The sequence below is a fragment of the Narcine bancroftii genome, chromosome 3 (genome assembly GCF_036971445.1).
Source record: "Narcine bancroftii isolate sNarBan1 chromosome 3, sNarBan1.hap1, whole genome shotgun sequence".
NCBI lineage: Eukaryota > Metazoa > Chordata > Chondrichthyes > Torpediniformes > Narcinidae > Narcine > Narcine bancroftii.
In genome coordinates this window covers 333,570,377-333,635,965 of record NC_091471.1, presented here as the reverse complement: position 1 = coordinate 333,635,965, position 65,589 = coordinate 333,570,377, and the positions used below count along the sequence as shown (strand labels likewise).

At 41.8% G+C, this 65,589-nt stretch overlaps 2 protein-coding genes across 2 annotated transcripts; one reads left to right on the top strand and one right to left on the bottom strand.

Annotated features, from left to right (window-relative positions):
- The first annotated feature begins 39,776 nt into the window (after positions 1–39,776).
- Positions 39,777–40,709, top strand: LOC138756894 (probable G-protein coupled receptor 139). Its single transcript, XM_069923286.1, has one exon. The coding sequence runs from the start codon at positions 39,777–39,779 to the stop codon at positions 40,707–40,709; it is 933 nt and encodes a 310-aa protein (XP_069779387.1).
- A 9,903-nt stretch (positions 40,710–50,612) lies between these two features.
- mrpl58 (mitochondrial ribosomal protein L58) lies at positions 50,613–58,389 on the bottom strand. Its single transcript, XM_069923013.1, has 4 exons — positions 58,242–58,389; positions 57,800–57,882; positions 57,108–57,277; positions 50,613–50,819 (listed from the first exon to the last, which is right to left on the bottom strand). The coding sequence occupies exons 1-4, from the start codon at positions 58,372–58,374 to the stop codon at positions 50,735–50,737; spliced, it is 471 nt and encodes a 156-aa protein (XP_069779114.1). The 5' UTR covers positions 58,375–58,389; the 3' UTR covers positions 50,613–50,734.
- Between the last annotated feature and the right edge of the window lie 7,200 nt (positions 58,390–65,589).

The following is a 65,589-nucleotide window of genomic DNA, read 5'->3' as shown; positions in this document are numbered from 1 at the left end:
CTTGATGGAAAGTACGGGTGGAGATGCCTCCTCCTCTCAATGAACACCAGACTTTGAAACTCTGCTGCAAGAGATTGGAGGTCTGAGTCAATGTTTTACAAGTGTGGATAATGCCATTAAAGAGCTTACCACTACAGTAAGAGATGTGGGTGAAGCTATTAATGATTTAAATGAAGGAGTGGACAGAGCCGAGAAAGATCTTGACAAACATAATAAACAAATTGAAGAACTAAAGAAACAAGGCTGAACAATGGGTGATGGATAAACAGTTTCTTTTGGACAAATTGGATCATATGGAGAACTTCAGTGGGAGGAACAATGTGCAAGTTGTTGGCCTGAGAGAAAGTGCAGAAGGCTGTGAAATTCTTCAAGACCTGGATCCCTCAAGTCCTTCGCACCGATGAACTCAGTGACCGAGTGCACATTGAACGTGCTCATCGAACATTGGGACCGTGGAGAAGCGTGGTGAAGCGTGGCCTTGACCAATTCTGGTGAGATTGCTGAGCTTCAAGGATAGAGAGATGATCCAAAGAGTTGTTTATGAAAATACTCTGGTTCTCCCTTGAGATGGGACAATGCAGAGATCATGTTGTTCCAGGACTTTAGTAACGCGGTGATTCAGAGAAGAAGACAATTTGACATGGTCAAGAGGCAACTCCGAGAAAAGAACTTTAAATATACAATGTTGTACCCAGCAATGTTGAGAGTGGACATTTCCAAAGGTTATGGAAGATACTTTAAATTGAAAGAAGTGGAAGAGTTTATTCGACAACTATGAAGAGGAACAGCAAAGCCAACAGTGAAAGTCTGGTGTAAATCAGATATTTAAGAACATAGTATAGATTTTTTTGTGTGAAAGTCTTAATTTATATGGCAAAATGTCAAAGTTTTATCTTATCTATGTCTTGGGGAGCTTGGAAAATGGAAAGAAGGTTCTGAAGATACAGCACGGTACAACTCTGGCTTAAGGGGGGTAGTGGCATCAATGGGGGAGATAGTTTTCAAAATGGCACTTTAGGGAGGGATTCTTCTCCTTATTTCTCCCTAAAGGCTTTCGTGGGCTTTTCTTCACAGGCCTTGGGGACCTCCTGTCTATGTCACTGCCGGGGTGGAGATTTGCGGGCCTTGGGAACTTCCTGTCTATGTCACTGCTGAGGTGGAGGTTGCATGAATTTTAGGGCGAGGTCACAGATCATGAAATGGTTTACATACTTGTATATTTGCATAGAATTTTTAATATGTTATTATGGATAAGTCATTGAAGTTTATAAATTTTAATGTCAACGGTTTGAACTTGTTGGTCAAAAGGAAAAGTATACTCATATTTAAAAAAGATAAAAGCTGACATAGTATTTCTCCAAGAAACACATCTTACTAAAGTGGAACACAACAAATTGAGGTGATTGTGTGGGGGGAGGCAGGTCTTCTCTTCCTCATTCAATTCGAAAGCAGCGGGCATGGCAATTTTGATTAATAAGAACATCCCGGTCACTGTAAAAAATATCTCCATGGACTGAGCGGGTAGATACGTAATGATAAATGGCAAACTTTACTCAGAATCATGGACATTAATATTTATGCCCCAAATTTTTTTAAAAGCCGCAGAAGGAAGGAAAAATATATTGATTGGAGGGGACTTTCATTTTTGTTTGGATCAGATCATAGATAAATCAGAAAAAATGGTAACAAGAGCGAAGATTTAAACTTGATGGATGTATGGAGGCAGTCTAACCCTAAGGAGAGAGATAAAAAATATGACTCATATACTAGAATAGATTTATTTTTGCTATCATTGAGTAGTAAAAACTGAATGCTGACCTAGGCCACACTCAAATCACTCACCGCTAACTTTGGTAATCCAATTATCAGAGAAGCAGGAAAATAAAACAATTGGCAATTAAATACGATGTTACTAAAAAGGAAGGATTTTAAACAATTTACATGACAACAGATTGAATTTTTTTGTGAAACTAATTTGGGATCAACGGATAATAGCTTTCTATTATGGGATACATTAAAGGCATATTTGAGAGGACAAATTATTTCAAATACAAAAAAGGTTAAAAGAGAATTTAATCCGGAAATAAATAAATTGGAGATGGAAATGGGGAATTAGAAAAGGAATATCAAAGGACGGAAAATAAAGACAAATATAGGTCACTGGAAAATAAGAAAATCCAATACAACACCTTACAAACATATAGAATAGAAAAGACTATATTAAGTACAAAGCAGAAATACTATGAATTGGGATAAAGAGCACATAAAGTGTTATCATGGCAACTGAAGGCTGAAGAATCAGCGAGAGCTATAAATGCGATACAAAAGGAAAATGACATGATTACATACAATCAAAAAGAGATAAATGAAACATTTCAACAATATTACAAAAACGTATATAAATCTGACTCTCTGGGGGATGAGGCCGAAATAGATAAGTTCTTAGATGAAGTGGAACTCTCGAAGTTGAATGATGAGGACAGAATTAGATTTACATTTTACCAGGGAAGAAATTGAAAAAAACACTGGGGATGCTTCAAGCTCACAAAGCTCCGGGCGAGGATGGATTTCCAGTGGAGTTTTATAAAGAATTTAAAGAGCAGTCAATGCCTCTGTTTATGGATGTAATAGAACAAGCAGTGAAAACCCAGATATTACCGGATTCCTTCTCAACATCATTAATTTCTGTGTTGCTCAAAAAGGACAGAGATCATATGAAAACTTGATCTTATTAACCGATATCTCTTTTGAATGTAGAATATAAAATAATAGCAAAAGCGTTAGCAAACAGATTGGGACAATTTTTTACCTAAATTAATTCACATAAATCAAGTAGGATTCATTAAAGGGGGGCAAGCGTCAAATAACTTGGCATGACTATTTAGCATAATACACTTAATTCAGTCACAGAAGGACCTCAATATAGTGGTATCTCTAGATGCAGAAAGTGCATTTGACAGACTTGGGTGGTCTTTTTTGTTTAAAACATTGGAAAAGTTAAGTATTGGACAAGGATTTATAAATTGGGTTAAGGCTCTATACCAAAATCCACAGGCAAAAATAATAACTAATAACCAGATAGCAGGAATGTTCCCATTAAGTCCATCGAGCAGGCAGGGCCTGTTCCCTTTCTCCAGCGCTATTTGTTATAGTGATAGAACCTCTGGCAGAAATGATCAAGGGAGATCCTAATATTAAATTCAAGTTCAACACAAGATTGGTTTGTTTGCTGATGTTATACTACTGTATATGTCGGAACCCAAAGGTTCCATGGAGAAATTACAGGAAATTTTAACAAAATATGGGAGAGTATCAGGATATAAAATAAATATGGAAAAAAGTGAAATTTTACCAATAACAAACCAAGATTATGAGCGCTTTAAAGTAAACAGTATGCTTAAATGAAAAAATGATGGGATTAAATATTTAGGAATCATGCTTGATAACAATTTAAACAATCTATATAAAATGAATTACTCTCCTTTATTGGCATAAATAGAAAAAGATTTGCAGAAATGGAAGGATCTGCCCCTGACCTTAATAGGAAGGGTTAACTGCATTAAAATGAAGATCAAGCCAAAGATCCAATATTTGTTCCAATCAATACCAATATATTTATCAAATGTTCTCTTTAAAAATAATAAATGGTATAGTTAGGCATTTTTTATGGAACAATAGAATGCTGAGGATTGCACTGGACAAATTGATGTGGGACTACAAGTCAGAAGGTTTGAGGCTTCCGGATTTTAAGAAATACTATCTGGCTTCACAGCTGAGGTATTTGGCATTCTTTTTTGAATTGGAATCACAGAGTTGGGTACATATGGTGCTACACGGGTTGAAGGAAGCATCACCCAAAGATTTTATTTCTAGGTGGAACTTGAAACTAATTAAGAAAAAGTCTTCTGATCCTATATTAATTCATTTGATTAAAATATGGCAAGACACCAATGACATAATAGGGAGGAAAACTGGAATTCATATAAGGGCTCCATCATTTAATAATCCATTGTTGCCTATAATAATGGGGGAAAGGATTCTAAATATTTGGTTCCAGAAGGGGATTAGGTATATTGCAGATTGTTATAAGGACAGAATTTTAATGTCAAACAAATGGAGCTAATATATGATGTCCTGAATGGCACCTTTCTTTGCTATCTGCAATTAAAAGCTTTTTTAAGAGAAACTTGGAGAAACAATATGACTCCTCTTGGGGTCAAGTCAATTGGAATGCATTTTATGGGAGGTTATATACCTAAGTTTATTACTCAAATTTGTTTTACCCTGCAGATGAATGGAAAAAAGTTCAGAATTCATAGGTCCTGTGAAAGATGGGAAGCAGATTTAACAGTGAACATATCAGAATATTTCTGGGCTGAATGGTGTAAAGAAGGGGTAACATCGATTATTAATGTGAGATATGGTTTGGTGCAATACAATTTTCTTCATCAATTATATTTGACTCTGCAAAGATTGCACAAATCAAAGCCTGAACTATCCAACAGATGTTTCTGATGTAGGATAGAAGAAGGAAACTAAATGTTTTCTGGCAGTAAGTGTCAGAAGTGTTATCTAAGATTACAGGAGTCAACTTCCCCGGCAATCCAGAATTATATTTATTGGGGAATTTTATTAGACATCAGTAATCACTTAACTGAGTTCCAAATCTCATTTACTATGATTGCATTGGTGATAGTTAAGAAATGTGTTGCCATCACATGGAAATCAGATAAATCGATTTACTCTGAAGAGATGGATATCAGAAATGGATCGTTGCATTCCTATGGAAAAGATTACTTTTAATTTAAGAAACAAACACGATACATTCCTGAAGACCTGACAACCGTATTTGGACTTTATTGGTGTAATATCGCTGCTGTAAATACATAATCTGTCCTCAGCCTTATACTAATAAAATTGACTGTGAGCCTCAGCGGTAGACAAAGAGACTCTGTATCTGTTTATCTTGTGGAAATGATATTAAGTGGAAGGGAATAACGGGGCGGGGGGGGGGGCTGGAATGTTTTTGTTTTGTTTTGGAATTTTTATATTGTTTTGTTTTATATATGTATTGTTAGGTCTGCTTTGTTCATGAATGAGTGAGTCAAACACCAGACTGAGTCGAAATCAAGGTTCTTTGTTCTTTATTGCCGGATTGTAACACTTGCAACTAACAGTGTTAGTTGGAGAAGGCGCATTCTGCCGTTATCAGCAAGTGGTGTTTTTTATATACCTTAGGATATGTACTTAGTAAATTATCATACCATGACATTGTCCAATGAATAAACTGTTGCTATCCTTCTCTGCTAGTTTCCTGCACATCAATTTGTCATCCCCACTCTTATCTTGAGAGTACAAGGTCACAACTGCATCTTGTTACGGCCCAGCACTGGGTGACTCCTTCTACATTCCCAGCTCATGATGTTTTTACCTAACAGTATGTAAATTGTATTTTTTGTATTTTTATAAGAAAAAAAGAAAGAGAAGAAGGTCTATATATGTATTTGTAAGTGGTATGTAGATTAGTTTTGGTCTGCATATAAATATATGTTTGTGTGTGTGTGTGTGTGTGTGTGTGTGTGTGTGTGTGTGTGTGTGTGTGTGTGTGTGTGCGTAAAGAATCTATGTTTGAAAACTAAAAAATATATTTTTTTAAAATGTCTCTAAAAGAGAGATTGTGGGGGGTTTAGTGTAGGTCACTTCACAAACAGATACTTACACTTCACTTCACATCTCATTTAAAATGCAAGAGCTTTGCTGAAGCCAGACATGCAGAGACAATGGAACTTCTTTGGAAGGAATTTCAGAAACAAGTGCAAATGGAGAAGTTGTGGCTGATAAAGATCTTTCAAGGATTGGATTTGGAGTCTTGGGTGAAGTTGGTTTTTACAAGGAGAGAGAGGAAAAGAATAAAACAGGATTTATCTTATAGGGAGAGAGAATACAGGTCTGCAGTAGCTTTTGAGATAGCAACATGGCAAGCTGGTAGGCTTGTTGAAAACCCCATTTTGAAGACAGGTTGTGAGTTCGGAGTTCAGCCTGTTGAAAACCCCTGTGGTCCGACCAAGAGGAAATGGCTGACTAGTGTTTCTCCTGAAATAAGGGAAACAAGAGGAACTCTGTGGTGACCTGGAAGAAGAAGTTATTATTTGGAAAACCCACGATGGGGCAAGTTTCCTCGTCAAGAACTGAAGTGACTGATTGGAGGAAATCAGTTTGTGTGTGTCCAACAAGCAACAGATATCTCTCTGAAACCAACAAGAACCTTCCTGAGCAGTAATCATTTAACTTTAAGCACCAGAGCTTGGTGAAAATTCATAAATATTCAATTCTGCGCGCAGTATGAGAATTGCCTGATTCCGATGAACTTGGAGAAGTGAGAGGTGAATGATTGGACTATTAAATCAAATAACTTTTCTGAACCTATACACATTACATACACGTGCGCTTAGAATGAGAAGGGGGTTACGTTAGGTTAATAGTAATAAGTTAGTTTGATCCTGTTTTTATTTTTAAAGAAAATTGAAAGCAACTTTTGTTTAAGTAACCGTTTATCTTGGTGCATTTCTATTCCTTCTGGGTTTTGAGGTCCTCTGGGTCCGTAACAGTAATAAAATCATTTAAAGATGACAGGATTAATTTGTGAAGTCCCCTGTGATCGATGATTGTTTTCCTTGTTTTTAACTCTCGTTCTTTCTAACCAATTTCAACATTGCCAAATGAAAGCTCCATTGGTGAAATAACAAAATCAACTTTTGGGTGTCACTGTGATGAAACCAGCTTTGCAACAGCTGGAATGAACATTTCCGTTGAGTTCTGATCATCTAGCAGTGAGCCCCAATTGTGCTGAATTTTCTTTGGAGTTGTTTGCCATTCTAATTTACCTCTGTTTCTGCAAAGGAAGTAATTTTCATTGAAACAGACTCTATTTGGGGTCCCTTTGCTATGATTCTGGAATCATTAACTTCTCATGCAAATGCTGAAATCCCCAAAGATGAGAAATATTTTTCTTCTTCAAATTAAAAGATGGGATATACCCTGGCTTTGTTTTTTTAAAGCTTTCCCTCGACGTGAGAAGCTTTGAGAAAGTAGCTTTTGCCTCGGAGAAATCTATCTTTTTGTAGAGTTCTTGTAGAATTAATTGATGGTAAATGGTTCAAGTTTATATCTATGCATTGTTAAATTAAACACGTATCCAATTTCTCTTTATATTCTGATTTAAGGCAAGCAGGCATAGGTAGAATTCTTTTATTACCTGCCTTCATAAATTTGCCAGCTTGTTCACATTGCAGTTGATGTTCCTTCCTCATGTCCCAGAAGCATGCTTGGCAAACAAATGGTTTTTAAATGTATCATTAACCAATGTCATATTTTCTTCAGTTTCTGATAGTGGTTTGACTGTGTTTGCAGGTGGAGCAGGAGGAATAAAGCTCTCCCATGATGAATGAACAAAATTAGGGAGCCCCCATTGATGATTTATTCTCTTTTATTTACATTCAGCTCCATTTTTCCCCCTTCTTCTAAACATATAGAGGTTTGGATGAAATAACGTTTCCCGTAAAATTAGGCTGTGGTTTCATCTGTAAGACAATTAGCTTTGGAGTAGATGGAATGAACACTTGTTGAGATGTCTGAACATGTACCAGTGACTTTGAAGTTTTCCCAGTGCAATGTGCCACTCCAAATGCAATCTGATTTGATTAGAAATGCAATGTGTTTTGAGAGCTATTGGTTCTATTTTAGTAACAGGCATCTCGGAGGCTGGGAGAATACAAAGCTTCTCAGAAATCATCATTTCCATTTCCTTTGACTTTTCATACAAGTCTCCACAATTAGAATATCTGTTAATGTTTTATGTTTAGCACCAAACAAGCTATTAAATTTTGCTCAATAAAATAAAAGGTGTGTAACGTCATCGAGCTTTCTTACAGCCTTCAGCAAGTGCAATTAATTTTGATAATCTGCTCTTCGATTATAAGGAACACATGACTTTTACATCTCTTTTACTGTCTCTGGAAAATAATCCATTTTAATTTCCAAACAATGCATATTTCTAGTTCATCTTTAAGTACTTCGTTCAGTTTTATGTTCTTCTCATTATCTTTTTGTTCTACTAATAATGTTTGAGAAGGATTTGTCTTCTGACAATCTAAGATTTCAGTTAATGTCCAACTTTCTCTTTTGATGACTGAAGGGGCACTGGACCATACAACTGTTCATATTGGTCCATGACCACGTTTGGTAAGTGATCTAATTTAATATCCAAATATGATTTTGTTAAGCAAATATATAATTGATTTTTCACTTTGTTCGAATGTGTAAATAGATCATTCTTTTTACCTGTTTCTTTCTCCATCCAAGTGTCATTTCGAGCATGTTGATCTTCTTCAAACGTTAATTTGTTAATTTATTTGCAACACCGAGAAATCAATATACAAGATTTAATTGTGTTCCTTTCAATACCTGTAAAAACAACACACCATAGTCAATTCTTGTATTTCTTTCTTTGGCTTGGCTTCGCGGATGAAGATTTATGGAGGGGGTAAATGTCCACGTCAGCTGCAGGCTCGTTTGTGGCTGACAAGTCCGATGCGGGACAGGCAGACACAGTTGCAGCGGTTGCAGGGGAAAATTGGTTGGTTGGGGTTGGGTGTTCGGTTTTTCCTCCTTTGTCTTTTGTCAGTGAGGTGGGCTCTGCGGTCTTCTTCAAAGGAGGTTGCTGCCCGCCGAACTGTGAGGCGCCAAGATGTACGGTTTGAGGCGATATCAGCCCACTGGCGGTGGTCAATGTGGCAGGCACCAAGAGATTTCTTTAGGCAGTCCTTGTACCTCTTCTTTGGTGCACCTCTGCCTCGGTGGCCAGTGAAGAGCTCGCCATATAACACGATCTTGGGAAGGCGATGGTCCTCCATTCTGGAGACGTGACCTACCCAGCGCAGTTGGATCTTTAGCAGCGTGGATTTGATGCTGTCGGCCTCTGCCATCTCGAGTATTTCAATGTTGGTGATGAAGGCGTTCTAATGAATGTTAAGGATGGAACGGAGACAATGCTGGTGGAAGCGTTCTAGGAGCCGTAGGTGATGCCGGTAGAGGACCCATGATTCGGAGCCGAACAGGAGTGTGGGTATGACAACGGCTCTGTATACGCTTATCTTTGTGAGGTTTTTCAGTTGGTTGTTTTTCCAGACTCTTTTGTATAGTCTTCCAAAGGCGTTATTTACTTGGCGAGTCTGTTGTCTATCTCGTTGTCGATCCTTGCATCTGATGAAATGTATACATTGTAAAAATTGAACAAGGCAAATTGGTCTGTTTTAATTCCACAGCATAAATATTCGGATCTTCATTTTGCAACTGAAAAACAATCCTGGCAGTATATAAATTAATCTTTTAAAAAATTTTTTACATTTTAAAATTTAAAAAAGCCAATTGACCTACACCCCCGGTATGTTTTTGAAGGGTGGGAGGAACCTGGAGCACCCAGAGGAAACTCATGCAGACACAGGGAGAAGGTACCAACTCCTTACAGACAGCGCCAGATTCAAACCCGGGCCGCTGGTGCTGGTGATCCTAACCGCTACATTAACCACGCCACCCATCTTGGTTGGGCGAATCAATCCGTGCCTGCTCAGTATCACTAGAATGGGTCAGACCATACTGATGCTGCACTTCATGTAAATTGGCAAAAGACCCATGCATTTCTACTGTGTGGGTACAACTGGATATTTAGCAGCACCACCAGGTTCAGGAACAGCTGCTACCCCTCCACCATCAACGACAAACTCAATCAAAGACTCATTTAAGGACTCTTACTGGTGCATTTTATTGATTTTCTTTCGTTCTCTCTGTATTGCACAGTAAGTTTGTTTACATTCGTTATCTGTTTACAGTTCTTTGTTTATGCTGTGTACTTTATCTTTTGCTCTACCATTGCATGCTTCTGGGACATGAGGAAGGAACATCAACTGCAATGTGAACAAGCTGGCAAATTTATGAAGGCAGGTAATAAAAGAATTCTACCTATGCCTGCTTGCCTTAAATCAGAATGTAAAGAGAAATTGGATACGTGTTTAATTTAACAATGCATAGATATAAACTTGAACCATTTACCATCAATTAATTCTACAAGAACTCTACAAAAAGATAGATTTCTCCGAGGCAAAAGCTACTTTCTCTGCTGTGCCCGCAGAAAACAGGAATCTCAGGGTTGTATGTGATGTCATGTATGTACTCTGAAAATAAATCTGAAATCTGAATCAGAAATCATGTAGCTCCAGCACTTTTAATGCTGATTTATCTTTTCATTGATCCTGAGCCTGATATTCAATATTAATTTTGTTTTCATGAAGTTAATTTCTAGGAGAGTGTCCAGTTGCTATGAGGGGAACTGGACAGGCTTATGGCTGTTGTGCCACAGGCAAATTCTCGGACATCAGCCCTGCATTGTAAAACTGGGCACTTGAATACGTACAGCATATTTGTCTGGGCAAGCAGCCGGGATGATGGAAAGAAATATATATAGAGACATTTATTCCACGCACCATCACAGCAACTAACCAGCATAATGATAACTTCAATAGTCTTCATTTGTCTTTGGCTTGGCTTCGCGGACGAAGATTTATGGAGGGGGTAAATGTCCACGTCAGCTGCAGGCTCGTTTGTGGCTGACAAGTCCGATGCGGGACAGGCAGACATAGTTGCAGCGGTTGCAGGGGAAAATTGGTTGGTTGGGGTTGGGTGTTGGGTTTTTCCTCCTTTGCCTTTGTCAGTGAGGTGGGCTCTGCGATCTTCTTCAAAGGAAGTTGCTGCCCGCCAAACTGCGAGGCGCCAAGATGCACGGTTTGAAGCGATATCAGCCCACTGGCGGTGGTCAATGTGGCAGGCACCAAGAGATTTCTTTAGGCAGTCCTTGTACCTTTTCTTTGGTGCACCTCTGTCACAGAGGCCAGTGAAGAGCTCGCCATATAACATGATCTTGGGAAGGCGATGGTCCTCCATTCTGGAGATGTGACCCACCCACCCACAAAGGACACAAAGAACAAATCAATGAGCTAAATAACTCAAGTTTACATCTGAGGGAGGAGTCACGTGATGGAGTAGTGGCCGGTAGGGTAAAACCAGCCCTCTCCAGAAAAAAAGAAAAATAGTTAAGAAAAGACAAAGTTAATTAATACAAAATATAAGAAATAAAAGATAAAGTTGCAGAGAAGAGAAAGAAAATGGCACCTAAGAAGGAAAAAGTAAAAGCAATGGGAAAAAAAGAAGAAAAGTCACCGGAAAAGAAAGGAGAAGGCCTTACCTGCACAAAGGAACAGGGAACCGTGGTGGAGAAGAGCACCCGATCTCTGAGGTTGGTGTCGGCCCTGTGGAGTCGCGACCCCCCCCACCCCCCGACCGGTGGACTGCAAAAATGGCTCTTCGAGCCAAAAAAAAGTGTGCAATCTAAGGTAAAGGAAAACACCGATGGGAGGGGGCTCAGCCGAGGAGCGGGAACCACGGCATGACCAGCTGAGGGATGCCCGATACCAGGGCTCTCAGCTGGAAGATGAGGAAAGCGGCAGGAGAGGGAGTGAAGTACCAGTTGAGAAAGCAAGTCGACAGGGTGAACGGAAAGAGGAGCAGCAGTAGGAGGCTCGAGAGATGAGCAGCTCAGAAGAAGAGGACCAACAGCAAGAGGCCAAGCAAGAAGAGACCCGACAAAGTGAGACAAGCTACTCATCAGAAAAATCAGGAGTCACAGATACAAAGAAGAAAAGAAGAAGACACAAACACATGTACAGTCACAGAAGAAGAGGAAGACCAAGATCTTCACAGAGAGATAGAAGGTAAAACAGATGGACAGAATATAGATAAAGCTTTTTTGGAGAACAAATGAGAGCATTAAAAGAATGGTTGTCATTAGAATTTAGTGGAATTAAAAGAAAAATGAAAAGAACAGAAGATAAAATGCAAAGATTAGAACTGGTCATGACAGAAATAGGGAAAAGAGTAGAAAATGTGGAAGAATGAAAAACGGCTGTAGAAATGGAAGTAAATGACTTAAGAGGAAAATTGGAAGAAAGTGATAAAAAAAATTAAAGAGACACAAGAGTTGTTATCTCAGAAAATTGATATGTTGGAAAATTATATTAGGCGAAACAACATAGTGGGCCTAAAGGAAGATGAAGAAGGCACAGACATGAAGGAATTTATAAAAGAATGCATCCTGAAGGTCCTGGGAATGACAGAAATGCAGGAAGAAATGGAAATAGAAAGGGCACACAGAACACTAGCTCTGAAACCACAGATACATCAAAATCCAAGATCCATCTTAGTAAAATTTTTGAGATACACGACAAGATAAAATATACTGGAGCGGGCAAGGAATAAAATTAGAGAAGACAATAAACCATTGGAATACAAGGGTCAAAAAATATTTTTTTACCCAGACATAAGTTTTGAAGTCTTAAAGAAGAGGAAGGAGTTTAATACAGAAAAATCGATCCTATGGAAAAAAGGTTATAAATTCATGTTAAGACATCCAGCTGTACTTAAAATATTTATTCCCGGGGAGCATAAGAATTTGCAGAACGCTTGCAGGACAGGAGAGATGAAGAGATGTAATAAGAATGAAGAACAGTGATAAAATATATATAAAGATGTAAAAACAATGTATACGTAAAGAACTAAAAAGGGAAAAGAAAGGGGAAGGAAGGAAGTAAGGGAAAAAAAAGGAAGAGCTTTGAAATGTGTTTAAAAAAAAGTATTTTCTGGGGGGGTTGGGGTGGGGAGAGAATAACCATTGCTGGAAAATCAGTTGACGTTTGCGAGTAAGATCGCAATCAAAATGGAAAGAGGAGTTATAGTTGCCCGGGATAAGGGGCAACTCAGAGAGGGGGGTATTTGGGGTTAAGGGAATATTGGATGTGGGAGTGTTGGAGTATTTTATGTTTAAAATGTGTTGTCATACATTGAGTTTAATAAGGGAAAACTGAGAGATGAAAATGGGGAAAAGGGGGGTGGTGGTGGTGAGGAAGCAGAAATGAGGAGTAAACAAGATATGAGACGGCCATGTTGAACTATATGACTATAAACATTAATGGAATACATAACCAAATTAAAAGGAAGAGGCTATTAAATTTACTGAAAAAAGAAAAAATAGATATAGCATTTGTGCAGAAAACACATCTAACTGAAGTGGAACATAACAAATTAAAGAGAGACTGGGTAGGACACGTAGCGGCAGCATCATATAATTCAAAATCTAGAGGTGTAGCTATATTAATTAATAAAAATGTACCAATCAAAATAGAGGAGGAAATAATAGACCCAGCAGGGAGGTATGTAATGATAAAGTGTCAGATATACTCAGAATTTTGGAATTTGCTCAATATATATGCACCTAATCCAAAGTTCATGCAAGATTTTATTTGAAGATTGTAGATACACAAGGAAATATATTGATAAGAGGGGATTTTAACCTTAATTTGGACCCAATGTTGGATAAAACTGGACAAAAGACTAGTAAAAAAAAATTGGCCATATTTATGTTTAAATCAATGCAGGAAATGAAACTTATGGATCTATGGAGGAGGCAGCACACAAGAGAGAAGGAATAATACTCACATTATTCAAGTAGGCATAAAACATACTCAAGGATTGAAATGCTTTTGTTGTCGGCCCATATTCAAGGGAGAGTTAGGAAAACTGAATATAAAGCTAGATTACTCTCTGATCATTCACCCCTGTTATTAGCAATAGAACCGGAGGACATCCCACCAAGAACATATAGATGAAGGTTAAACACCATGCTACTTAAAAGGCAGGAATTTAGAGTGTTTTTTAACGCCAAATTAAAACATATTTTGAAATAAATACGGAATCAGTGAAAGACAAATTTATATTATGGGATGCAATGAGAGCCTTCATTAGAGGGCAGATAATAAGTTATGTAACGAAGATGAAAAAGGACTATAATCGGGAAATAAAGCAGTTGGAAAGAGAGATAGTAAGTACAGAAAAGGAACTAGTAAAAAGGGATGATATAATGAAAAGGAGAGAATTGGTGGACAAAAAAATAAAATACGAAACATTACAAACGTACAAGGTGGAGAAGAACATAATGAAAACAAAGCAAAAGTATTACGAACTGGGAGAAAAAACACAAAATATTAGCCTGGCAACTTAAAACAGAACAAGCTAAAAGAACGATACTGGCATCAAGGAAAAAGGACAAACAAATTACATATAATCCAACAGAGATTAATGCAAATTTTAAGGAATTTTATGAACATTTATATCAAACTGAGAATGAGGGAAAAGATGATAAAATAGAGGAATTTTTACCTATTGCTGTCTTGCATGAATGTGGCAAATTTTGTGTTTCTTCTATCTGATTCATTACTTCCAGGAGAGGAGGAATTAATAACTCTTTAAATATTTTATAGAATTCTATTGGAAATCCATCCTCTCCTGGTGTTTTATTGTTTGGCAGATTTTTTAATATATCTTGCACTTCCTCTATTTCAAATGGTTTTATTAGTTTGTTTTGTTCCTCTTCTTGCAATTCCAGGAGTTCAGAGGAACAAAACAAACTAGTGGAAGTACAGGATATATTAAAAAAGCTGCCGAACAATAAAACACCAGGAAAGGATGGATTTCCAATAGAATTTTATAAAACATTTAAAGAGTTATTAATTCTTCCTCTCCTGGAGGTAATGAACCAGATAGAAGAAACATAAAACTTGCCAGATTCATGTAAGACAGCAATAATTACAGTAATACCAAAGCAGGGAATGATCCATTAACACCAGAATCATATAGACCAATATCTCAGACTATAACTCAATAACTCAGACTATAAGATAATAGTGAAATTATTAGCAAACAGATTAGCCGATTGTGTACCAAAAATAGTAAAACAAGATCAAACTGGATTTATTAAGAAAATACGAAAAGTGGTCAATGTCTGCAAACTTATTAATCTAATCCACACAGTTCAAGGAAATAAGAAACCAATAGTGGCTGTTGCTCTAGATGCAGAAAAAGCCTTTGACAGAGTAGAGTGGGATTACTTATTTAAAGTATTACAGAAGTTCAATCTACCAGAAAAATATATAAATTGGATTAAAGCATTGTATAATGGACCATTGGCGAAGGTAACAGTAAATGGATGTGTATCGAGTCACTTTAAATTAAGTAGGTCAACTAGACAGGGATGTCCACTATCCCCCTCATTGTTTGCCTTAGCAATAGAACCTTTGGCAGAACTGATAAGAATAGAAAATAAAATAAAAGGGATAAATATAAAGGAGAAGGAGTATAAAATCACCTTATTTGCAGATGACATCATTGTATACCTAACAGAACCAGAGATATCAGTAAAAGAATTACATAAGAAATTGAAGGAATATGGAGAAATATTTGGGTACAAGATCAACGCAAATAAAAGTGAAGTGATGCCAATGAGTAACGCAAACTATACAGAATTTTAAAAAGAATCACCATTCAAAATCAGGTTAGATAATAACTTAAGCCACTTGTGTAATGGAGGGTTAAAACCATGTGCTCAGATGCTTCCTTGCTTATGTGAAACTAATGTAATGGAGGGTTAAAACCATGTGCTCAGATGCTTCCTTGCTTATGTGAAACTGACAACACTGGGGCCACACTCAGGTCACCTTACTTTCAGAATTAGCAGATGTAATTAAACTCAGCCATGGGGATTTATCTGAAGATACACTTTGAAATGGAATTCCACCGTGAGGCCCAGGGAAAGCAGTTGTCAAATACGACACTCTGAAATTGACGTATTGGTCACAACCTGTCTTGCTCAAGAAGTTTTAATGAGTCCTTGTATCTACGAGATAAACCAGGAAATCATAGCATCCTGGTTCCATAATAATCAATCTTCTAAATTGTAGAATAGTATGCTCAGCTTTGATTTTGACTGACAAATGTTAGAGGGAGTGGGTGCATGATTAATTGTTTTTGGGGTATATAAGCCTGTGGTCCTGCTGCTGAAGTTTAGACTCTCCGAGGGATGGGAACATCCCTTGTCAAGAAGGAAGAACAGCTAGAGTCCGAGCAACGTCCCGGTCGGGGGAGGTGAAGGAGCTGCTACCGGCGCCCCGGCAGCCTACTACAAGTGTGCCGTCATTGCCTCGCTTCGGCAGTTGGGACCAGTCCAGGCGTTGTTAAGTATGATTAGGCAGGCTTGCATATTGTAGTTTGAAACCTGCTTTATATTTGTAATAAACATTTGTGTAGACTGAACTGCTCTCGGTGTGTGTCTCTATTTTCTTTCGGTAGCTCAAACACTGTGACCAATCTAAAACGAACAAAGTGAAAGGTACAAGTTTACCCAAGACAACTTGTACAAACTAAATTATCAGCCACTAACAAAGAAATTACAGGAAGACTTAGAACATTGGAAAGAATTACCGCTAACGTTGATAGGGAGGGTAAACTGCATTAAAATTAAAGTGTTCCAAAGGATACAATCCTTATTTCAAACATTACTAATTCCCTTAACAGAAAAATTCTTTAATGACCTAAAGAGAATAATAAGGAAATTCTTGTGGAAAGGAGGAATCCAAGGGTAGCGTCAGATAAATTAGCAGAGAGGTATAATCAAGGTGGTTTACAGTTACCAAATTTTAGAAATTATTATAGAGCCACAAAATTAAGGTATTTATCAGATTTTTACCAGACAAGGGAAAAACCAGACTGGACTAAGATAGAACTGGATAAAATAGGGGAAAACATATTCTTTATAAGTTGGATGAAAAGCTGGTGCAATATGAAAACTCACCAGTACTGCAACATTTACTTAATACATGGAAGAAGATCCACTTAGAAAGGAAAAAATGAATTATCAAATACCAAAACTACTATTGACGCAAAATCTGCTAATCCCTTTTACAAAAGAATAGAAAAATGTTTTTTGGAAATAAATTATTAACATTTGAACAGTTAAAGTATAAATATGGAATAACTCATGGTACAATGTTTGTATATCATCAATTGAAAGCTTATTTAAGGGATAAAGTGGGAAACAGTTTGAGATTACCTGAAGGAAGCAGCTTTGAATACGTGATTACAGACACAACGATAATCAAAAGATTTATAACCAACATGTACATTAAGCTGCAAGAAAAGGAAAATGAAATAAACTATAAACCTAGGCAGAAGTGGGAAAAGGATCTAAGCAAAGATAAAAAATGAAGTATGGGAAAAATTATGTTCTGGAACTATGAAGAACACAATAAACACAAGGTTATGCATGATACAGTATAATTGGTTACACATGGTATGTATTACTCCTCAATAATTAAAAAAATGGGATTCAACATTAACAGATAGATGTTTTCGCTGTAAGAAGGAAATGGGAACAACAACATGGGCATGTATGAAAGTAAATATGCTTTGGGAAGAATTAAATCAGATACTAAATAAAATTATAAAAAATAACATACCAAAAAAACCAGAGATATTTCTTTTAGGTAACATAAGAAGTAGAGAATTAGGCCTCAAATTGGATAAAGTGCAAAAAAAATTCATTATGATAGCCTTAGTGATAGGAAAAAAATGTATAATGTCAACTTGGAAAATGGAAGAGAGCATGAGAATACAGCAATGGAACATGGAAATGAATAAATGTATTCCATTGGAAAAAATAACATATAATTTAAAAAATAAAGTCACAATGTTTGAACAAATTTAGGAACCATACATGGAACATATCAGAGAGGGCTTGCCTCGGACCTCTATCCTCTAATATGAGAATGAAAATGATAAGAAGACAAAACGACTAGATTCAGTATGTAATAAATAGATGATACATTTTTCTTGTTTATTTTCCTTTGTGTGAAAATATTGTTTTATGGTTTTATTGTATTGTATATGTTGAATATTTATGGGTTTTGGAGGGGGGTGGGTAGAGGGGAAGGAGGGAAAGGTGAGGGAAAAGGGGAGAAAAGATCACTGTAAATTTAATGAGAAATATTTGTACATATTTTGGTTGATATGGTTCAGTGTGAAAAATAAAAGAATTATTAAAAAATATTTTTTGTTCTTCTTGCTGGAATTGTTTCTTTATTTCAGCTTCTTGGCTTAGTTGTTGTGCTGACATAGCAGAAATTTCATTTTTCTCTCTCCCATCTTATTTCTATATTTCTCTGCCTCCCAGCTCCAAACCGCCCGCCCACCCTCCCACCTCCATCTCCCCACTATCCTTTGCCCTGCCTCACTTCATCAAACACTTACTGACCCCATCTCATCCCCCTCCCCGCTTCTTTTTATTCTGGCCATCTTCCCTCTCAGCATTCAACTCGCCCCAAAAATGTCAACTCTCCATTTTCCTCGCCAGATTCCGCTCGACTCGCTGAGATCCTCCACCACCTCGTTATTGGTTTGGTAACTCTCTAAAATATCTAACAAGCCATTTAGTTGTATCAAACTAATTGAGAGTTCTCTAATTACCTTTTTTTTAAATTTTAAAGAATTTTTCACACTATGAACCATATCAATCAAAATACACACAAACATTTCCCTCTTGAATATACACAGTGGCATTTTCTCCCCTTTTTTCCCCGCTCTCTTCCCTCCTTCCCAACCCCCTCCAAACCCATTAAACATTCAACATATACAATACAATAAACCCATTAAACAATGTCATCACACGATGGAAATAAACAAGAATAATGTGTCATCTACTTTTACATACTGGATCAGGTCATTTTGTCTTCTCATTTTAGGGGGTGGAGGTCCGCGGTAAACCCTCTCTGTTGTGTTCCCTGTATGGTTCACAAATTTGTTCAAATAATGTGACTTTATTTTTTAAATTATATGTTATTTTTTTCCAATGGAATACATTTATTCATTTCCATGTACCATTGCTGTATTCTTAGGCTCTCTTCTGATTTCCAAATTGACATTATACATTTCTTTGCTACAGCTTCTTCTTCTTTGGCTTGGCTTTGCGGATGAAGATTTATGGAGGGGTAATGTCCACGTCAGCTGCAGGCTCGTTTGTGGCTGACAAGTCCGATGTGGGACAGGCAGACACGGTTGCAGCGGTTGCAGGGGAAAATTGGTTGGTTGGGGTTGGGTTTTTCCTCCTTTGTCTTTTGTCAGTGAGGTGGGCTCTGCGGTCTTCTTCAAAGGAGGTTGCTGCCCGCCGAACTGTGAGGCGTCACGATGCACGGTTTGAGGCGATATCAGCCCACTGGCGGTGGTCAATGTGGCATGCACCAAGAGATTTCTTTAGGCAGTCCTTGTACCTCTTCTTTGGTCCACCTCTCTCACGGTGGCCAGTGGAGAGCTCGCCATATAACACGATCTTAATAAATCTTTTTTGTGCTTCATTCAGTTTGAGGCCTAATTCTTTACTTCTTATATTACTTAGATCTCTGGATTTTTTGGTATGTTGCTTTTTGTGATTTTATTTAATACCTGATTTAGATCTTCTCAAAACTTTTCCACTTTCTCACATGCCCAAATTGCATGTACTGTTGTTCCTGTTTCCTTCTTACAGCAAAAAACATCTATCTGATACTGTTGGATCCCATTTATTTAACTTTTGGGGCATGATATATAGCCTGTGTATCCAGTTATATTGTATCATGCATAACCTCGTGTTTATTATATTTCTCATAGTTCCAGAGCATAACTTTTCCCATATTTCATTTTTTATCTTTACGTTTAGATCTTTTTCCCACTTTTGTTTGGGTTTATAGCTTATTTCATCATTTTCCCTCTCTTGCAGCTTGATGTACATGTTTGTTATAAATCTTTTTATTATCATTGTGTCTGTAATCACATATTCAAAGCTGCTTCCTTCTAGTAATCTCAGTCTGCTTCCCAATTTGTCCTTTAAGTAGGTTTTCAGTTGGTGGCATGCAAACCCAATTACCTTCTTGAGAAAGCTACAAATGGTCAGCCATGCCAAATATTATGTTATTTGTAGCACTTTTACAATCGAGATTTTCCTAGACTTCACGGGGTTCAGTGAAGCCCCATTATATATCAGCCATAATGTTTCATAAAGCTACCAAAACTTGTTACAAATATCATTCCACTGTGATGCCTGATTTTAGCATATTTGCTGTTGATATTTTACAATTCAAAATAATGAAAACTCACTTGGTAAAATAAAAACCCTGTTCACCCTTGTGTAGTGGTGCACGACTATTTTCCACTTCTTCAGTGTCAGTTGATGCTAAAGCAAAGAAATGTTAGAAACATTTTTTATGCACTAAATTTGGTCAGATATTTCATTCATTCCAAGATTACCACCAATTCCAGGTTTGCAATGGCTTTGAGTCTCCTTTAAATTATTTAACTCTTTACGAAAACAGAAAGAGGAAAAAACAAATACATATTCAAGAGTCGATGTTGAAAACATGGACCCCAGCAAAGGTCATCAGAGAAGCTGAGACCCCAAGATCATACATTGTTGAGACAGACTCTGGAAATCAGCTGAGGAGGAACAGAATTCACATCCGGCCATCACAAGATGTGATGAAGCAGAAAGCTTTAATACCAGCAAAGCCTGCAACACCAATATCAAGTGAACAGACCACAACCACTTATACTGAAACATCAACACAGCAGTTGTCAGGTGAAGCACAACAAGCGACATCACCTACACGTGGACCAGCAACATAGAGCCCAACAGTCACAGCCAAATCCACAAGATGGCAAAGCAACATACTGCCGCCAGTGCGATATCGATAAGAACTATTTTAAAATAGTTGTGTAAATAAACAAGTTCAGTTACTTCAGCTGCACTGGAAAGAATGTGAGAAAGAACATTAAATTTTTCTTGAGAAGGAGGGATGTTATTTAGTCTGGATAATGTGAACTATTTTGTAACTATGTAAGAATACACCCTTCTCACTGTAGTGACTGTAGTGCACCACTGTAGGACGCATGTGAACAGTTTCCTGAGATGGTGGAATGCATCAGTAAGCAAACTCTCTTTTGTTATTTGAATCTTCCATCTCTAAGTTATTTAAGAAGCCTCCCAATTAACACAGAGACATAACACCCTCCATCACCCCTTGAAATGCCACGGCCAGGCCTCCATCGCCCCTGGTGAGGTCATGGTTTACTGGGGTTTTTTGGGGGAAGGGCGGGCACAACCTACAAATAACATTTTATATTGGTTTCTAAAATTGTGGGGACAGCAATGTGGACTGTTAATTTTCTTTGAATCCATGTTCTCTTGGCACACAATGTCATGGATTATTCTTGATATTTTTGTGTTACGACATAACATTACCAATAACTGTAATAAAAAGTGCTGTAATTTCTACATGGTCAAACCAAAATGTATACAAATAACCTTGAATAAAATCTGGAATGAAAACGTGAAATGAAAATGAAAATTTTAATTTTCAAATTTCAAATTGAAAAAATTTTCAAATGAAAATGAAAATAAAAACGTGTGAATTGTTTGATTAGAAATTTAAAACTGGAGCACAGGGGCAAATAAAGGAAGAAAATGTCTTTGTCCCAAACATATGGAGCGGACTGCATATCACTTGCTTTTGGGTATGAAATAAATGAAAAATCCGCACCAATGCCTACATTTTACTCCTCACTAGCTTTGTTTACATTTCCATCATTCCGACTGCTGCAAGTAAAATCAAACTGGGAGAGGAACTCCGCAAGTCGAGCAGTACTGGGTGGGAAGGCGAAGAATTTTGTGAAACACAAAACTCGGCAAATGTTGGGGTCGAGTGAAATTCAGCAGGTCAAGCAGCTTCCATAGGATGTCCAGGGTAACTGTCTTATCGGACCTCTGCCCTTCATCAGGTAGAAGCAGAAACAGACAGGCATCTGAATAAAAAGAGCAGGGGGAGGACCACTGGCCAATAGGTAAGAGGTCATAGTTCCATTCCAGAACATCCAAGATGTCTTCTTCCAAAAAAAAAGTGGATTCCCCTCAACTACCATTAACTCAACCCTCACCAGCATCTCTATTTCCCACCCATCAGCCCTGGATCCTTTCTCTGAAATGCAACAAGGTAGGATTACCCTTGTCCTCACCCACCAGTCTCCGCATCGAACAATTTCTGCCACTTACAATGTGATCCCACCACTAGACACATCTTCCCCTCTCCACTTTCTGAAGGGACCACTCCCTCTGAGACTCCAATGCATTACAGTACAACAAAATGGGTGCAAAAAACCCTGTCCGGACATTGCACTCCCTTCAAACCATTAATACATACACTCCAGTGACATCTCCACCCGAGAACAATTCTGACTTTCCACTTTATCAATACCTCTAATAATTTAATCAACACATCAGGTCTCGCCTCCACCTCCAATGCACCAGAGAAAATAGCCTGTGTTTGTCCAAACTCTGCTTCTTGCTAACACTCCCTCAAGACATGTCCCTGTAAATTTTTCTGTATCCTGTCCAAAGCCTCCACCTTCCTGTAACAGGGTGACAAGAACAGCAAACAAAACTTCAACATGTTAAAGACATTGAGATTAGTATTTCAAACATTTGAAGCCAACCATTGTAAGATGTTGATGAGCTGGATTAGACTAACAGTGGGACCAACACAGCGCTATATTGGGTCTCTGACCTATCTGGGTAACATCAGACAGCCTTGGTTGGGTTCTGCTCTGCACCCTGCTCAGCATTTGTCATTTGGTCACATTCTGCAGAGGCGTAACGATCTGCCCCGCAGAGTTCCCTGGGAATTGTCAAATGCTCACATACTCTTGTACCTATAGCTTTTTTATCGATCTTTGCCATGAACTTGAAAACTAATTTCTCCACTCACTCATCTTGTTTGAACTGCCAAAGGGCTCTGAAGCTAATGGCAAGTTAAAAATCCATCAGATTGAAATCTCAAAATCCACAGAAAATGTTTCAGCAACAAAAAGAACAATATGAGGGAGAGATAAGGAAATCAAAGATGATAAACTCAGGTGAGAAATTTATTTGTACTTGTCTCAAACAATATTGATGTGTCTGAAGCCCCACCACCAATATCCCCCAGTGCCCCACCACCACCATTCACCTCAGTGCCCGACCACCCCCCAGTTCCCAAATACCCCCCAAATACCTGGCCCCCCACTGCCCCAGCACCACGACCCCCAGTGCCATACAACCTCCATTTCCTTCAGTGCCTCACCCTGACCCCCAGAGCCACGCAACATCGTAAATAGAGGGGTGTAGTTATCGGGAGTGGAGGGGTTGGAGTTGAGGGGTGTAGTTATGGGGAATGGAGGGTTTGGAGTGGAGGGGTGTAGTTATGGGGAGTGGAGTGGTTGGAGTGGAGGGGTGTAGTTATGGGGAGTGGATGGGTTGGAGTGGAGGGGTTGGAGTGGAGGGGTTGGAGTGGAGGGGTGTAGTTATGGGGAGTGGAGGGGTTGGAGTGGAGGGGTTGGAGTGGAGGGGTTGGAGTGGAGGGGTTGGAGTGGAGGGGTGTAGTTATGGGGAGTGGAGGGATTGGAGTGGAAGAGTGTTATAGGGAGGGGTTGGAGTGGAGGGGTGTAGTTATGGGGAGTGGAGGGGTTGGAGTGGAGGGGTGTGGAGGGGTTGGAGTGAAGGGGTGTAGTTATGGGGAGAGATTACATGGGCAGATACAATTGTAATGTTTGAAAGACACTAATCAGATGCTGGAAGAGGAAAGGTGTTATGGAATGTGGGCCTAAAGCAGAAATTCAGGATGTGTGTAGAATCCCATCAGGGTCTGATCGCGGGTGTTTGCCATAGGGCCTGTCACTGTGCTACTTCATTCTTTCTTCAATTATTTTTTCCTTCAGCTCCTTAACTCATGTCATTAGAACATGCCCTGAAACCTCTCACTTTGTCTTCACAGTTTACTAACTAACAAACTTTGTGCCATTCAATAACATTTCAAAGCATACCAAGTCTGTCCAACCCCAGGTCTAAAAGCTGCTGTATGTCATACCCAGTGTGTCGGCCTGCACTCCATCACTCTGCCCCTGTAAACAGCTGCTGATCCCCTCCACTCCATCCCCATTCATGCATCCACACCCCCTGCCAACTCATTGCACTGCTACGTCACCACACACTAAGTGTATTAAGCCACTGACTGTGTTGTATCAGAGCTCGCCATCAACTCTGTCCAAGGACTAACGGAACCAGAGCCTTTGTCTGATTCTTTTGGTTCAACATACTTACTTGGGAAATGTTGGGGTAGAGTTTGGATCTTTGAGGAGTTTCACAAATTCCCTGCAATGACTAACTGCTTCCCAATGGAGAACACATTGTTGAGGTAATCTGTTTGTTCAAACTGCTAATTAATACCAATCACAATGAAGTCACTGGAGATTTCCCTTGGATATATATCAGTACTCCTGTGGATAATGTTGCAATAAGTCACAAAGCCCCTCTGTGCAACATTCAGGACCCATCCTCTGGTGGGAAATGAGGTCTGTAGTAATTCATCACGTAAGAGCCATTTACTACCCAATTCTTGCTGCTATTGGTGTCCCTGGTAAGTTATCATTTACATTTCTTTTTCAAAATCAGTCATAAAGAATACTGGTGTTTTAATTCAGTGAGTAAGGGGTATATGCCAGGTTTAGTTTCATTAACAATTCCCTTCTCTGGAAGGGAATCTGGTGTCACTGATGTTGTTCCTCACTCCCTCTTAATTTTATCTTCTCAACTGAAGATTAAAAACCCACAGATGGTACAAAATCTGGTTCAGATTTCTTACTTGGTGATACTCTCACAATGGTCAGCATATGGAATGTCACTTGTTCACTGAGCTCTAAACGTAGTGAAACTAAATCAAAAAGGGTCCCAGCTGCCAATGGATGCAAGTGACTTGTGTTCAATCTGCATTGTGTGGAGGGTGAATTCATACCTGCATTGGACTGGAAAGTATAGTCATACCGCATGGGACCTGGCCCTTCTGCCCAACTTGACCACATCCAACCAAAATTCCCAACCCTTTTCCAGTGAAGGGGAGTTGGAGCGAGAGTGTGTGATATGGGGAGAGTTAAAGGTGAGAGGTAGAAGCGGAGTGTCCATCATGGGAGAGGCCATTGTGTGAGTGGGCCAGAGTTAGAGTGATGATGAGGTTTTGGCTCAAGAGGCTTTGGTGAAAAGAGGCAGTAACTAAGGTAAGACTCTGGAGAAAGTTTATTTGTTCTTTGGCCTCGCGTTCGTGCCAGGTAGAATAGTGGGAATGACAACAGGGTTAGTGGGAGTTCATCCTGTGAGATGTGGGAATTCTGGGAGACTTACCATCTCCCTGACAGCTACATCTGTGTGAATGCATCGAGTTGCAGCTTCTTACAGACTGTGTTAGGGAACTGGAGCTGCAGCTCGATGACCACCAGCTCATAGAGGAGAATGAGGAGTTCATAGATAAGAGCTACAGGGTGGAAGTCACACTGAATCTGCAGGAGGCAGGCAGCTGGGTGACTGTCTGGAGAGGGAAAGCAAAAGCAAGCAGGCAGGTAGTGGCCATTCCCCTCAATAATGTATACCTGTTTTGGATATTGTTGTGAGGGGGGAGGGGGTTGACCTACCAGGGCAAAGCTGCAGTAACTGCACCTCTGGCATTGAACCTGGTCCTATGGCTTGGAAGGGAAGGACAGAGAAAAGATAGGTAGCGATAGAGGATTCAATAGTTAGAGGGACAGACAAGATTGTATGGACATGAAAGAGGCACCCATATGGTTTGTTGACTCCCAGGTACCAGGGGCAGGGACATCTCAGATCAGGTCCACGACATCCAATAAAGGGAGGGTGAGCAGCCAGAAATCGTGGTACATATTTTAGTATCAATGACATAGGTAGGAATAAGGGTGAGGTCCTGAAGAGAGAATGCAAGGAGCTGGGTAGGAAGCTAAAAGACAGGACCTCAAGTTCCCTACTGACAATACATTTGTTAATCAAGACTTCAGACATCATAGGTCAATAACCCCAGAACCCAGGTCTATTCAACAACCAAAGAAAATCAAGCCTAGAACTAAGCACATCAATTTCCTTGGTAAAACACAGGATTCTGTTGACACCATTGTCAGAAATAAAACTTCTCACACATGAGTCTCTTTAAAACTGATGACACGACAAGCTTTATTTACAAGTCTGCAGAGTTGGACTCAACTGGTTTCTCACCAGTTAAGCCCCGATACATACAGTGCATTGATTTTTATACCTTTATTATTTGCCCTTCCCCTTCTTATTAATACTGTTTTAATTGGTTAGTATTACAAAAACATTCTAAGTATAACTGCATTATTAATTATCACGTTCGTTACGTACGCTGTGAACTCTACATTCACTGAATTCTGTTTCTCACACTTCTTATCAATCCTTTGTCTCCTGCATGTCTCTCACTATGACCATGAAAAGATAGGTTTAAAAAAACATATTCAGCAGCTCCTTCTGTCCTTGACTGCTAGTAAACTCTCTGTCCGTTCTGGCTTCCCTGTTTCTGATTAATCATCACATTTTAACTTAAGTCTTTTTAACCTAAATTCTCTATATCACAACCATGGTTTGACAAACAAAACTCATTCAGTTCATGAGGTACGACCTCAAAAAAACCATGCTGAACATCCCTGAGGAGATTATCCTTCTCTAAATGCTCATAAATCCTGTCCATAAGAATCATCTCCAATAGTTTGCCACCACTGACAGAAGACTCACTGGGCAACAATTCCCAGGATTCTCCCCCTTATCTTTCTTAAACAAGATTAATCTCCAATCCTCCGGAACCTCTTTTATGGCCAGGGAGGATGGAAAGATCATCCCCCAGAACCTAGCAATCTCTTCCCTCGATTCCTCGACTCACCAGCGGTATATTCCATCCGGTCTTGGGGACTTATCTTTTTGAACATTTTCATCAAGATCCAGCACTTCCCCTCGATGTGTTCTGCCCTGACCTCATATTCACCAAGGTCCCTCTCAATGAACAATGAAGCAAAATATTATTTTAAGACCCCCTCTCACTCCCTCTGACTCCAGACACGTTCCCCCCTTTATCCCTAATTACTTCCATTATTCTTCTGTTCTTCACATGTAGAACACCTTAGGGTTTTTCTTAATTCTAATCATCTTGGTCTTCTAATGCCCCCTAGCTTTTTTTTTTAAGCTCCTTCCTGACCACCAAATAATTCTCATGACCCCTGGCTTGATTCCTAAATCTTGTATATGCTTCCTTCTTCCTCCTGCACAACATACCTTGATGAAGGGCTCAACCCTGAAACATTGGTTATGTATCTTTGCTATACAAAGTACCTTGTTTGACCTGCTGTGTTTCTCCAGCTTTGCTTTCTTACTTCAACCAATGTGTGCAGACCTCAGTGCTTTACTTCTTCCTCCTGACCAGCTCTCCAACCTCTCTGATCAACCATGACTCCTTTACCCTACCATCCTTTCCCTTTCTCATTGGGACAAATCTATCCAGGACCCCATATTTCTGCTGTGCATTTCCTGAGAACATCTGTTCCCAATTTACTGTCTTCATCCAATGGTAATTAGCCCTTCCCCAATTAAACCCTTGTTCATAGTTATTATAAAGGTCAGGGAGCAGTGGTCACTGTCCTCCAAACTGCTCATCCCATTGAGAGCTCTGTCACCTGTCCATGTTCATGACCCCATACTGGATCCAGAAAGGTATCGCCTATAGCATACTGCATCAGGAATCCTTCTTGGACGCACTTGACAAATTTGATTCTTTTGTACTAAGGAGGTTTCAGGCAATATTGGGGAATTTAGCATCTCCCATGACCACAACCCTGTTATTTTTGCACCTTTCCAAAACCTGCTGACATATCTGTTCCTCGCTGTCCCAGAAGCTATTTGGGGGCCTCTAGAACCATTAGAGTGATCACTTCCTTCCAATGGCTGACTTCCACCCACAATGACTCAGGGTAAAAATCCTCCACTACATCCTCCTTTTCTGCAGTAATGATACTATCCCTGACCTCCCTTTTTTCCTATCTCTTTTGAAGCATCCAACCCCTCAGAACTTGCATCAGCCAATCCTGACCTTGTTCCTGCAATGGCTACAACATCATAATTCCATGTAATGAACCATGCTCTAAGTTCATCACTGCTACTCCTAATACTTCTTGATACACACATTTCAACCCATCAGACTGAATGCATTTGCACTCCATCCCCTGCCTGCCCTTCCTTTCTACACATAACATCTACCTTTTAACCAACTGCTCCATCATCCAACCTAACAGTCTGGTTCTTATTGCCTAGCTCATTTAAACCCTCCCCAACACCTCGAGCAAATCTGCCTCAAAGATATTGACCCTTCTCCATTTCATTCTAAGATCACCAGCACCTCATCTTCTGTAACCAGGTCTCTCTTCTAGCCATCCCACATACCCTAGCCTCACTGACATTTTTGATTCTCTTTATCTGGCTTGTCAGGCTGAACCATCCCCCTGGTCACAGGGTTCCCAACATCTCCTGTTCCCAGCGTCCCCTGTGATTGAGTTGAGTGTAGAGTCTTTGGCTCAAGAGACTTTGACAAGAGTACTGAGGTAGGACAGATGAGGACTTTCAATTTTACAGACTCGGCGCAACTCAGTGCAGTGGGGACGTGAATCAGGGCAGAGGTTTGCTTCACCTGCAGGATGTGGGCTATTGGGGAGAATTCCAGTGATCCCGAGGACCAAGCCTGTGGGAAGTGTGAATCCAGCTGCAACTCCTCAATATATGTGTTAAGGAATTGGGAGCTGGATTTAAACTCAGAATCATCCGAGAGGCAGAGAAAATCATACATTGCAACAATAGTGTGTTCACACCCAAGGCATAGGCTGCAGGCAGTTGGATGGCCACTTGGAGGGAGAAGGCAGGCAGAGCCATTACCCTGAGTAAGAAGCTGAAGAGGGCAGCAGTAGCCAGTCACTGGCACCATGACTGGCTGTGAGGCTCAGTGGGGAAGGCTGAAGTCAGGTAGAGCAACAGTGGAGGAAGAATCCATGGTCAGGGCACAGATTGGTTTTACGGCAAGAGACTCCAGGATGGTGCATTGCCTCCCTGGTGCCAGGATACAGGATGTCTCTGAACAGGTACAAGACAATCTCAAAGGGGAGGTAGAGCAGGCAGAGGTCATGGTCCTCACTGATACCAAAGACATAGATAGGTTGGGAGAGGTGGTCCTGCAGGATGAGTTCAGAGAGTCAAGTAGTTAGTTAAAATGCAGGGCTTGCTGGGTTCTGATCTCAGGGTTTCTCATGTGTCACATGCTATTAAGGCAAGAAACAGGAAGATCATGCAATTTAGCGCGTGGCTAAGGACCTGATGCAGGAGGGACATATTCAGTTATGTGGATCATTGGGCTTTGTTCCAAGGAAGGTGGAACCTGTATAAGAGGAACTGTTACATTAGAACTGGAAGGAAACTGAGGCACTGAAGAGTGTTTATTTTGGTAAGGCAGATAAACTAGGGGCCCTGGATCGGTTCTTGGAATTGTGATGTGGCCATATAGATAATTTGCTAGAAGAACAGGGAAAGCGGCTCAATGTTCCTGGCTTTCGTTGTTTAGAATGGGCCAGAGAAGGAATTTAAGGGGGGTGGGGTGGGGAATGGAGGCTAATCAGGGACAGTGTCACATATGCACTCAGGGAGGACATAATGGTGGGCTCAACTACTGAGGCAATGTGTGTAGAGATCAAAACAGGACTTCCAATAGCTACTGAGAGGTGATGGAGCAGATAAGAAAGCAGATTATGCAAATTTGTCCTGATGGGAGACTTTAACTTCCCCAATAATGACTGGGATGTCCTTAGTGCCAGAGGCTCAGATGGGGGAAAATTGAGGTGCTTCCAGTAGTGTTTCTTGAAGCAACATGCAGATGGTCCAACCAGGAAGGGGTCCATACAAGACCTTGTACTGGCAAATGAACCTAGCCAGGTGATCTGAGTTTCAGTGGGGAAACAGTAATCAATTTTCCTTAGGTTTTAAGACAGTTGTAGACTAGGATAACCTTGGGCCTTGGAGACAAGTTCTGTTAGGGGAGGGGAAATTATGTCAGGATTAGACAGGAATGAGGAGGAGTTCATTGGGAGCAGCTGTTATCAGACATGACACAGCTGACATAGTATGGAAACAGGGCCTTAGGTACAACTTGCACACACTGGCCAAAATGTTCCACCCACACACGTTCCACCTGCCAGCATTTGGTCCATATCTCTCTCAACTCATCTTATCTATATATCCATCCAATTTTTTTGTTAAACATTGCAATTGTATCTGCCTCAACCATATCCTCTGGCAGCACATTCCACAAGCCCATCATCCTCCATGTAAAAATGTGACCCCCTCAGGTTCGTGTCAAATCTCTTTCCTTCCCCCCCACCCTCCCCCTCACTCCCTCCCCCCCCCATCTTAAATCCATGTCCTTTCATTACTGATTCCCCTATTCTGGGCAAAAGACTCTCTGCGTTCACCCAATCTATTTCTCTCATATGGGAGTTGTTTAAAGTTAGAAACCTGTGAAGGAAGGATAGGGATGGCAACGTAAGATGATGAGGGAGACCATGTATTTCATCAGGGAAGAGGAGGCATAAGTAAGGTTCAAGAAGCCACAATCAGACAGATCCTGGAGAGGAGATCTCAACCAGGTCATTAGGAAGCCCAAAAAAAGGGCCATGGATCCTAATCCATGAGTAGGATTAAAGAGACAGTTGTAGACTAGGATAACCTTGGGCCTTGGAGACAAGTTCTGTTAGGGGAGGGGAAATTATCTCAGGATTAGACAGGAACGAAGAGGAGTTCATTGGGAGCAGCTGTTATCAGACATGACCACAGCTGACAAGAGGATCACCAGCAAGAGGATAGCAGTACTCTAGGACAAAGAAGGAAATTGTCCTTGGAATCAGAGGAAGTAGGTGAGATACTAAATGAGTATTTTGGATTGGTGTTTACCAAAACCAACATGAGCAGTTATAGGGAGCATAATGTGGAGAATGCTCATGTGTTGGGGCATTTTGAGACCAAGAAAGAGATGGTGTTGAGCCTTTTGAGGAACATTAAGGTGGACAAGTCCCCTGGGCTGGGCCTGATGGGTTATATCTCAGATTATTGAAAAAGGCAAGTGAAGAGATTGCAGGCCTTACACAAAGATCCTTGCATCCTTATTTGTGACAGATGAGGACTGGAGAATGGCTGATGTTGTACCTTTGTTCAAGGGGAAATAGGGCAATCCAGGAAATTGTAGGGCAGTGGTTCTCAACCTTCCTCTTTCCACTCACATCCCACTTTAAGTAATCCCTATGCCACAAGTGCTCTGTGATTAGTAAGGGATTGCTTAAGGTGGTCTGTGAGTGGGAAGGGAAGGTTGATAATCACTGCTCTTGACCCAATTGCTACTGAAATATTTTGCTTGAGAAAAATTGTCATTGGCCCGTTTCCTTTGGAGTTATGAAACCATGCACACAACGAGTCAACTAGGGACGAATAAAACAGTGATTTTCAAATTTTTCTTTCCACTCACATGCCACCTTAAGCAATCCTCTACTAATCAGAGAGTACCGATGGCATAGGGAATACTTCAAGTGGTATATGAGTGGGGAAAAAATGTTGAGAACCACTGATGTAGGGCAATATACAGTAGGGAAACTATTGGAAAGAATACTTTGGGACTGGATTTATGCACACTTGGAAAGTCATTGTCAGATTAGAGATAGCCAGCATGGCTTCATGAATTACCATTTGAGGGAGGAGTCACGTGATGGAGTAGTGGCTGGTCGGGGAACTCCAGCTCTCTCCGGAAAAGTTTAAAAAAAACACAGAAAACACAAAGGCACAAACACAAAAATTAAAATAAAGTGAAAGTAAAGGTGGGAAGAAAATGGCAGCGAAGAAAGAAAAGTCGCAAGCAACGGGAAGAAGAGAAGAAGAAAAGACATCGGAAGAAGAAGGTGAAGGCCTTACCTGTCCGAGGAGGCCCGCCGCGGAGAGAGAAGCCCGCTCCCTCAGGTCAGTTGAAGTCCCGAGCTCAGGACTACAAAAATGGCTCGCGGAGCCAAGCAAAAGTGCGCAACCGCGAATGCGCAAGGAGTCGCGCATGCGCGATGCGCATGACAAAAAAAACACTGACGGGAGGGGGGGACCAACTGAGGAGTCGATCTCCACAGCTGAGAATGACAGCTACAGCACAACAACAAGAGAACATAGAAAACAACGAGAACAAGAAAGAAGAGAGTAAAAAGAAATCAAGGAAACAACAGATGACCAACCCAGAGGAAGAAGAAGAAGAAGAACATAGAGAAATGGAAGAAGAAGGGAAAGGCAAGACAATGGATATATTTTTTTTAAAGAATATATGGAATCAGTAAAAGAATGGCAATCACAAGAATTTAGTGAAATAAAAAGAAGAATTAAAAGTACAGAAGAAAAAATGAATAGATTAGAGATGGTCATGTCAGATATAGGAAAAAGAGTGGACAAGGTGGAAGAACGAGAAACAGCCATAGAAATGGAAGTTGAGGACTTAAAAAAGAAATTAGAAGAATCTAATAAAAAAGTTAAAGAGACACATGAGCTGTTAGCTCAGAAGATATAATGGAAAATTATAATAGAAGAAATAATATAAAGATAGTGGGCCTTAAGGAAGATGAAGAAGGCAAGAATATGAGAGAATTTATAAAAGATTGGATCCCCAGGCTCCTAGGAAGACCAGAATTACATGAAGAAATGGAAATAGAAAGGGCACATAGAACATTAGCCCCGAAACCACAGCCACAACAAAAACCAAGATCCATTTTAGTAAAATTCCTAAGAAATACAACAAGAGAAAATATATTGGAGAAAGCAATGAAGAAAATAAGAGAAGACAAAAAGCCACTGGAATACAAAGGTCAAAAAATTTTTTTCTATCCAGACATAAGTTTTGAACTCCTGAAGAAGAGAAAGGAGTTTAATACAGCAAAAGTGATCCTATGGAAAAAAGGATATAAATTTATGCTAAAGTACCCAGCAGTACTTAAAATAGTTATTCCAGGGCAGCAAAACAGACTATTCTCGGATCCGGAGGAAGCACGAAAATTTGCAGAACAACTACAAAACAGACAGAGAGATGAAGACATGTAACGAGAGCAAAAATGACCACGAACTATATGTATGTGTGTATATGGGTATATATATATATGTGTGTGTGTGTGTGTGTGTGTGTGTGTGTGTGTGTGTGTGTGTGTATGTATATATATATGTGTGTACATGAGTGTATCCGTATTTAAAAGAAAATATATAGAGTATAGATAAGAATTAATAAAGGAAATAAAGGGAAGAGAGGAAGTAAGGAAGGAATTAAGAGAGTGACCTTTGTTATATATGAAAATTAAAATCTTTTCTGGGGGGGGCTGAGTGGAGAGGAGTTACAGTCACTGCGAAATCAGTTGACGCTTGCAAGTGAATTCGCAAATCCAAATGGAGAGGGGAGATGTGGTAGCCCGACAAGGGATAAAGGGCAACTCAGGAAGGGGAGGGGATAGTGGGGTTAAAGAAATTTTAGATAGGAGAATAAGGGAAATGTTTGATGTTTTAGAAATGTTGTCTTATAAAGTGTTCAAAATAAGAAAGCAGAAATGGATAAGAAGGGAAGGTGGTGATGAGGAAACGGAAAGGAAAGATAAACAAAGTATGAAATGTCTATGTTGAACTATATGACTTTATATATTAACGGAATACATAACCAAATCAAAAGGAAGAAACTGCTAAATTTACTGAAAAAAGAAAAAATTGATATAGCATTTGTGCAAGAAACACACTTAACTGAAATGGAGCACAAGAAATTAAAGAGAGATTGGATAGGACATGTAACAGCAGCGTCATATAATTCAAAAGCTAGAGGAGTAGCTATATTAATCAGTAAAAATGTACCAATTAAAATAGAAGAGGAAATAATAGATCCTTCAGGAAGATATGTAATGATAAAATGTCAGATATATTCGGAGTTTTGGAATTTACTCAATGTATATTCACCTAACGAAGAAGATCAAAAATTTATGCAAGATATCTTTTTGAAGATAGCAGACACCAAGGGAACATACTAATAGGAGGGGAATTCAACCTTAATTTGGATTCAAACATGGATAAAATTGGGGAAAAAAATTAATAGAAAGAACAAAGTAACCAAATTTATAATTAAATCGATGCAAGAAATGCAACTTTTGGATATTTGGAGGAAACAACACCCAAAGGAAAAGGAATATTCATTTTATTTGGGTAGACATAAAACATACTCAAGAATAGACCTATTCCCATTATCAGCTCGCATGCAAGACAGAGTTAGAAAAACAGAATATAAAGCTAGAATATTATTGGACCACTCACCCCTGATATTGACAATAGAGTTAGAGGACATCCCTCCAAGAATGTATAGATGGAGATTAAACTCCATGCTACTTAAAAGGCAGGATTTTAGAGAATTCATTGAAAGACAAATTAAAATGTACTTTGAAATAAATACGGAATCAGTGAAAGATAAGTTTATACTATGGGACGCAATGAAAGCGTTCATCAGAGGGCAAATAATAAGTTATGTAACTAAGATGAAGAAGGACTACAATCGGGAAACAGAGCAGTTGGAAAGGGAAATAGCAAATATAGAAAAAGAATTAGCAATGAAGGAAGACACAACTAAAAGAAGAGAATTGGCAGATAAAAAAATAAAATATGAAACACTACAAACATAAGGTGGAGAAGAACATAATGAAGACAAAACAGAAATATTATGAACGAGGAGAAAATATGCACAAAATTCTAGCATGGCAGCTTAAGACAGAACAAACTAAGAGAATGGTATTGGCATCAAGGAAAAAAGACAAACAAATCACATATAATCCAACAGAGATTAATGAAAACTTCAGAGAATTCTACGAACAATTATACCAAACTGAAAACGAAGGGAAAGAAGACAAAATAGATGAATTTTTAACTAAAATTGAACTACCAAAATTACAAATAGAGGAACAAAATAAATTAACAGAACCATTTGAAATAGTAGAAATACAAGAGATAATAAAAAAACTACCAAATAATAAAACACCAGGAGAGGATGGATTCCCAATAGAATTCTATAAAACATTTAAAGATTTATTAATTCCTCCCCTCCTGGAAGTAATCAACCAGATTGATAAAACACAAAGCTTACCAGATTCATGCAAAACAGCAATAATTACAGTAATACCAAAGACAGGGAAAGATCCACTCGCACCAGCGTCATATAGACCAATATCTTTACTTAACACAGATTATAAGATAATAGCTAAACTTCTTTGGCTTGGCTTCGCGGACGAAGATTTATGGAGGGGGTAAAAGTCCACGTCAGCTGCAGGCTCGTTTGTGGCTGACAAGTCCAATGCGGGACAGGCAGACACGGTTGCAGCGGCTGCAGGGGAAAATTGGTTGGTTGGGGTTGGGTGTTGGGTTTTTCCTCCTTTGCCTTTTGTCAGTGAGGTGGGCTCTGCGGTCTTCTTCAAAGGAGGTTGCTGCCCGCCAAACTGTGAGGCGCCAAGATGCACGGTTTGAGGCGATATCAGCCCACTGGCGGTGGTCAATGTGGCAGGCACCAAGAGATTTCTTTAGGCAGTCCTTGTACCTTTTCTTTGATGCAAAGCAAGGCTGTATTCTCGCACCAACCCTCTTTTCAATCTTCTTCAGCATGATGCTGAACCAAGCCATGAAAGACCCCAACAATGAAGACGTTGTTTACATCCGGTACCGCACGGATGGCAGTCTCTTCAATCTGAGGCGCCTGCAAGCTCACACCAAGACACAAGAGAAACTTGTCCGTGAACTACTCTTTGCAGACGATGCCGCTTTAGTTAATAGCTAAACTATTAGCAAACAGATTAGCTGACTATGTACCAAAAATAGTAAATCTAGACCAAACTGGATTTATTAAAAAAAGATGAACAACAGACAATATTTGTAAATTTATTAACTTAATTCATGCAGTAGAAGGAAATAAAGCTCCAACAGTAGCGGTTGCTTTAGACGCAGAGAAGGCCTTTGACAGAGTAGAATGGAATTATTTATTGAAAGTACTACAAAAATTCAATTTACCAGAGAAATATATTAATTGGATTAAAGCATTATATAAGGGGCCATTAGCGAAAGTGACAGTAAATGGATATATATCAAAACAATTTAACTTAAGCAGATCAACAAGGCAGGGATGCCCACTATCGCCCTTATTGTTCGCGTTAGCCATAGAACCACTAGTAGAACTGATAAGAACAGAAAATAAAATAAAAGGGATAAAAATAAAAGACAAGGAATATAAAATCAGTTTATTTGCAGATCACGTTATAGTATACTTAACAGAACCAGAAATATCAATAAAAGAACTACATAAGAAATTGAAGGAATATGGAGAAGTGTCGGGATACAAGATTAACGCAAATAAAAGTGAAGCAATGCCAATGAATAATGCGGATTTCTCAAAATTTAAGAAAGAATCACCATTCAGATGGCAAATGCAAGCAATATGATACCTAGGTATACAAATAAATAAAAACCTCGGCCATCTATATAAACTCAATTATTATCCACTTAATGAAAAAATTACAGGATGACTTAGAGCATTGGAAAGACTTACCACTAACACTAATAGGAAGGATAAACTGTATTAAAATGAACATTTTCCCAAGGATACAATACCTATTTCAGGCATTGCCAATACACTTGACGGAGAAATTCTTCAAGGAGTTAAAGAAAATAATAAGGAAATTTTTATGGAAAGGGGGGAAATCGAGGATAGCACTAGATAAATTAACAGAATGGTATAAACAAGGAGGCTTACAACTGCCAAACTTTAAAAATTATTATAGAGCCGCACAATTAAGATACCTATCAGATTTTTATCAAACAAGGGAAAAGCCAGATTGGACTAGATTAGAACTAGATAAAATAGGGGAGAAGATACCCGAACATATATTATATAAATGGGATGAAAAATTGGTACCACGTAAGAATTCTCCAGTTTTACATCATCTGCTCAATATTTGGAAAAAGATTCATGTAGAAAGGAATAAAACAAATTACCAACTACCAAAACTAATACTGATGCAAAATCAGCTAATCCCTTTTACAATAGATACTTTTCCTTTTGAGAATGGGAGAAAAAGGGATCAAAAGAATAGAAAATTGCTTTTCAGGAAATAAATTATTATCCTTTGAACAAATGAAGGATAACTATAATATAACTCACGATACAATGTTGGCATACTACCAACTGAAATCCTACTTGAAGGACAAATTGGGAAGCAGTCTGAGGTTACCAGAGGGAAGTAATTTTGAATATGTGATTACAGACACAATGATAATCAAAAAATTTGTAACAAACATGTATATTAAACTACAAGAAAAGGAGAATGAGGAAACAAATGGTAAAACTGAACAAAAATGGGAACAAGATCTAAACATAAAGATAAAGAAGGAAACATGGGAGAAGTTATGCTCTGGAACTATGAGAAATACAATAAATACGAGGTTACGTATGATACAATATAACTGGATACACAGGCTATATATTACACCTCAAAAGTTAAATAAATGGGACCCAACGGTATCTGACAGATGTTTTTGCTGTAAAAAGGAAATGGGAACAACAATTCATGCAATCTGGACATGTGAGAAAGTGAAAAATTTTTGGGATGATCTAAACCAGATATAAATAAAATCACAAAAAGCAATATACCAAAAAACCCAGAGATCTTCCTCCTAAGTAACATAAAAAAACAAAGAATTTGGACTTGATTTGGATGGTGCACAAAAAAGATTTGTTAGGATAGCCCTAGCTGTAGCAAAAAAATGTATTATGTCAGCCTGGAAATTAGAAGATAACTTGAGAATACAACAATGGTACATAGAAATGAATAAATGTATTCCATTGGAAAAAATTACATATAATTTAAGAAATAACATCACAGTATTCGAACAAATATGGGAACCATACATGGAACACAACAGAGTGGTCCTACTACGGACCTCCACCACCTAAAATGACAGATGAAGAAGACGAAATGAACTGACCCAGTATGTAAAAGTAGATGACACAAATTTCTTGTTTATTTTCATTGTGTGATGACATTGTTTAATGGGTTTAATGTTTCATATATGTTGAACGTTGAGTGGGTGGGGAGGGGGGGTGAAGGAGGGAGGGAAGGGAGGGGGGAAAAGGGGAGAAAATGACACTGTGTATATACAAGAGGGAAATGTTTGTGTGTATTTTGGTCAGTATGGTTCATAGTGTGAAAAATTTTTAAAAATTAATTTAAGAAATAATATTACAATATTTGAACAAATATGGGAGCCATACATGAAACACAATAGAGAAAACCTACCGGGGACATCTACCACTTAAAATGACAGAAGGAGAATGGAATGAAAGGAATTGACTCAGTGGAATTTCTTGTTTATTTTTATTGAGTGACAACATTGTTTGATGGGTTTAATGTATCTTAGATTCTGAACTTTAAATGAATGGGAGGGGAGGTAGTGAGGGTGGGATGGGAAGGGGGGGAGAAAATGACACTGTATATATTTGAAAACGAAAATGTATGTATCTTTATCAATGTGGTTTATAGTGTGAAAAAAAAATTTTTTTTTAATGAATTACCATTTGATCAAGTTATTTGAGATGATTTGAGGGTGGTCTGGAGAATATTGTCTACAAGGACTTTAAGGGTTTGACAACGTCCCTCCAGAAGGTGAAGATGCATGGAATCTATGGGGAATTGATAGTTTGGATACAGAATTAGCTGGCTCATAGAAGATAGAGGTTAGTGGTGGAATGGTTATTCAGGCTGAAGGCTTGTAATCAGTAGCATTCTCCAGGGGTGAAAAAGTAGGAATGGTGAGCTAGTAAGTTTGTACATAATACAAAGATTGATGGAGTTGTGGACAGTGTAGAGAGCTATCAAAGAATCAACAGTTAGAGATAAGGACAGAGAAATGGTAGATGGAATTTAATCCAGAAAATAGTGAGGTGTGCACTTTGGGAGGTCAAATATCAGGGGAATATGTACAGTCAATGACAGGGCTCTTTAAAGTATTGGTGTACCGAAGTGTCTGGAGGTCCAGGATCATAGCTCATTGAAAGTGGCCACATAAGTAGATAGGATGTTGAAGAAAAAAGGTGGGCCCTTCATTAGGCGGGGCACTGAGTATAGTTAGAATTATGTTGCGGCTATGTACAACTGGTTAAGCCGCACTTGGAATATTGTGCGCAATTCTGCTCGCCCCATGACAGTAATGTTGTGGAGGGTTTGGAAAGGGTACAGAAGAGGTTTAGATGGTGTTGCTTGGTTTAGAGGATATGTGTCATGGGGAGAGCTGGAATAAACTTCGGGTGTTTTCTCTGGAGAGTTGGAGGCTGAGTTGGGACCTGATAGAGGTGTAACATCTATAGGGTAGTCAGAATCTTTTTCACCAAGGCAAAAGCGTCACACACCACCTGCTTTTAAGGTGAGAGGGAGTAAGTTTAAGGGAGATGTGTGGTACAAATATTTTAGAGTGATGGGGTGCCAGGAGGAGCAGTGGAAATGGACACAACAGCAGTGTTTAAGAGGCTTTTAGAAATGATGGAGAAATAGGATGGGGATGAAGGACTATTGGTCAAGTGCTATCAGTGGATTTTATTTAAACATTGTATTCAACACAGGCATGTGGCCTGAAGGGCCTGTTCCTGTGCTGTCGTGTTCTATGGCCCAGTTCTCATCATCTCCTATATCCCTAAATCTTCTCAACCCAACATCTGCTGTCCACACATGCTCCTCTTCATGCCTGAGGGGTGTGTATGTATGTATAATTGCCTATGATATTGGAGAGGTCCCAGTTGCTGACATGTCCCGTCCTTCCCGCAGTGAACCTGGTGGCAATCGCAGTGCTCCTGCGCGGGAGGTGCGGCCTGTCCCGCTGCATTACCCGCTACCTGGTGGCCATGGCGGCCGGAGCTCTGACGGTCATCATCAGCGACCCCATTCTGAAGATGATGCGTCTGATTTACTTCCCCCACTCCCTGCTCAACACCTGGGCCGCATGCTGCCTGCTAGAGGTGCTGGTGTCGGCTGCCACTGAGAGCTGTGTCTGGTTCACCATGGCCTTCACTTTTGACCGCTTTGTGGCCATCTGCTGCCTGAAGCTGAAGGCCAGGTACTGCACCGAGAGGGTGGCGACAGTGGTCATCGGTGGACTGTGCCTGCTCTGCTCCCTCGAGAGCATCCCCTGGTACTTTGTCTATGAACCTGAGTATGTCATCAATGGGGTGGCCTGGGCTTGCCAGGAGAAGCCCAGCTTCTACCACTCAGCTACCTGGGCATCCTATGAGGTCCTGCACCTGCTGCTTACCCCCTGCATCCCCTTTGTCCTGATCCTGCTCTTCAATGCGCTGACTGTCAGGTACGTACTGGTGGTCAGCAGAGGCCGCCAAAGGCTCACACGGCAGGGGACCAAGGATACTGAGCTCCAGAGTCGCAGGAGGTCGCTCATTTTGCTCTTCACCATCTCCGGCAGCTTCATTCTACTGTGGACGACCAAAGTGTTGTTTCACATCTACCACCGCCTGGTGCCCTATTCGTTCGTGGACAACGTGATGGGGATGGTGGCGGAGAGCACAGGAGACATGTTGCAGGTGCTGAGCTCCTGTACAAACACCTTCATCTACACTGTCACCCAAACCCCATTCCGTGCTGAGCTCAGGAGAGGCATCACTTACCCACTCCACTGGATTCTGCAATTCGTCAAGTGATATCAGAACATCACAGGCCATTCATCCCCTTGGCACTGTGCCAGGCTGAGGAAGAAGCTCCCCACCTGCCCAAACGCCACCATGGGCACCCAGGGTGAACAGGACAGATGATGGCGAACCTTTCTATGTGTTGGTCTTTGCAGATGCCCCCAGGGATCCAGGGTCATTGGGTGGGAGGGTTGGGGCATTAATGGGGTAAAGTTGCCTCTAGTCATGGTGGTATCATTGGTGTCACCTTTCATGCCTGAATCATGGGCTGACCAGAATGGAGACTGTACTCGGACTGTGGCCCAGGTCATAGTTCACAAGTTACAACACGACCTCTTGACCTTTTTATCTCTGCCTTGGCAAATAAAGGAAATCTTCCCATGTGTCCTATTGGCCTGGTGGGATAAAGTGTCAGGAAGTTTTCGCTGCTGACTCCTTAGTTGTGGATGGGGACCAGCTCACCACTGATGAACACCACTCCTCGAAGACAATTCCCCATCTAATCTTAGAAGAGACAATAGAACATTGTAGGCCCTTCAGCCCACAATGTTGTGCCGACCAATGTGAACCGATTCCACAACAATCTAACCATTCCCCATAACCTTTAATTTGTCTTACATCAGTCTTTTATATATAGCCATTGTACCAGCCTCCACCACCAACCCCGGAAATGCATCCAGGCACCCTCCACTGCATTAAAAAAAAAACAACTTACCTCTGACATCTCCCCTAAACTTGCCTCAATTCACCTTAAGTTGATGTTTATCGCCCCAGAAAAAAAAAGGTGCAGGTTGTCCACCTATCTATGCCTCTCATAATCTTATACACCTCTATTAAGACACTTCTCAACCTTCTTCACTCCAAAATAAAGTCCAAACTCACTCAGCCTTTCTTCATAAGGCATGTTCACCAATTCAGGCAGCATCCTGGTAAATCTCCTCCACGCCCACTCTAAAGATTCCACATCCTTCCTTTTATGAGGAGACTAGAACTGAATACAATACCGCAAGTGTGGTCTCACCAGAGTTTTATAGAGGTCCAACATTACCTCATAGCTCTTGAACTTAATCCCCCGACCAATGAAGGCCAACACACATTATGCCATCTTAACCACTTGCATGGCAACCTTGAGGGATCTATGGGCATTGTCCTCAAAATCCCTCTATTCTTCCACATTGTTGAGAATCCTGCCATTAACTACATTCTCCACCTTCATGTTCGACCTTTGAAAGTGCACCACTTCACACTTACTCCATCTTCCACTTCTCAGCCCAACTCTGCATCCTATCCATATTCTGTTGTCATTTATGACAAATGTTTTGACTATCTACAACTCCTGTAATCTTGGTATTATCAGTAAACTTATTGACCCACCCTCCACTTTTTCGTCCAAGTCATTTACAAAAAAAAATCACAAAGAGCAGGGTTCCCAGAACAAATCCCTGATGAACACCACGTGTCACTGACCTCCAGACAGCATACATCCTATCTGCTACTAACCTCTTCCAAATCCATGCAGTCAAGATTCCTTTGAGCCCATGCCTCATGGCTTTCTAGATGACCTGAACATATCAAACGCTTTATTAAAATGCATATACCCATATTCATTAATGTGTTTTGTCACCTGCTGAAAATCTCAAATCAGGCTTGTTCTACATGAACATAGGAAGTAGGAACAGGAGGCCAAAAATGGCCCATCGAGCCTGCTCCGCCATTCAATACGATCATGGCTGATCTAATTGATGACCTAACTCCACCTACCTGCCTTCTCCCCATATCCCCTAATTCCTCTATCATGTAAAAATTTATCTAACCGAATTTTAAATATGTTTAATGAAGCAGCCTCAACCACTTCCCTGGTTAGAGAATTCCAAACATTCACTACTCTCTGGGAAAAACTATTTTTCCTCATCTCTGTCCAAATCTACTCCCCCGAATCTTGAGACTGTGTTCTCTCGTTTTAGTTTCCCCGGCCAGCTCAAAACACCTTCCTACATCTTTCCTATCCAAACCCTTCATAATCCTATATGTTTCTATAAGATCTCCTCTCATTCTTCTGAACTCAAGCGAATACAATCCTAGACGATTTAATCATTCATCATAAGTCAACCCCTTCATCCCAGGGATCAACCTAGTTAACCTCCTCTGGACCGTCTCCAAAGCCAGTATACCCTTCCTCAAATATGGAGACCAGAACTGGACACAGTACTCCAGTGCGGTCTCACCAGTACCTTATACAGTTGCAACATTACCTCCCTACTCCTGAATTCAATTCCTCTAGCGATGAAGGCCAACATTCCATTTGTCTTCTTAATAACCTGCTGCACCTGCAACCTAACTTTTTGTGATTCATGCACAAGCACTCCCAAGTCCCTCTGCACAACAGTATACTGTAGTTTTCACCCTTTAAATAATATTCAGCTCTTTTATTTTTCTTGCCAAAGTGGATAACCTCACACTTACTAACATTGTACTCCATCTGCCAGACCTTTGCCCACTCATCCAGCTTAACTATATCCCTCTGCAGACTCTCCACATCCTCATTACAATTTGCCCTTCCACTCAATTTGGTGTCATCCGCAAACTTGGCTACACCACATTTTGTCCCCTCCTCCAAGTCATCAATGTAAATGATGAACAGTTGTGGGCCTAACACTGACCCCTGCGGCACCCCACTTACCACTCTCTGTCAACCTGAAAAACTCCCATTCATCCCGACTCTCTGCCTCCTGTCAGACAACCAATTTTCAATATACTTCCCTGGACTCCACTTTCTTGTAACTTACTGATAAGTCTCTTATGCGGCACCTTATCAAACGCTTTCTGGAAATCCAAATACACATCAACCTGTTCCCCTCTATCCACCGCACCCATTATATCCTCAAAGAATCCTAACAAGTTTGTCAAACAAGATCTTCCCTTTCTAAAACCATGCTGCGTCTGCCTGATTAAACCCTTACGTTCCAAAAGTTTCACTATTTCATCTTTAAATACAGCTTCAAGCATTTTTCCAACTACAAACGTCAAGCTAATTGGCCGATAATTTCCAGTCTTCTGCCTACATCCCTTCTTAAAAAGTGGTGTGACATTTGCTGTCTTCCAGTCTGTCGGGACCTGCCCAGAATCCAAGGAATTTTGGTATATGACCACCAATGCATCAACTGTAACTTCTGCCATTTCCTTCAGAACCTTTGGATGCATATCATCAGGACCAGGTGATTTGTCTGGCTTTAGTCCCATTAGTTTCTCCATCACTACTTCCTTTGTAACAACTATTTTATCAAGGCCCTCCCCAACATTCGCATCCTTAACTCCGTACTTGGGCATGCTGGACGTGTCTTCCACCGTGAAGACTGACACAAAATATTTGTTCAATACCTCAGCCATTTCCTCATTTTTTGCTACCAGTTTTCCTTTCTCATCCTCCAAGGGTCTTATGTTAACTCTGGCCACCCTCTTCCATTTTATATATTTATAAAATTTTTTGCTATGACCTGCCTCTCACAAAGCCACTTGTTCTTTAATCTAGCACTTCACTCTAGGACCTGCTGAATCCCACACCAGCGGCTCATCCTTCCCTCACACAAAGTGTGGGAGCTTGCAAGCTCTGGCAACAGACAGGTCTCTCCTGGGTCTCCAGATCCACATTTCCTCTTGAGGACAGGATGTTGCTGTGTGTGGTTCCTTTTAGCCTGGGCTCCTCCTTGCACATTAACTACTGCCCAGACTTAGAGAATGGGGTCTTGGTGTAATGGCATGAAGGTGCAAACCACTCCACATGTACCTGCTCCATCCCCCCTCTCCCTCCCACGCTTACACATAAATTCAAGCACGCACACTTTCTCAGCTGTCCTTGAACACCTCCCAATCTGCTGACTCAAAAGTCCTGTAAACATTCTTCAGCTTTCTGTGACCAGCTTCTAGATGTCCTGATCTTCAGCGCCTCTTTTTAGGCACTGTCTGTATGAAGGCAGGAGCACAGCCAGGTGATCCAATTTTCCAAAATGTGGTCTCAGGAGACAATGGTAGACCTTCCTCATCTTAGTGTAGAAGTGATTGAGTGTGCTGGTACAACAGGTTACATGCTGTTGGTAATTGGGCAGGATTTTCTTGACACAGGCCAGGTTAATGTCACCGACTATGATTTTTAGTGTGTCGGGGTGGGCTGTCTCGTTTACTGACATCATGCAGCTCCGCAAGTGCCTGGCATCGGGAGGAATACAAACTCCAGTGAGATTCACTGATGAGAACTCTTGGGGTAGATAGAAGGGTCTGCATTTAATCAAAATTTCCTCTTAAGGCAGTAGAGCAGGAAGTCAACATTCATCCAACATCCATGAACCACCAAGTATTAACAAAAAAAACCACACACCTCATTATCTCTCTTTGCCAGAATCCAAGTTCTGATCCCGCCTGTGAATGGTGAAACCCTCTGGTCAGATAACGGTGTCCTGTGAGTTCTCTGCTAACCAGGTCTCAGTGCAGCAAACACCAAGACCTGGCTAATGGCAACCAGAACTGTTCTTGTGCAGAGGCCCAGAAGCCGGTGACTGTCCGGTCCCTGAGGCTGGATGCTGGGGTAACTGTCCGTCGCTTTGCCAGGGCCCCCATTTGAAGAGCTCATCTGCAGAAGGGCCCCTGACTGGGCAGGCCAACAGCAGCCGAGGGTCCGGGGGAGTAGTCAGCAGACATGATAGGCCGAAGGGCCTGTCACTCCACGGTAACCTGGGGGCAGATGGAAGCCTCGCCAACCCCAGCATTCCCTTGGCAAGGCCCAGAATGATCAGGTCTAATGCTGTGGGCTCTTCTGCAGACTCCTCACAGACAGCATGGCGAAGATCGGGCACCTGCCCATCCACTCACTTTGGTCCACAGGCCGCGTTGGCCCTGGTTACCGGCTGGGGGTGGGATGGATTCACTCCGATGTAGCACTCATTCAAAGCCTACATCTGGCACCACCTTCACACAACCTCACCAGACAGTTCCCCAGGAATATCCTAGTACTGCTGTGATGTTCTCCCTGATCAACAGTTCAACCCTTCCTCCTCTAAATTCCTGTACTCATTGTAATTTGGGAGAATAGGGGGTGGGTGGGGGGGGTTAAATCTCATTGAGACATTCTTAACATTGAAAGAGATGGACAGTGCATGTGTAGAAAGACTGTTTCCCCACAGTGAGACAGTCTAGGACAGAGAGCAAAACTTCAGATTGAAGGACATCCACTTGGAACAGAGATGCGGAGAAATTTCTTTAACTAGAGGGTGGTAAAATCTATGCAATTTGTTGTCACAGGCACTTGTGAGGGGTCCAAATCATTGGGAGTATTTAAGACAGAGATTGATTGGTTCATGATTAGCCAGGGCAAGAGATTTTGGGGAATAAGGTTGGGCAGTGGGGCTAAGTGGGAGAATGGATCAGCTCATGATTGAATAGCAGGGCAGTCTTGATGGGCTGAATAGCCATTTGTGCTCCTGTCTTATGATCTCTCACCCCCTCCTATCTCACCTTTAGTGTCTATACCCTGGAACAGTCCTGCTCCCCTCATCCATATTTCCCCACATTCCCCCACCCCCCCCCAACACCTTATACCATAGTTAATCCACCCCAAACATGAATCTCCCCTGCTCCACAAACCTCTTCTCCACTGAACCTGCTCCCATATCCACCTCATCCTTCCCGTCTCCAAGATAGCTACTTTGGGACTCACCTCCCTGCCAAACCATTTAACCCTCCTTGGTAGCCCAAGCAATTCTCCATGTCAGGATAATGGTTCCCCATTCCCCCTTCCTTCCCTGTTCAGGTGTAACATGCACCTTCTGTCAGATCCTACCTTCCCTGAAAGAGAGCCCAATGATCCGAGCTAAAGCACCCTCACCTCCCCTGCATCAGTCTCTCAGCCACACATTCAACTCTCCCATCTTCCTATTCCCTGCCCCACTAGCTCATGGCACAGGGAGAATCCCCAAGATTACAGACACCACCCCGATGTCCTGTCTTTTAATTTTACTGCCTAACTCCATAAATTCTCTGCAGAACCTCATCCCTGGATTATTAGTACCAATTTAGAACACACCTGGCCCGCTTAGAATGTCCTGCATCTGATCCGGGACATCCCCAACTCTAGCACCAGAGAAGCTAATACAGTCCCAGAGTCTCACCCACAGGCACACAAACACCTGTCAATGCCCCTGACTAAAATGTGCTGGATGCCTATACTATGCACCATACTGCTTTACAGCAGGGCCACAGGCAGTGCCTCTGATCTAGCTACTGCTGCCATTTTCCACTGAGGTTACCCAACCGTCAGAAGCCACGGGGTTCTCCTGCATCATCCTCCTGACCCTCACAAGAGAAGGATTTGGCCATCTGGCCCATAAAGCCTGCTTGACCATTCAATAAGATCATGGTGGATCTGATCAGAGACTCAGTTCCACCTGCCTGCCTGGTCCCGGCAACCTTAATTCTCCCATTCTTCAAAGATTTGTGCCTTAAATATATTTGATGAGGCAGCTTTACCGCTTCCTTAAGCAGAGAACTCCACAGATTCACTACTCTTTAGGAAAAGCAAATCCTCCTCAACTCTGTCCTAAAATGACTCCCCTGAATCTTGAACATATGGCCCCTTGTTCTCGTCTGACTTACCAGTGGAAACAACTAGCCTTTCATAATCGTGTATGTTACGAAAAGGTCCCCCCCCCCCCCATCCTTCTAAGTTTCAATGAATATAATCTCCAGCGACTCAATCTCTCCTCTTAAGCTAACCCATTCATTTTTGGGTTCGACCCGATGAACCTTCTCTGCATTGCCTGCAAAGCCAGTAAGGAGACCAGAACTGCATGTAGTACTCCAGGTGCAGCCTAACCTGTACAGTTGCAGCAGACCTCCCTGTTCTTAAATTCAATCCCTCCAGCCATGAAGGCCAATGTTCCATTTGCCTTCTTGATAACCTGTTGTACCTGCAATTCATGCATAAGCACTCCCAACTCCCTCTGCAAAACACCATACTGCAATTTTTCACTATTTAAATGAGTCTAATTTACTATTTTTCTTTCCTAAGCATTTACCAACATTGCACTCCACCTGCCAGATCTTCACTGAACCCATTTATATATCTCAACTCTACATCATCTGCACAATTAGCTTTTCAACTCTATTTAGTCCCATCAGCAAACTTAGATACACTACATTCAGTCCCCTCTTCCAGTTCGTTTGAGTTGCGGGCCCAGTAGCGACCCTGCAGAACTCTGGTCACCAGATTACCAACCAGAGAAACACCCATAGAACTTTACAGCATAGAAAAAGGCCCTTCAACCATTCAGGAGTGTGGAAAACCATTATTTTGCTCTTAATATACCTGTAGAAGCCCTTTAGATTTTCCTGTACCTGGTCTGCAAAAGCCATGTCTTCTTTTAGCCCTCCTGACTTCATTTTTAAGTTTTTTCCTACATTTTTATACTCAAGTACCTCATTAGTTTGTTGCCTATATCTGCTATACCCTTCTTAACCAGATTCCCACCATCCCTTGAAAACCAAGATTCCTTACGCATGTTAACTTTGCCTTTAATCCTGACAGAAACATTCTCTGTACTCTCAAAATGTCACCTTTGCAGGCCTTTGGCTTACCAAGCACATCCTTGCCTGAAAACAACCTATCCCAAATCCATGCTTTCTAGAACCTTTCTCATTATTCAAAATTGGCCATTGTCCAATTAGGAATCTCAACCTTGGGACCAGACCCATATCCCTATTCATAAGTATCTTGATACTAATGTTGATCACCAGATTCAAACTGTTCCCCAACACATACTTCTTGTCACATGTCCGGTCTTATTCCCTAATAGATCTAGCACTGCACTTTCTCCATTTGGTACCTCAATGTATTGATTTAGAAAAAACATGTGAAAAACTAAGCCTTGCAGCCCTTTTACAGTATGGGAATCCCAGTCAATATATGAAAAATTAAAATCTCCTACTTCACGTTTCCTGTAGCTGTTTGCTATCTCTCTACAGATTTGCTTCTCCAATTCTTGCTGACTATTGGATGATCTATCATACAACCTCGTTAATGTGGTCATATCTTTCCCATTCATCTCCACCCATAGAGCCTCGGTAGCCAAGCCCTCTGGTCTGTCCTGTCTGAAAACAAAAGTGATATTTTGTCTGATGAGCAATGCCACTCAACAACAGAACCCCGGAATATTGATCTGCTCATCCTGCCCTTCCTGTAACCAAGTTTCATTAATGGCCAAGTGCCAATCCATGCTCTAAGATCATCTGCCTTTCCTACAACTGCATTGAAATAGATGCATTATTTCCACCACAAACAACTCTTTGATTTCTATTTTTATATGCAGTCTTAATGTCTTCTTTCTCCACTCCATTACGTGCTCTGGCACTCTGGTTCCCATCCCCCTTGCAAACCTAGTTTAAACCCCTCCCCACCCCCCCACCGGAGCAGCACTAGCAAATCCCCCCTAGAATATAAGTAACCCCTCCAGTTCAGATATAGACCGTCTCACAGGTCCCACTTTCCATGGAGGAGAGCCCAATGATCCAAAAACCTGAAGCCCTCCCTCCTGCTCCATGTCTTTAGCCACATATTACACTGCATTATCCTATTTCTAACTTCACTAGCAAATGGCACGAGTAGCAATCCGGAGATCACAACTCTGGATTTCCTGTCCTTTCATCTAACTCCCTGAACTCTCCTTGCAGAACCTCATCATCTTTCATACCCACGCTACTGGACCCTGTATGGACCACAACATCGGGCTCTTCACCCTCCCTCTTGAGAATGCCTCGAACTCGATCTGAGATATCACGGACTCTGGCACCTGGGAGGCAACATACCATCCAGGATTCTCTATCTTGTCCACAGGACCTCTTATCCGTTCCCTTCACTATTGATTGCCCTATCACTATAACTTACCTGTTTTCCTCCCTCTCTTTCTTAGCCACAGGGCCAGACTCTGCATCGGAGACCTGACCGCTGCAGTTTGTCCCTGGTAGATCATCCTTCTCAACAGTATCCAAAACTATATATGTGTTATTGAGGGGAATGGGGACAGAAATACCCTCGAGTGCCTGCCTGTTCCCTTTCCCGCTCCTGACTCTCACCCAGCTACCTTTCTCCTGCCTCTGAGGTGTGAGTGTGTCCCTGTAACTCCTGTCTATCTCAGCCTCCCAAATGATCCAGAGTTCATCCAACTCCAGCTCTAGCTCCAATTCCCTGACATGGTTTGTTAGGAGTTGCAGTTAGATGTACTTCTCACAGACGAAGTTGTCAGGGATACTGTTGGTTTCCTTTGACAATCTACATTCCATTTATCCCAACTCTCTGCCTTAGTTTGGTTAACAATCCTCTAGCCATGCTAATACATTATCTCCAACTCAATGCATCCTTGTCTCATGGTTAAGCATGTCCTGCCCTTCCTTAATGCATGCTGTGTCTGTCAAGAAAACCTGTTCTAGAGGTCATCCATCTACCTGAATGAACCTGTGGCATGATCATTACCCTGTTAAAAACTTTTCATCCATCATTATATTCCAACTTTGTTATTTTATACATCCTTTTTTAAATGCAATATTCTATCATTTCAATTACATCATCCATCTGAGGTGCCGCATTAACAATTTATACATTGTTCCTTCGTGAATCAACCTGGTTCCATTCTGAGTAATGTTTCCCAGGGCCAAGGACCTTCAGGTATGTAACGCTGCATTTGTTGGGTTGAAATGCTGCAGTGTATTCAATAGTAGTGTGAAATGTAAATGCCTGCAGCCAGATCAAGCAAGTCCTGTCACACCAAGCTCTCACATTCCAAATAAATCAATGTTAACACTGATGAAAAAACTCTCCAGTTGATGATTTTGGTTCAGGGATATTATCTTGAAAGGATTTCAATGACAGAGATCTTCTGCATAAAAGGACTCCAGTGACTTTATTTCTGGCTCATACGAAACAACTGAGGTGGAAAGGCTGCCACCCAGAGGCAGGGCTCCACCCTAGACTTCAGGCAACTACTCCACGTGACATCTCAGTCCACTGTCACCCGCCGCTCCCGTTTGATGCTGGAATGAATCTTCTTCTGCCGCAGCCGCTCCCGGTGCATGTTCTCCACCCTGCAAGCACCCCGATTCATCAGTACAGTGGTCATTCATTAAGTCTTGCCCACCTTTCCCATCACAGAAGCACCCCATAAACCCTGCTGCCCCGGTCCCCACCCATGGAGCCTTGCAGGGCTCCTGCACACAGGCATTTCAATGCTGATATGAAGATTGAGTTGCAGCCGGTTAGTCAACTGAGGATAGTAACGAGGGACCTCTCTGACCCAGCTAATCAGCAGGAAGGAGAGGGTCACCTGCTCATTCATTGCCATCACCCACAAGGTGGATTCAGCGTGCATTGGCCTGAGAAACCAAGTGCAGCAGCACAAGCAGGGCTTAAAAAGCGACTGAGGCATGAAGGGAAGCAGATCAGGTGTTCAGGGAGCCTCTGGGAGAGACATGGCAGCCCATAAATAGGAGAGTGGGCATAGCAGAGCATTTAGCACTTGAGCTCTGCGCCGATTGAGGGCGAGTACTGAGACTTTGGTGAAAAGACTAAGTAGATACACATGCAGCTTTGTACAGTGGGGCTCTCAGTCAGGGCAGTGGGGTGTTCCTCTTGCAGAATGTGGGGCATCAGGAAGGTGTCTAGAATCGCCAATGTCTGTACCTGTGGGAAGTGTACCCAAGGGCAGCTTCTGACTGACTGAGTTGGCAATTGGAGCAGGAGTTTTGCAAACTCGGAGATGGTGGTCGATGCAGTTACAGTGTGGTGGTCACATGCAGGATGCAGAGTGTAGGCAGCTGTGTGACCACTGGGAAGTGTACAAGACATTGGTGAGGTCAAATTTGGGGTATTATGTGCAGTTTCGGTCAACTAACTACAGGAAGGATAGCAGTGAGATTGAAAGAATTAAAAAGATTGTTACCGGGACTTGAGGAGCTGAGTTACAGGGAAAGGTTGAACAGGTTGGAACTATTCCATGGAACATCAGAGAATGAGGGGAAATTTGATACAGGTATACAAAATTATGATGGGCATACATGGAGTAAATGCATGCCGGCTTTTTGCACTGGGGTTAGGTAAGATTTTTTTTTAAAAACTAGAGGGCATGAATTAAGGATGAAAGGGGAAAATTTAAAGGGAACATTAGGGAGAACTTCTTAACAGAGAAAAAGAGTGTGGAATGACCTACCAGCTGAATTGGTAAATATGGGTTCAATTTTGACATTCAAGAAAAGTTTCGACGGGTATATGGATGGGAGGGGTACGGAGGGATTTGGTCCAGATGTAGGTCAGTGGAACTAGCCCGCAAAATAGTTCAGTACAGACTATAAAAGCTGAAGGGCCTCTTTCCATGCTGCAGTGTTCTATGGGAAAGGTAGTGGGAGGCAGACAGTGCAGGATCCCTGTGGCCATTCCCCTCAGTATAGGGCTTTGGATACTGTTGGGGGGAGGTGGCCTCCCAAGGGGCAGCAGCAGCAGTCAGGTCAATAGCACCTTGACAGACTCTAAGGCTCAGCAGAAAAAGCTGGAGCCAGGTAGAGCGGTAGTGATGGGTGACTCTATAGTTTGGGAGGGCAGAGAAGAGGTTCTGGTTCTGTGACAATGCGAGACCTAAGGCTGGGGGGTCGCCCCCCAGGTGCTGGTGTCAAGAGTGCCTCTGAGCAGGTACAGATCATTCTAAAGAGGGAGCAACCAGTGGTCATTGTGCACATGGGAAGGGAAAGGAATGAGGAGTGAGTTTAGGGAGCTAGGAAGGAGATGGAAAAGCAGGACCTCAGGGCAGTCATCGCAGGATTACTTCCGGAGCCACAATCAGATAAGTGTGTGGCTGAGAAGCTGGGAAAGGGGGCAAGGGTTCATTGGATCTAGGGCAGAGGTGACCTGTACAAGAGGGATGGGTTACACCGGAACTGGAGAGGGACTGAGGAGTGCGGAGGAGTAGAGATCTGGGAATATAGATAGTAAAACACAGGATTCTGTTGACACCGTGGTTAAGTGAAAAAAACACAAATGCTGGAGAAACTCAGCAGGTCAAACTGTGCCTTAATGTATCAAAGGTAAAGATACATCACCAACGTTTCGGGCTTGAGCCATTCATCAAGGAGGGAATACAGATACATTGTTCTCTGAAGGTGGTGTCAAAGTATTGAGTATAGGATTTGATGTTATGTTGAAGTTGTTTAAGACATTGGTGAGGCTAAATTTGGAATATTGTGTGAAGTTCTGGTCACCTAACTACAGGAAGAATGTCAATAAGATTGTAAGAGTGCAGAGAAGATTTACTAGGATGTTGCTGAGTCTTCAGGATTTCAGCTACAGGGAAAGATTAAATGGGCTAGGACTTTATTCCTTGGAGTAAAGAAGAATGAGGGAAGATTTGATAGAGGTTTACAAAATTATGAGAGGTATAGACAGAGTGGATGTGAATAGGCTTTTTCCACTTAGACTGGGGAAGATAAATATGAGAGGGGAAAGATTTAGGGGGAACATTAGGGGATCTTCACTCAAGAGAGTGGTGGGAGTGTGGATCGAGCAGCCATCTGATGTGGTGAATGCGGGCTCGATCTTGTGTTTTAAGAATAAATTGGATAGATACATGGATGGGTGAGGTCTGGAGAGTTATGGAATGGGAGGAAACAAGTGGGACTAGCAAAATGATGGTGGGCACTGACTAGAAGGCACAAATGGCCTGTTTTCGGTGCTGCCATGTTCTATGGTTCTATTAGGGTATTAGAATATTGGAACTTCCTGAATATTGACTGGGAGACCAATAGTACAAAGGGCTTGGACAGAGTAGAATTTGTAAAGTGTGTTCAAGAGAGTTTCCTCAATCAATGTATTGCGGGGCCCTCTGAGAAAGGGTGCAACACTTGACCCCCTCTTCGGGAACTTAGGGCAACTTGGGGAGGCACAGTTAGCGCAATGCCTTTACAGCGCCAACAATCGGGACCAGGGTTCGTATCCCGCACTGTCTGTAAGGAGACAGTGTCTCCTGTCTCTGTGTGGGTGTTCCCCTGGGCCACCGGGTCAAAATGGCCTGTTAATGTGCTGTATGTCTAAATTTAAATTTTAAAAATGGTGTGGAACAGTGACCATCACACCATCAGTTTTAAAATAGTTATAGAGAAAGATGGGACTGGTTCAGAAGTCCCAAATTAGGAAGGCTAATTTTGGGGGAATTTAGCTACTGGCCTTCATTGGGTAGAGTATAGAGTACACAAGTTGGGAACTCGTGATTCCACTGTATAAGGTGTTGAAGAGACCACACTCGGAGTACTGTGTGTAGTTCTGGTCCTCCAGCCAGAGGAAGGACATGAATAAATTGGAAGGGGTATAAAGATTCACCAGGATGTTACCGGGATGAGTTAAAGGATAGACTGAGATTTAATTCCCTAGAGCAAGGAGTTTGAGGGGGTGATCTTTCAGAGGTTTATAAAATTATGAGGGGCTGAGATAAAGCGAATAAACGATTATAGAACTAAAGGGCATCAGTTTAAGATGAATGAGGAAAGATTTCAGAGGGTCCTGAAGGTAATTTTTACACTCAGGGAGTGGTCCGTATCTGGAACAAGCTGCCAGAAGATGTAGAAGGGGGCACAATAAAAAAAATTCCAATTGTCAGATTTATGGATAGGAAGGGCATGAACCAAATACAAGCAAATGGGAATAGCACAGAATCCCAACTTGGTCAGCATGGACAAGTTGACCAAAGGGTCGGTCTGTGCTGTAGGACTTCAGGGGCTGCCATTATGAGAAAGGCTGGTGTCAGGTACAAATACTGGTGGTCAATATTTTGATTTTAGTGGAAAGAAGGGACTTCTCTACAGTCTAAGGTTAAGAGGGAAGCCATTTAGATGAGGAGAAACTTCTTCACTCAGAGAGTTGGGAACTGCAGAAAGTTGATGAACCCAGTTCATTAGATTATATTCTAATTGGAGTTGTATTGATTTAAGGAATCAAGGGGCATGGAGAGAAAGCAGGAATAGGGGACTAAGGTTACAAGATCAGCCGCGATCATGCTGAATGGTGCAGCAGACTCAAAGGGCTGAATAACCTTCTCCTGCTCCTATTTTCTGTTTCAAATGTGTAGGAGATCACAGGCACTTCTAGGGATTACAGGGCTGTAATAGTAGAGGGCTTTAATTTCCCTCATATTGACTGGGATTCTCACTGTGCCAAGGGCTTGGATGGGGTGGAATTTAATAAAAGAGTTTTCTACAATAAGTGGATAGCTCTCTTGAGTCGGCACAATATTGTACCTCATCTTGGGAAACGAGGCAAGTGACTGAGATGCTGTGGGGGAGCACGTTATCAGTTAATAACCCTGTTGGTTTTAAAATGTTATGGAGAAAGATAGGATTAGTCCACAAATTCAAGTCTTGAATTGAGACAAGGGCAATTGTGAAGGCATTGGACAGGGACTGGCAGAGATTAACTGGGAAAGGATGCTTGCAGGTAATGGGGGATCTGGAAAATGAGAAGCTTTCAAAAGAGAAATGGAGAGAATTCAAGGACAGCACATTCCTGTTAAGAGTGAAGGGTAGGGATTAGGGAACCCTGGACCAGAGCTATTGAAACTCAGGTGAAGGAGGAGGCATATGTCCATTATAGAGAAATGAGATCAAGCAAATCCTCTGATCAGCATAAAAGATGGAGGAGTTCACTTAAGAGGAAAATAAGGAGGATACAGGGAGATAGAAGATGGATCTGGCCAACAAGATTAAAGAGAATCCTAAGCAATTCTAACAGATTAAGAAATAGATCTAACCACCTAAAATATTGATTGGCTTAGCGGTTAGTGCAATGCTGTTACAGCGCCAGCAACCAGGACTGGAGTTCGAATCCCATGCTGTCTCTAAGGAGTTCTCCCTGTGTGTCTGTGTTTGTTTTTCCCCGGGGGCTCTGGTTTCTTCCCACCATTCGAAACCTACTGGGGGTGTAGGTCAATTGGGTGTAATTGGGCGGCAGGGGCTCGTGGGCCGAAATGACCTGTTATTATGCTGTTTGTTTAAATTTTTTTTAAAATATAAATTTAAGCATATTAAATGCAATAGTATAACTAGGGGAAGATCAAAACCCTTAAAGATCAAGGATAGATGGGGGACAGTCAGCATGGCTTTGTGCGTGGGAAATCATGTCTTTTTTGAAGCAGTGACCTAGAATATTGATAAGGAGGAGATGGGCGTTGCCTATATTGAGGTTAGCAAGACTTTGTTCCTGCACGATAGGCTGGATGGAAAGGTCAGGTTGCAATGATCCAGGGTGAGCTGACCAAACAGTTAGCGGTGGCTTGCTGGTAGGAGACAGAGGTAGTGGGAGCATTGCTACTCAGATTGGAGGACTGTGAACCAGTGGTGTGCCACAGGCTGTTTCTCATTTAGAATTAATTATTTGGAGGATAACATAATTGGCATGGTTAGTAAATGTGCCGATGGAACCAAAATTGGTGGTGTACTGGATAGTGAAGGTTATGTGAGATTACAATAGGATCTCTATGAGGTGGGAAAATGAGCCATGGAATGGAAGATGGAATTTAACTGAGACAAGTGTGTGTTGTTACACTTTGGTTATTAAATCAGGGCATGACTTGCACGGTGAATAGTAGGGCCCTGGGGAGTGTTGGCAAAGAGAGATTTTGGTGTACAGATTCATAGTTCCCTGAAAGTGGTGACATAGGGGAGTGATGGTGGCAAAGAAGGAGTTTAGTATGCTTGCCTCCAGTGGTCAGGGTAGAGGATAAGGAACATCATTTTACAACTGTACAAGACATTAGTAAGCCTGCATTTGCAGAGTAATACATGCAGAAAAGATTCACAAGATGTTATGGGTCAATGAATAACCTCCCCCTCCCGGACACGCCCCACCCACCCCCCCCTTCCCGGGGCGCCAAATGATCCAGATAGCTCCATGGAAAAATCTTGAACCAGGTGAACCAGGCCAGTGTCTAGTCATCAGTTGTCAATGTCACTCCACAGAGAGATAACAAAATTCCTCCCTGAAATGGCCATCCCTGCAATTACAATTCAGTAACATGAGACCTGATATCACTGACACATTATACAGTGGTAACAGGAAAATGCTCTAAAACTCCCAAGCAGCAGCAATTTCGTTAGATGTTGGGGTAGATTTCTGATGCTGATCTTTGAAATAGAGTCAAACGGGCAAACAGGGCCGGGATTCAAAAACTCATCCCAAAGAATGCCCACCATTCCAGCAGTGCCTCAACAATGAGGGTCCCTGTTCAGATGAGCATCTGCTCCAGAGGCAAGCTGACAATGGGAACTACCCCACAGGAGGGAGAAACCCTCACAGCCTCCACCCCATCACAAGATCCCTTCCTCATCTTGTCACATTACCTCATTCTTCGCATTTCAGCTGTTTCTTTGGATTGCGGCTGTGGTTTTTCTTGCGCGGCTGTCACGATGTCCCGAATCTTCTGCAGACAGTCAGCCAGGTTCCTCATCTGGTATCTGCTCACCTCTGAGGTAACGATCAGCTGACCCGCTCGATTGATTCGATTCTGATACTGAGAGAGGAGAGCAAGGAGTGAGAGACAAAGAGAGAACAAGAGGGTGGAAGGGAGGGAGATGATGTTAGCGCAGTACTAATGCAGAAGGGTGAGAATGGATAGAGGTGGTCACATGGTGCTGAGAGCTGAAGTCGACTGGCATGGAAGATGGAATCCTCGATCAATGGAGGAAGAGTAGGACCTGAGACCAACCTTCAGGGCACACCTAACTGTAACCTCAATCCTGGGTAACATTCAGACAGCTGATCCCACTGCCCTTTGAGGAGAAAGGTCCAACAGCTCCAGTTTAGAGAAACACACAGAGCAAGAGTTCCATGCCAGCCCAGTGAGCGTGCCAACACCCACCCAGAGAGCAGCCCAAGCAAAGCCGCAGCTATCTCTCCAGGTAAACCCAGCCAAACGCTGTAGTGAGGAGGAAATTACAAACTGCTCTCTGGCCCTGGCTGCTATTTGCTGGAAGAGCTAGTGCTGTCAAGCAGAGGGGACAAGGAGCTTCAGGGATGTGATCAGTCAGCTCACCTTGGCAGTGATGACACTGCGCACCTCCTCCGAGAGCCAGTCTGCAGTTGCTACATGGAACCTCACATCTGCCTTCGTGTTCACTGGCAAAACACACAACAGCAACGAAATTAGACAGTTAAACAAGAAAGTCTGCAGATGCTGGGGTCAAATCCAATGTACAAAATTGCTGGGGAAATTCAGCACGTCAGGCATCCAAAGGAAGTAAAGAGCAACTCATGTTTCAGGCACAGGCCCTTCGTCATGTACAATTAAAAACAGGCGGGCATCTGAATGAAAAGATGGCAGGGAGAGGAGAGAGGAAGGGCCAGAGGATAGGGGAAGGAGGTGGAGGCAGGGCGGGAAAGGAGGGTGGGGTGGGTGCAGGGAAGAAGACGGAGGGCGATGGGAAAGAGGGGTCAGTGGTAGATCAGGAAAATGATGCAGGAAGTGATTTCCCTACCTTTGTTAACATTCTGTCCCCCAGGCCCACTGCTCCGACTATATGTCACTGTGAGTCGGTCTGAGGAACACACAAAACCATTGTCACAGCTCAAGGGGTAAACCAATGATAAACACTCCCCAAACAATTCCATTTCCAAACACACCTAGCATTTAACATTCTTGACTTAAGCTGCAAAGCTGACATTATTTGCTCATCCCTGCCCCTGAGAAGGTGTTGGTGAATGATCTCCCTGAACCTTTTCCATCCTTGTCAAAGTGCTCCCTCAGGGCTGTTGAGAGGCAACCCAGGATTGGTGACGATCATAGTGACGATCCAAATTAACATTTCAGAAATTGTAGCTCAAATCTCACCTCAGCAGCTATGGGATTCAATTCAATAAATAATTTGGGATTATTAAAAATAAGTAATTAGCAATAGAACATTACATTGTTGTAAAAGACCTATCTGGTTCACTAATGGAGAAAATCTGCTGTAACCCAGTCTGGCCAATCTACCTGCAGGCACCACTTCATCAGAACTGCCCAGCAAGGCTCACATCACAAAATGCCAGTGCTACCCAGTGACAATGAGTGGAGTATCCACCCATTGGATTGGAGGGGATACGAATAAAGTGAAGGCCCTGCAGAGGGTGCTGACGTTCACACAATGTGGCCTGGATTGGAGGGGGTTATTCCCTGGAGGTTAAGGACTTGAGAGAAGTTTATGAAATTATGTGATGCGTTGAAAGGTTAGACAGTCAGAACCTGTCTCCCAGAGTGAAAACGTCACACACTGGAGCAGGGAATGGCCAAACTTGCTTAACTTAAGAGCCATATACAATAAACTTCAGATGTTTGAGAGCTGTAAGACATGAAAAAGTATTATATACACATTTTTGCTCTCAAATGCACATTTTGTTACAATTTTTTATAAATATTAAGAAATACACATAAATAATATTTATTCATTTATGTAATTTTTAAACTGCTAATTTGTATTTGTTTCAATAATCAAAATATACACAATAGTATATACTAATGTAATAGTCGAATTTTGCTAACCAATTGTTTTGGGTAAAGTTTAGGAGTTGACTGTTTACCATCATACAACATTTGGCCGCAATAAGTACCCAAGTTGTTTGAAGCATTGGGAGTTCGGATAGGCGGGCGGCTGGGCCGTCAGGAGTGGGCGGGCGGCTGGGCCGTCAGGAGTGGGCGGGCGGCTGGGCCGTCAGGAGTGGGCGGTGTAAGGTAAAACATCATGAGATGGGACCGGAGAAGGAGTCACCCAGTACTAAGGAGTAACAGAATGCATCCTTGTACTTACAAGATAAGAGAGACATTGATGGATTGAGAGGCAGGAAGCTAGCAGGGAAAGGATAGCAACAGTTTAAGAGAGACATTGATGGATTGAGAGGCAGGAAGCTAGCAGGGAAAGGATAGCAACAGTTTTAGTCATTGGACAAGTAATGATATGATGATGTTCTAAGCATGTATCCAAGGGTATAAAAAATCACCATTTTGCTGATAACGGCAGAATGCATTCTCCGACTAACTTTGTTAGTCGCAAGTGTTACAATCCGGTAATAAAGAACAAAGAACCCTGATTTCGACTCAGCCTGGTGTTTGTCTCACTCATTCATGAACAAAGCAGACCTAACAATTTGGTGACCCCGACGTGATGGGTGAGTGAACACTGGACGACGGTTTCTGTTTTTTCTGACAATCATCTCAGCCGGCTGATAAAAAGGTCCAGAGAAGCCTGTTTTAACAAAATTCTCTTTTTTTTAAAAATCTTTATGATTGTCAGTAAGAACTGGAGATCGGACAAATTAGACGACCACAATTGAAGGTCGCATGCCAGGATTGTAACACGTAAGTGATTACAGACAAGATAAAAGTCCTTAAGGTGTTTGAATGACATTTATTAAGTGCTTCGCAAGAAACTACTAGAGTTTAAAAGTCTTTATTGTGTCGTTGCAAAGTCCAATAGAGTGAGAAGGTGGTCTATAAACAATTGAGGACCTGAGTTTTCTGCCCTAAACTGGTTATTAAGAGGAGAAATCTCCCACGTGAAGGTTGGGCTTTGAAAGAAAACAAAGGTTCAGGCTTATTGGCCTCAATTGTATCTGAGAGACTGACTTATAAATGTCCGGTAGGTATGATAATGTCTGTACACTTGAGAAGTTAAGAATTTATTTCCCCAATTCGCCGTGGTGGAATACCACAGCAGACACTAGAGACCTTGAGACAACAAAAAAAGTACTCAGGGACGCCTGCCTGGTGAATAAGAACGACGACAGAAGGCTGCGACAGCTGTGTCCGGATCAGGTAGGAGATATTAATGAAAAAGTTGACAAACTCCTAAGAGACACCCAGTTTATTCGAAATACTTTTGATAAGTTAAATGAGGGTATTCCCAACATCACCAAGGAGATAAAGTTACGTAAATTCATAGATTGGTACAGGGAAACAGGACAAAAGTATAGCCCAAATATTTGGTTTTCTAGTTGTAATTTAACTTTCAGACCCCTTTGGGAAAACAGAGAGTGGAAAACGAGCAATCAGAGTATACAGGACAGTCTGAAGTCAATTGGAGGACAAGACTTCGAGACTGTTCTTTTAAAAGATATTAGTCATCCAGCTTGCAAGGGGACATTTTTAAAAGCAATTTTCGTTGACATAGATCCCCTAAACGGACAAGAACCTAAATTAAAACAGGCATTAGAAAGCGGTCCCGCAGCTATGGCTGTACAGTTGCCTGCTAAGACTTTTGACCAAGTTATTAAGGAAATTAATCAGGAATTAGAGGAGCGAAATACCAGTAATGCGGCATTGGAAAAACAAAAAATGCTCCGAAAATGTGTAGACCGCTGGAGGAAGAGGGGTTGGTTACCCGGGGGCACTGAGATGTTCCTGACAGGTGAGGAAAAAAAAATTTTAAAACGTAGTGTCTTAGATAAGCTGGAAGAAACAAAACACAGAAGGGAAAGGAAAAGTGCCTGTTTCCAGTTTCCAGCCACGAAGTGTCCGGGTTTGCTCTCTCCCTCCCTCCTTTCACCCTCCCCCCTCTCTCTTCTCTCCCCCTCTCTCTCTTCTCCCCCCCCTCCTCTCTCACCCACTCCCCCTCCCAATCCCAATCTGTGGCGGTGCTGCCCTGAAATCCCCAGGTTGGGCAGGGCAGAGAAATACAATTTGGTTTTAATTTTGTGCCCACAATTCCAGCTCCGCATCAAATGGGATCCTGTTTTATCCTCTCTCCCTCCCTTTTTCCCGCACCCCCACCATTGCGGGATCAGGGCAGACATTGTGGGCTGACGTGTAGCTCACTCGAGGTGGGAGGGAAGGAAGGAGTGATAGTTCCCAGTGGTGGGAGACCCAATCTGATCCAGACCAGTGATCACAGGATGAGAACCTTTTAAAACCTTTGAAACGAAAGTGTTAATCTGAAGACTTTTCTCCCAGTGGGGCCAGTGCAAGGCATTTTCTCTCTCTATCTCTTGTGCTCTGTGTATCTGCCTCTCTCTCTCTCTCTCTCTCTCTCTCTCTCTCTCTCTCTCTCTCTCTCTCTCTCTCTCTCTCTGACACCCCAGATGGGACACTGGAGTCACGTCCCTTATATCCAGATATTGAGACACTGGGGTGTGACAAGAACCACGGGAATAGGGACACATCAGACGAGGTACAGGCCCCTTTAATAAAAATAGAAGGGGGAGTAATAGATGTAGAGACCCCTCTGGAGTCCAAGAAAATAGAAAAGGAGTTAGAGATACAGAAATGGAACATGAAAAAGGTTCAGGATAACATTAAAAACTTAAACAGAGATATTAATGTGCTGGGGCAGATCAGTGAGGATCAAAAAGAATTAATGGTAGGTGTATTGAAGGAAGTGGAAAAGATAACTACAACACTGTCAGGAGAAATTAAAGCTGAAGGAATGGTAATAGGAGTAAAGGATGAAAAGTGTAGTACAGATGAGGAAACGAGATACGATCCACCATGGGAGGAAAGTAAAAGGAAAAGACTCGGGAGGGAGAAAAATAGACATGCCTACCTGGACATAGTTAGGACAAAAGAGAAAGATGTGAAACAACTAAACTATGGCCGAAAAGATTATCTTAGAGATGAACGTGACCAATATACCTTTGACCCTGAGACATTGGAAGCTGATAGGGACAGTGACAGTGACGAAGAAGAGTCAGAACAAGGTGGGATAAATAAATGCATGCCAAGAGTAAAGAAGGAGCAGAAATCCCCAAAACTGAGATATCAATGCCCATTACTGATCACGGGACGGGGAACTCAAAAATATGTACCCTGGTCACGAATGGACTTAGAGAGTTTAATGAAAAAACTACCTCCGTTGAGTAATGGGGCTAGTCCATGGATTTCTTGTTTTGAGCGAGAAACCTGCCAAGAACAATTAGCACTCGCAGATGTCAGAACTATCATGATAAAATTAAAGGCAGAAGGGGCCCTGAAGCAAATAGAGAGAATTGTAAGAAGCAGTAAATTGGGGGATGAAATAGAATTTAACCCACTTCGGAATAAATTTTGGGAAGCACTTAGAGAAACATTTCCTACACCCTATAGTTTGGATGCCTTGGTAACCCTTCAACTAAAGGAAGGAGAGACTGCACACGAGTATTTCACTCGAGCATGGGACTTATGGGAAACAGGGACTGGAGAAAGACCCGACCACAGCCCCTTAGGAAGGGCTCACTTTCGTAATGGGATAATAAACGGACTACCTGCTACGGTTCAAGCAAAATTAAGGGACATTGTGGGAGTAGAGACAATGTCAGAGGATTTGTGGAAAAGACACCTGACACATGCAATCAAACGACATCGTCAATCAGAGCATGCTAAGTCAGAAAGTGCGTCCCAGAAGGAGGTGGACAAAACAACCGATAAATTGGTGAGAGCCATAGAACATATAGGGGTTAAATTAGCGGCCCAACAGATAGTCCCACAGGTCATGGGGCCAGTGATAAATCCGGGACCCCAAGTAAGAAATGGTTGGGAAAGACAGCTAGGTACAATGTATAGAGGGGAACATGCAGTATGCTGGTACTGCCAAAATCCTGGACACTACCAGCGGAACTGTCCGGAGGCTGGGAGAGCAAGGGGAAAAAGATTACCCTCTATTAGAGGCTATCGGGGAAGAGGAGGAAACTTAAGAGGACAAGCAAGGGGTAGGGGTGGACACATTGATGGGCCCCAGAGAATCGGGGGGTGGCAGAGTGATCAACAAGTCCAGGCACCTCAGTGTAATGACTATATTGAGGAAGGTGCTGAATTTGATTATTGAAGGTGCCCTGGAGAATCAAAAATCACGCCTCCCTGGGAGCCACCAAAAATTTGGGGGACGGTAAATGGAGAAAAAATTGAATTTATGGTTGACACAGGGGCAGCAGTTACGACAGTGATTAAAAAACCCCCAGGGAGCACATTTTCGGGCAAAACATTATCTACAATAGGATTCTCCGGGATAAGGGAAACACAGCCCTATACAGATAACATCGACATGACATTTGGACGACAAAGGGTTAAAACGCCTGTCCTGGTTGTGCCAAGTTGCCCCATTAATTTATTAGCAAGGGACATTCTTACCAAACTAGGAATAACCATACAATGTTCTGAGAAGGGCCTTCGGTTAACATACCCAGGGGATACAATAAGAAGGGAAGGACAGTTTATAGTAATGACCCCATCTAACGCTTCAGAAGACTCTGTGGAGGTTAGTATTTTCTGGAGTCGGCTACTGTATGATGAACCAGGCCCAGGGCTGATTAAACAGTTTTTTGAGTGGAGGGCCAGTATTCCTCGGTATGGGGATTACCTTTATCCACTAGATCCTATGCATGTTACATTAAACTACACCATCCACCCGGACCAGGAATATGAGGAGAGGTGGGACTCTCTAAAAGAAGGGAAGACAGAAACGATACATTGTCCATTTATCTTTGTAGGTAAGGAGGGAATAGCTGCTATGGTTGTCATGACAGAAGAACAAATGGAGTGGTTCTGCTTAGGAGTAGAAAGTGTGCCTCATGTGACCTTGGGTATTGCCAAAGATCATCACGCTCGACAGCTGGGTCCGATGGTAAAGGAAGCGATAGGGTGTGAATACAGGCAGACAGAAATCCCGGGATATTCCACCTCGGAGGGAGGAAAATTTGTCAGACTGAATATTGAAGCATGGGACCAGGTAGTGAATGAGAAAGTAGAAAGAGACCGAGCCATAGAAGGAGAAAATATTGATCACAGAGACTCAGACAAATATTTTTCTAATCTGAGTCCACATATATGGACAACGGGGCCCTATGATGTGGGAGTAATAAAAGGAGAGGTATTTCTAGAATTGGCCAACCCCGGGCAGAAACCAATATGGAGAAAACAATACCGCTTGTCGCCCAGTCAGGAGGAGGGTATTAAAGGAACGATAGAAGGGTTAATGGAGTCAGGGGTTTTAAGGGCGGCACCTGACAGTATGTGGAACACGCCCATCATGCCTGTTCCCAAACAGGGTAGAAAAGACTGGAGGATGGTACACGACCTCCGGGAGATTAACTTGGCTACCAAGACCATCGGGAGACCAGTCCCAGACCCATATGTAGCACTTAGGGCTCTGAGTCCGGAGCACGAATACTATACTGTCATTGATCTGGCAAACGCATTCTTCTGCTTGAAATTAGCTGAGGAATGCCAAGACTGGTTCACTTTCACTTACCAAGCACATCGGTACACATACACTAGATTACCTCAGGGTTATAAGGACAGTCCAGGACTGTTCAATCAGGCCCTTAGCGAAATCCTAATGAAATTAAAGCTCCCGGAAGATGTTACACTGATTCAGTATGTAGACGACCTACTATTAGCAGGGAAAACGCCACATGGGTGCCTGACAGGGCAGCCAAACAGGTTACTGGTTATCATGAACATATACAGGGGATGATTTTGAGGTCCCATAACAAAAAAAATGAATCTGAAACTAAGGAGACTTGTAGCAGATTGAATGACTACACAGATGAGTTTTGTGGAGGAAGAGTGCTGTACAACTGGCTCCCCGCTAACTGGGATGGTCGGTGTGCTCTAGTAACCCTTAATGCGCCAGTGCTGATTGTCAAAAGGCAGGAGGGAGACGAGGATTCCCTAGAATTGCGCCACACAGAGAGTTGGCTGTGGAGAAAAAGGAGGAGTGTTGGACTCTTGGGGCCGGGAGGAAGGAACACTGATGGGGTATGGATTGATGCCATTGGCCAAGCCCGGAATATTCCGGACGAATTTAAATTAGCCGATGAGATTGCAGCTGGGTTTGAAAGTTTTCCTGTTTTTAGTGCAATTTTTCCCATCACTGTAAATAA

What these genes read in the sequence shown, in the direction of transcription:
- mrpl58 (XM_069923013.1), bottom strand. Translation starts at nt 58,374, where the DNA reads ATGGAATTGTTTGGGGAGTGTTTATCATTGGTTTACCCCTTGAGCTGT. An exon ending in GGGACAGAATGTTAACAAAG is followed by an intron (nt 57,883 to 58,241) that starts GTAGGGAAATCA and finishes GTGTTTTGCCAG; the next exon opens with TGAACACGAAGGCAGATGTG. An exon ending in GCAGTGTCATCACTGCCAAG is followed by an intron (nt 57,278 to 57,799) that starts GTGAGCTGACTG and finishes CTCCTCTCTCAG; the next exon opens with TATCAGAATCGAATCAATCG.
- LOC138756894 (XM_069923286.1), top strand. Translation starts at nt 39,777, where the DNA reads ATGATATTGGAGAGGTCCCAGTTGCTGACATGTCCCGTCCTTCCCGCA.